The 72089-nt window shown below is 33.9% G+C and overlaps 1 protein-coding gene and 3 long non-coding RNA genes across 4 annotated transcripts; 1 reads left to right on the plus strand and 3 right to left on the minus strand.

Annotated features, from left to right (window-relative positions):
* Positions 1-1480: 1480 nt before the first annotated feature.
* Positions 1481-16649, minus strand: LOC131804696 (uncharacterized). The gene is made up of 6 exons (XR_009343228.1): positions 16372-16649; positions 15484-15785; positions 15297-15414; positions 2454-2570; positions 1692-1874; positions 1481-1618 (listed from the first exon to the last, which is right to left on the minus strand). It is a non-coding gene; the product is annotated as an uncharacterized LOC131804696 (long non-coding RNA).
* A 1361-nt stretch (positions 16650-18010) lies between these two features.
* LOC131804679 (uncharacterized) lies at positions 18011-19621 on the minus strand. The gene is made up of 3 exons (XR_009343221.1): positions 19289-19621; positions 18401-18702; positions 18011-18331 (listed from the first exon to the last, which is right to left on the minus strand). It is a non-coding gene; the product is annotated as an uncharacterized LOC131804679 (long non-coding RNA).
* A 1465-nt stretch (positions 19622-21086) lies between these two features.
* LOC131804671 (uncharacterized) lies at positions 21087-22736 on the minus strand. The gene is made up of 3 exons (XR_009343218.1): positions 22367-22736; positions 21478-21779; positions 21087-21408 (listed from the first exon to the last, which is right to left on the minus strand). It is a non-coding gene; the product is annotated as an uncharacterized LOC131804671 (long non-coding RNA).
* A 16130-nt stretch (positions 22737-38866) lies between these two features.
* LOC109611748 (uncharacterized) lies at positions 38867-45102 on the plus strand. The gene is made up of 4 exons (XM_059127679.1): positions 38867-39895; positions 39965-40520; positions 40587-41125; positions 45094-45102. The coding sequence occupies exons 1-4, from the start codon at positions 38867-38869 to the stop codon at positions 45100-45102; spliced, it is 2133 nt and encodes a 710-aa protein (XP_058983662.1).
* Positions 45103-72089: the final 26987 nt, after the last annotated feature.

The following is a 72089-nucleotide window of genomic DNA, read 5'->3' on the forward strand; positions in this document are numbered from 1 at the left end:
TACTTATGTATATTGAATTTCTTCCTCTGGTCGCAACAATTTTTAATTTAATTCCAATTATTAGTATTTTTAAGATTCCGGTTTTATATAAGGCCTTCAAAACAATTGTATCTTTATGATTTTTTGACGTTTTATTACAGGTAACACAATTCCATATTATACTATATACTGAATATAATGAAATCATATTCAGAATGCCATTTCGAATTTCCAGAAACCTTTTTTCAAAATTTGAGCCTTACATTTTTTGTGTGAGATTTTTAGTACCCTACGTAAGGATAAAACAAAGACCTAAAATGGTAAAGACTAGACAAAATGCATTTTGAGCAAATGGTTTGTGTCTACAATACGTAGAGTAACAGCTCATGGCAGAGACATGTTAATATAAAAACCACTATTACAGAAACGGATATCAAATAAAAATTTGAAAAATCCAAAATTTTGGTTTCAAAATTGTATTCCATGGACCTTTCCGAAAAATTGCACATTGCTTTGGCGGTTTAAATCAGTTAACATTTGTAATTATGTTGTTATGATATCGTAACAACAGAGGTATTTTCACAGGGTTACCATATCTTGACTCTGTCTTGTCCTATCTTTACACTTCTATGTCTTTGGATAAAACAAAGACATAGAAGTATAAAGATAGGACAAGACAGAGTAAAATATGGCAACCCTGTGAAAAATACCTCTGTTGTTATGATATCGTAACAACATAGTTACCAATGTTAAGCAATTTAAACCGCTAAAGCAGTATGCAAATATTGGGGAAGGTATATGGAATAAAATTTTGAAACCAATATTTTGGATTATCCAAACTTTTATTTGTCATTCTTTCCCATAATTGTGTTTTTTATATTAACATGCCTTAGCCATATGCTGTTATTCAAAGTAGTATAGCCACAAACCATTTGCTGAGAATGCATTTTGTCTAGTCTTTACCATTTTAGGTCTTTGGATAAAACAAAGACCTAAAATTGTAAAGATTGGACAAAATGCATTTAAGCAAAAGGTTTGTGTCTACAATACAGACAGCTCATGGCAGAGGCATGTTAATATAAAAACCACAATCACAGAAACGAGTAACAAATAAAAGTTTGAAAAATCCAAAATTTTGGTTTCAAAATTCTATTCTATATGCCTTTCCAACAATTTGCATATTGCCTTAGGGGTTTAAATCAGTTAACATTGGTAACTACATTAGTTGTGTTCCAGTACTTTTTTAGTAGTAAAACTAGCAGAAGAGAGAACAGCACGAAATGCCATTCTCAATTAGGTGTGCTCAAAAAATAAGGGAACGGAAAATAAGCAGAAATTCGATAAAATGTCAATATTCAAATTTCCAAAAGAAAACTGTCTAAATCGGACTGGTAAAACCTCACTGAAATGGACGCCAACATTTAAAAAAAATGAGTATTGAAAATAATTTAATATTAATAATTATTTTTGAATGCTGTTTATTTAAAATGTTTTGTTTTCAGAATGCGTTGAAGAGTATTTAGAGGTGGAGTTTTCTCAAATCCCAACCCCGGAGAAGCTGACATGGTTGGAGGCGCCGGTTAAATTAATGTCAAGTCTGCTAGAAGACTTAATGCCACAAGTTGGGAAGACAGCCAACCTAAAAAATAAAAAGAGAATGTACGCAGTAATAAGCAAATTTCTTTGATTTTAAGCTTAATTTTTCAATTTACCTTTCACTAATTTTGCACTGTTTTCCAATACGTTTTCTTCTTCATTCAGCCAGTCCTCTTCACTACTGAAATCATCCAAAAATGTCATCATTGCTCCATATTTTATCTTTTTGTTTTTTCTTTATATTTGTTGTCCCGCGCGAACATTGAAATTTATCAATACATTTTTCAACCTTGTTAGCCCTGCCAATTAAATGTCAAATTTACAATTTGCACATTTCTGCTCGGCCAAATTCATGTAGCTAAAACAAGCAGAAATGTGCACCACTCAGCGCCATTTTTTTCTCGAGAGAGCTGCAAGTTTTGCGGGAACGCGTTGTAGCAGAATTAGCACTAATTAGTACTAATTTGTAGGTTCTGGAACACAACTATTGTTATGATATCGTAACAACCCACGTATTTTCACAGGGTTGCCATATTTTGACTCTGTCTTGTCCTATCTTTACACTTTTATGCCTTTGGATAAAATATTGTCTTCTGACGACTATCTAGCCATTTTTTTTTTTTTTTTGTTGATTTGCGGAAGACGAGGCCTGCAGCTTTAGAGATTTGCCAGACAAAGTCATTACGACCATTTCAACAGTTAGTCATGTTATTTCGAGGATTACACAATTTTTAAGCTCTCTTAGCCCGCAGGTCATTAAAAGGCATACAGAAGAAGAAAAATCTGCTTCAAACTATTTTTTTAATTAAGTGTGGATTTATCGGAGCAATTGGTGAGTTCCATAATAAATATTAATTCCTTATATAATATGTACGTACTTTTTAATTTTTAATAGGATGTATAGAGGATACACATGTTGTCATAATCCCTCCCATGAACTCAAGAAATGATTGCGTTGATCGAAAAGGGCATTTTTCAATTCAACTGAAGGATACCTGGAATGATAAAAGAAAATGTATAAATATTTGTTTGATGCCCTGGATCCTCACATGAGAGTTGGGTATTTCTGAATTCGTCAATTTGTCAAAATCTGGAAAATACATTTGGGTGCTGGATGTTTTGATTCCCTTTTAGTATGCTCTCAGCCTTATATCAATTATAAATCAAGATGTTAGTGATGTGAAGGTTCCGTTTCAGGACATTTGGAGTCAGTTTTTTCATTCCGTCCGCCTGGCTAGCTATTGCACTCTATCTTTTTAATATCTTTTTAAATCCAGATCGAGTTCGAAGATTGGCAGGATCGGTCAAAGATGTGTACAGATTATTACATCCTGGGAGATGATGCGTATCCCTGCAGAAGACACTTAATAACGCCTTATAGGGACAATGGCTATCTCACTTATTCGAAAAAACAATTTGATTCAAAGCTAAGCTCAGGTCATGTTCTTATTTAACACACTTTTGGCATATTAAAGCTACGTTTCCGACAACTTTATTACTGCAAGCTTAGAGGTATAGATACGCTGTGCATCTTTATAGGGGTCTGCTGGTTTTTGCATAATCTGGCAGACACAGATGATACTTCATTTGAATAAATCCTCGAAGATGAAGAGGAAATCCCTTGCAGTAATGGTTTGTCATCGATTAATATCTTTCGAGACCTCCTATTCAAATGCCATAAAAAGGTCGGTGATAAAATTACGTATAGATTTGCACTGAACTTGTTTTGCAATCTCCAACATCAAACTATAAGTTTGAATTATTACACGAGATGCCGTTGACTTTTCCTCCAACCCCAAGTATTTATTTGGGGCTGAGGAACTGACCACGCCCATTTTTTTTAATATTTTGACAGATAAATGAAATGTCGTTCGTTGGCAATGGAATCAGATGAAAGCGGCTGAACCGATTTGGATAAATTTTTAAAAATGTTCTCCTCTATGTCTGGTTATACTTAACATGCCTACTATTTGGCTTATAGTGTTTTAATTGACAGTATTTCTAAAAACTTAACAAAATTATAAGTTTTTTTTAACAAAGATACCATTAAAATTGAAAAAAAGTTTGTCAAACAATTGTATTGACTAACCTATGATATGTTTTAAAAATCTCTCTCGCATCGTGATGCTTCGAATATGACAGAACAGTTTAGGTCACAGAACTCGCAATGCTTCAAGTTAATTATATTTCCGGTCAAATCAAACCAAGGAGCAACCCCAATAGCGAAATGTGCGAATTGCATTTTTTTTTCATCAGCAAATACGATTACTGTTTTTGACAATTATCTTCCCATCGAAACCAATTGATTTGTACAGCAAATACAAAGACGCCATGTACGATGATATTTTGCATCAGATGCGTATTGCAACATCGAATCCAAATTTACAATGAGGCTTTGATATGAATCGAGGACATGTGCTTGATTGAAATGTGTTTCGAACAACACATTATCTGGCAACTCCCAATCACCTGATGCACAACGCATTCAACAAAGAGTTGCAACGCGAACAGCAATATGATTGCGATGCCTTAAGAAAATTAGATCGATCGAACGTTCCTCGTTTAAATCGACCACAAAAGTATGCGTATAATAGTATGATGAAAGTTTTGAACTATGAAACTGAAGGGATTTTTTGACGCTTGCGATGGAACTGGGAAAAACTTTTTTGCTCGCGATAATTTTGGCAACGTTACGCTCGCAGAATGATATTACAGTTGCACTTCCTTCATCAGGAATTGCAACTACCTTTCTGGAAGGTGATCTAACAGCTCACTTAAGTTGCAATTGAATATGCAAATCAATGAGAATCCAACATGCAACATTTCCAGGAAGAGTGCGATGGCCAAAGTTCTGCAACAAAGCAAACTGATCGTATGCGATGAGTGCACAATGGTTTATGAAACAATCAAAATCTATTCGGAGGGGCGATGATTTTGTTGGCAGGTGATTTTCGCCTAACATTGCCAGTGATCCCACGGCTAACTCCAGCCAATGAAACATTGATGTCGACGAATGTAATTTTACGATTCAATCTGAAATCGCTGTCGAATCAGTTGATTCTGTAACTTCCGAAGATGATGTCATGAACTATCCAGCAGAGATTGAAACTCGCTGGAATTACCATATCGCAATATTAAGAAACATAAACCCAACCAAACGTCTTTGTGATGGTACCCAACTTGCAGTAAAAGAGTTGATGAATAATGTCAGCGAAGCAAAAATACTTAAAAGAAAGCTGAAAGTTAAAGACGTTTTGATACCGCGTATACCAAAATTCCGACCGGCATGCCATTTGATTTCAAACGCTTGCAATTTCCCGTAAATTTTAAAGGCAGTCATTGTGTGTTTGCGGAATTAATCTAGAAAATTGTCAACTGTATGTTACTGTTCCCGTGCTGTTACTTCATCTGCCTTATTTGTTTTCGATAACAGATAACAGAACAAAAAATATTGTGTATCATAGAGCACTAAAATGAACGAAAATATGCTAAGCAATCGAAGAAATAATTCTTTTTTAATTGGTTGCCCGATCAGATATTTTAATCTAAAAACAGCATACGATACATTGGACTTTTTAAAATATAATGCAAATCAATCTTTAAAGATTGCTATTCAAAAAATAAATAAGTACATAAATAATGAATTATATACATTTGCAATTCTGTGTCTTTGAGACAAATGTATGGAAAGGTTTACAATTGTTATACAAGCCACACACGATACAACTGGTTGTGCAACTTGGAGAGGTTGTATTCAAGATTGTATCGTTTTTGGGGCGGTTGTACGAAGTTGTGTCTCGGTTGTATGAAAAATCTAAATTTTTTGATATTTGGCATGTTGTACCATCCGATTGTAACGTTTGTGGGTATGTCACATACAATTTCATTTTCTGCTTTTTTTCGTTGAGACAACACCATTTTAGGGCGTATCAAAACAACACCAAAATGGAATACTCCGCACAAATGCGTGATTTTATTGAATGTTATAAAAGTATGCCGGAATTATGGAATTGCAAAAATTAAAATTATAAAAAAAAACATGCGAAATAAAAGCTATGATAAATTGTCAATTGAATATAAAAAAATAAACAAGTAAAAAAACATTAAGTTCGGCCGGGCCAAACTTTTAATACCCTCCATCTTAGGGTAAAAGAAACATTATAAGGAATGTGGCAAAAACCATTGAAATGCCGAATATCGGGAGGTACCGTTATATGGGGGCTACACCAAAACGTGGACCTATAATTACAATGTTCCGCCACACGAACTAGGACCCATTATGACCAACAAATACCAATTTTTAGACAAATCCGTGAAAAAATGTGGCAAAAACCATCAAAATACCGAATATCGGGAGGTACCGTTATATGGGGGCTATACCAAATCATGGACCCATACATGCAATGTTTCGCCACCGGAGCTGGAAACTATTATGACCCACAAATACCAATTTTTAGAAAAATCCGTGAATAAATGTGGCAAAAAAACTAAAATACCGAATATCGGGAGGTACCGTTATATGGGGACTATACCAGAACGTGGACCGATATATCTCTTTTTCAATACCAACCATCCTAGACACAATGCAAATAGCTCTGCTAAATTTTGGCGCTCTACGTCAGCTACGTCAGAATCGTCACTCAAAATAAACGGGGTCGAGCTGCTAGAATGTGGCGTGGAAGATCCATTCCATACATTTTTTGACTTTCGCTTGGCAGTACTGACGTCCGTATATATTGAACCGAATTGTCGCTAAAAATCAGCGGGGTCGAGCTGTTGGAGTTTGGAGTGGAAGATCCATTGAAACTGCTTTGCAGTGTATTATAGGTCAATTGATTTAATCGTCCCGTCATCAAAATTGCATCAATGGCTTTTTTTGCAAATAATTTTATCAATGGCTCTTTTTGCATATAATTGTTGGTTTGGGTTCATTAGCCGATACATGCAAGACCATCCATTTGCATATGTAGTGGCTTCATCTTCGACTTTTGAATTGTTTGCTGACGACTCCAATTGTTCAGCAGCTTTTTTTAAAACTGCATCCTAGCATTGGCTACTGAAGATTTCTTGTGGGCCTGCAACTTCCTCTATCATGAAAAAATGTATTTATTCACGGTAAATAAAGTTTTTTGCCACAGCTTTCTACCTACCATATTTGTTGGAACGGGTTCTTCATCTTAACTTAAGGTGGATCGACCAGGCAAAGGAATTTCCAAGTCTCGCGGCGATAACAAGTCCGCATATTAGCTATTTTCTTCTTCAATTCTTTAAGGGTCCCATCATTTTATACCCTCCACGTTGGAAAGGAGGGTATTTTAACTTTGTCATTCCGTTTGTAATATATATATATATATATATATATATATATATATATATATATATATTATATATATATATATATATATATATATATATATATATATATATATATATATATATATATATATATATATATATATATATATATATATATATATATATATATATATATGTATATATATATATATATATATATAAATATTCATAATCAGCATAAAATTCTAAGTCGATTTAACGATCTCCGTCTGTCTGTCTGTTGAAATCACGATACAGCCCACATTATCTGACGTAGAGCGCCAAAATTTAGCAGAGGTATTTGCATTTTGTCTAGGATGGTTGGTATTGAAAATGAGATATATCGGTCCACGTTCTGGTGTAGTCCCCATATAACGGTACCTCCCGATATTCGGTATTTTAGTTTTTTTTTGCCACATTTATTCACGGATTTGTCAAAAAATTGGTATTTGTTCGTATATATATATATATATATATATATATATATATATATATATATATATATATATATATATATATATATATATACATATATATATCTATATCTATAAAAGAGGAAAATGTTTGTATGTTTGTTTGTTTGTTTGTTTGTTTGTTTGTTTGTAATTTATGGACTCGAAAACCGCTGAATAGATTTTCCTGAAAATGTCCGTATATACTGCAACATCGCCTGAAAGTAACATAGGCTATATACATTTTTGAATTTCCACTTGAAACTGGAGATATAGCATCAGAATCGGAGGTACCCCCCAAAAATTTAGATTTTATATGCACATATCTATTGATTGGTTGAAGATACAGTCTTCAAATTTGGAATACGTAACGGAATTTGGAACAAAAATAAGTTTGCCAAATTATATTGTAATCGGTTCAGATTTGGATATAGCTCCCATATATATTTTCGACCGATTTCCTTTATTTGATGCCTCAAACACAATATGAACGTTAGATTCCAATGAAATTTGGAATGTGTGACGGGATTTAATCCGAAAATAAATTTGTCAAATTATATTGAAATCGGTTCAGATTTGGATATAGCTCCCATATATATTTTCGGCCGATTTCATGTATTTGATGCACCAAACACGCTATGTATCACCAATTTCAAGGAAATTTGAAACGTGTGATAGATTTTATTTAAAAAATTGATTTCCCAAATTATATTGAAATCGGTTCAGATTTGGATATAGCTCCCATATACATTTTCGGCCGATTTCATGTATTTGGTGGAAATTCCACGATATGTATTTCCAATTGTAATGAAATTTAAAATAAGTAACGGAGCCAAAATGAATTTGTCAAATTAAATTGAAATCGGTTCAGATATGGATATAGCTCCCATATATATTTTCGACCGATTTCATGTATTTGATGCACCAAACACGCTATGTATCTCTAATTTCAATGACAATATGAATGTACGATTCCACTGAAATTTGGAATGTGTGACGGGATTTAATCCGAAAATAAATTTGTTAAATTATATTGAAATCGGTTCAGATTTGGATATAGCTCCTATATATATTTTCCGCCGATTTCACATGTTTGATGCACAAAACACGATACGTATTTCCGATTCCAATGAAATTCGGCATGAGTGGCTGAATTTGATTATAGCTCCCATATATATACTCAGCCGATTTCACATATTTGATGCACCCAAAGCGAGAGAGACAAAATCTGGCACCTGAAAAAATTGCCAAATTATATGGGATATGATTATGATTTTAATAAGAACCATTGACCCACAACGCCTTAGGCTAACACTAAAAAACAACACAACAATTTATTTGAAATACGCTTATTACGGCGAAGTATGTTGCTATCTCGAATTCACTACATGCAATAGAAATGCCACTCTACTTAAAGAAATTGCACGCTTGGTATTTGCTATGAAATAAATAAATCCAAAGGACAAACCCTTCGTGTATGTATGTCATGTTACTGCTTTTCTAATGGTTTTGGTTATTTACGCATTAAATTAGTGCAATATTTTTTTTAATTTTTAAATTTGTTTTTCTTTATCCAACATATATTCGTAAATAAAATTTTGAATGCATATAAAATCAAAGGGGTAGCGAAGCGCACCGGGTTCAGCTAGTATATATATATATATATATATATATATATATATATATATATATATATATATATTTGTTCGTATATATATATATATATATATATATATAATATATATATATATATAATATATATATATATATATATATATATATATATATATATATATATATATATATATATATATATATATATATATATATATATATATATATATATATACGAACAAATACCAATTTTTTGACAAATCCGTGAATAAATGTGGCAAAAAAAATTTTTTTTTCATCAGCAAATACGATTACTGTTTTTGACAATTATCTTCCCATCGAAACCAATTGATTTGTACAGCAAATACAAAGACGCCATGTACGATGATATTTTGCATCAGATGCGTATTGCAACATCGAATCCAAATTTACAATGAGGCTTTGATATGAATCGAGGACATGTGCTTGATTGAAATGTGTTTCGAACAACACATTATCTGGCAACTCCCAATCACCTGATGCACAACGCATTCAACAAAGAGTTGCAACGCGAACAGCAATATGATTGCGATGCCTTAAGAAAATTAGATCGATCGAACGTTCCTCGTTTAAATCGACCACAAAAGTATGCGTATAATAGTATGATGAAAGTTTTGAACTATGAAACTGAAGGGATTTTTTGACGCTTGCGATGGAACTGGGAAAAACTTTTTTGCTCGCGATAATTTTGGCAACGTTACGCTCGCAGAATGATATTACAGTTGCACTTCCTTCATCAGGAATTGCAACTACCTTTCTGGAAGGTGATCTAACAGCTCACTTAAGTTGCAATTGAATATGCAAATCAATGAGAATCCAACATGCAACATTTCCAGGAAGAGTGCGATGGCCAAAGTTCTGCAACAAAGCAAACTGATCGTATGCGATGAGTGCACAATGGTTTATGAAACAATCAAAATCTATTCGGAGGGGCGATGATTTTGTTGGCAGGTGATTTTTGCCTAACATTGCCAGTGATCCCACGGCTAACTCCAGCCAATGAAACATTGATGTCGACGAATGTAATTTTACGATTCAATCTGAAATCGCTGTCGAATCAGTTGATTCTGTAACTTCCGAAGATGATGTCATGAACTATCCAGCAGAGATTGAAACTCGCTGGAATTACCATATCGCAATATTAAGAAACATAAACCCAACCAAACGTCTTTGTGATGGTACCCAACTTGCAGTAAAAGAGTTGATGAATAATGTCAGCGAAGCAAAAATACTTAAAAGAAAGCTGAAAGTTAAAGACGTTTTGATACCGCGTATACCAAAATTCCGACCGGCATGCCATTTGATTTCAAACGCTTGCAATTTCCCGTAAATTTTAAAGGCAGTCATTGTGTGTTTGCGGAATTAATCTAGAAAATTGTCAACTGTATGTTACTGTTCCCGTGCTGTTACTTCATCTGCCTTATTTGTTTTCGATAACAGATAACAGAACAAAAAATATTGTGTATCATAGAGCACTAAAATGAACGAAAATATGCTAAGCAATCGAAGAAATAATTCTTTTTTAATTGGTTGCCCGATCAGATATTTTAATCTAAAAACAGCATACGATACATTGGACTTTTTAAAATATAATGCAAATCAATCTTTAAAGATTGCTATTCAAAAAATAAATAAGTACATAAATAATGAATTATATACATTTGCAATTCTGTGTCTTTGAGACAAATGTATGGAAAGGTTTACAATTGTTATACAAGCCACACACGATACAACTGGTTGTGCAACTTGGAGAGGTTGTATTCAAGATTGTATCGTTTTTGGGGCGGTTGTACGAAGTTGTGTCTCGGTTGTATGAAAAATCTAAATTTTTTGATATTTGGCATGTTGTACCATCCGATTGTAACGTTTGTGGGTATGTCACATACAATTTCATTTTCTGCTTTTTTTCGTTGAGACAACACCATTTTAGGGCGTATCAAAACAACACCAAAATGGAATACTCCGCACAAATGCGTGATTTTATTGAATGTTATAAAAGTATGCCGGAATTATGGAATTGCAAAAATTAAAATTATAAAAAAAAACATGCGAAATAAAAGCTATGATAAATTGTCAATTGAATATAAAAAATAAACAAGTAAAAAAACATTAAGTTCGGCCGGGCCAAACTTTTAATACCCTCCATCTTAGGGTAAAAGAAACATTATAAGGAATGTGGCAAAAACCATTGAAATGCCGAATATCGGGAGGTACCGTTATATGGGGGCTACACCAAAACGTGGACCTATAATTACAATGTTCCGCCACACGAACTAGGACCCATTATGACCAACAAATACCAATTTTTAGACAATCCGTGAAAAAATGTGGCAAAAACCATCAAAATACCGAATATCGGGAGGTACCGTTATATAGGGGCTATACCAAATCATGGACCCATACATGCAATGTTTCGCCACCGGAGCTGGAAACTATTATGACCCACAAATACCAATTTTAAGAAAAATCCGTGAATAAATGTGGCAAAAAAAACTAAAATACCGAATATCGGGAGGTACCGTTATATGGGGACTATACCAGAACGTGGACCGATATATCTCTTTTTCAATACCAACCATCCTAGACACAATGCAAATAGCTCTGCTAAATTTTGGCGCTCTACGTCAGCTACGTCAGAATCGTCACTCAAAATAAACGGGGTCGAGCTGCTAGAATGTGGCGTGGAAGATCCATTCCATACATTTTTTTGACTTTCGCTTGGCAGTACTGACGTCCGTATATATTGAACCGAATTGTCGCTAAAAATCAGCGGGGTCGAGCTGTTGGAGTTTGGAGTGGAAGATCCATTGAAACTGCTTTGCAGTGTATTATAGGTCAATTGATTTAATCGTCCCGTCATCAAAATTGCATCAATGGCTTTTTTTGCAAATAATGATATATATATAATAATATATATATATATATATACATATATATATATACATATATATATATACTAGCTGGCCCGGTCCGCGTTGCCGGTCCGTAGTTTTAGTCTTTAATGCAAATTTTGCATAGCATAATATTTCACAAATCTAGCTCATATTAAAATTTAAATATTGATTCGACTAAATAGAAATAAATAACTATGGAAGGAGGGCAAAATAATTTCTGAATAGTCAAAGTTAATTACGCTTTTACACCCATTACCATAGCACCTCAAATTGCGCATTAGAGTCCCCAAAAAGTCTATGTTCTTGTTCATAGTAAAATTCAATGACGATTAAACAATACCCGCGTTGTTGTCCGCCAATCGGCAAACATCACTATAGATCGGCGGGCCTGGAGACTATATGGGGACTGTACCAAAATATTTACGTATGTTGACATTTTTCTGTAAGATGGTTCTCTACTAACAAAGTAGCCTAAATACAGCAATTAATGGCCAAATCAGTTGAAAAACGTGGCCAACACCACGGTCACAGCTAAAATCAGGGATACATTTATATAAGGGTTATACCAAAACGTGGCCCAACCAATATTCTCTTGGGGGTTACAAATTCAATAGAAAACAAAATTTCTTTTCTGACCACCAATTAGATGTGAAAGTGGACTTGGGGATACTCCAATGTGGGGACTTTACTTAAATTAAGTCCTATGTGGCAATTATCTGTATGATGGTTCCCTACCCCAGAGTAGCATAAATACAATTTTTAGCCAAATCAATTAATGAATGTGGTCAAGACCGAAATGGGCCCTACTCTGAACATTTCAAACTTTATGCGAAGAGGTTCTCCACCTCCTTAGAAACAAAGATGCCAAACAATGGCCAAAATATTAAAAAAGTGACCAAGACACCAAAAATAGCTTAAATCATACGATGGTTATATAAATATGAAATCGGGTTGTACCCTTATCCGTGAATTATGATCGATATCATGAACGGCAAAATCGATTTAAGGTATCTTGAATGTTTGGGAAGATTTTCTGGAAGGATAGAAATCCTTTTCTTACTTAGAGTCCCATTCGCTCTACTATTTTCCACCCTTTTTATTTGGTATTTTTCTGATTGTACATTGGACGGATTATTATGAAAGGAAAGAAGTAGTTCCACGCTTTGAAATGAGCCCCATTAGGCTTTTTCGGTAATTTTTGTTTGTTCAAATGTGTTCGCATCTTCCAGCTGAACCACGATGTCGGCCCTGGAGTTGAAAGGTAGATGTCAGTTAACATCATATTTCCCACTTATTTCATTTTTTGGTGAAAATTTGTATATAGTGAAAATTTTTCAATTAGATAATACAAATTGAAAAAAAAATTGACAAAAGAAGAATAACACATTGAAAAAATCTTCAACTTGTTCGCTGATTTTTTACAGCAAATGTTTAAAGATCCTTATATAGTTTGTCAATAGAATGTACTTCTATTTTAAAATTCGATTCCATTAAATTATTTCGACATCATCTATTCCGTTTCGCCACCACATAATTCGGTACTACACTTCCATGTAACTCGCCATCAGTTACATTTCTCAAGAAATCAAGTCAATTAAATAAATTGGTATTAATATTTGAATTCAAAAATAAAATATAAAAAACACTACAAATGTACATTAGAAAAAATAAGTCAAAATGGAAAAAAATCATGCAAAATAAAACATTACTATTGTACATTTGAAAAGTCAAAATGAAAATGTTAATATATCACATTTTTACGCGATTTTTTTGGATATTATCCTTTTCGGAGAGGAGACAATTCCGAATTTGTATGAATCGTTAAAATCAATCCAGCGGTTCTTAAGTTATAAGCGTAGTAACTAACACAACTTTCTTTTATATATATAGATATATATATATATATATATATATATATATATATATATAATATATTATAATTGCTTCGCATGTTTTAATGTATTTAAAAGATTATTATTTGAATTTTTTCCTTTTTGTAAAATCAACTTCTTTGACCACTTTTTCATTTTTCCAATGGGACACAATATTGCAATTTATGTGACGGAGAAAAAACCTCATTAATTTCCAAACTATGAGGAGGAGAGATTAACAAAAATCGCTAATGACCAATTCCTCCTAAGAAAAGGATCATTCGTTATATCTGCGGCATTAGCTAAACAATGCCGCCCATTTGTTGACGGTATGTTTTTCAAAGAACTTTTTGGAGAGAAAACACAAGAATGTTACAATCGTTTAAAAAACAAAAACATTGTCGCCGAAAACTGTTTTTCGGCGAACAAAACGATATTACTGATTTTATATACACGCATATATAAAAAATAAGATAATAAACTGCAAATATTTTGTCTATTTATTTATTTAAGACGACTGATATATGAGACATTTCAAATTATTGGTATGTATAAGGGCGGTAAATGAAGATATGCATAGACACGTACGAAGTATACATCTTTATAATATAGTTAGCGAAGAAGTATTCGAATTTGATAAAACTAATTTTTTCTGCGTAAAAATAATAATATAATTTTATGTGTTTCCATTGTATAATTCACAAGCAAGCTTTATTCACCAAGCATATAATGGAAGTTGCAATAAGAATTATAAGTAAAGTTCGTGGATTTTTACAAGAAATCGATGTCGGTGTTTTAGGTATGTATACTTAGAATCTATCAATGCGGAAGTTATGCATGAATTACATTGCTTGACACTTGCTTGCTCTGTATGTTTGGATTTGGTCTTTTAGTCCGTTCAATTTTACGTAAACCTGTTCAATTTCAAGCTTGAAGGCAAAAATAAATTCATATTTGACTTAATAATTTGGTGAGAAAACTTCAAATCAAATTAAAATTCATATGGAGGAAAAAGATGTGGAATGCTACATTAATTAGAAATATAATAGAAGACTATAATAATTTATTTACTGTTTTTTTTTTTTTTTTAATAGAAAACTTTATTGTGTTGCACAACAATCCCTTTACCTGTGAGATATTAAATGAAATGAAAGAAATTAGACAGAAATTTATCAATTTTAGTTTGGATATTACTTTTTCCAATAAGTACTGACTTAAATTTTTGAAGACAAATAAATTCAGAGGAATGTCCAAAGATAAAAAGAGGAATTATGAAAATATATTCATATTCATTTTGTTTGGGTCCACATATTTATGCGAATCTACATTTTCTTATTTGAAAGTTATACAAAGTAAACTCAGGAACTCCCTTACCATATTGAAAAGGTACTGCGCATAAAATGTTGTCTATACCAATTTTAATAAATTTCATTATCCTAACTTCGTTTAAATTTTTGGTGGGCCACTTATTAATAATTTTTTTTTTTTAATTTAATAAGACTTTGTGAAAACATCACCTTAAATATTGCTTACGTCATTCGTTAGAGAATGAGAGTCCCATGTTTCACCAACACAAGCCTTGTTCCAGTACTTTTTAATAGTAAAAATCGCAGAAGAGAGACTTGCCAAGAAATTCTGGAATGGAAAATAGTATGTTGGGGTTATTTTTCAAAACAAACATTAATGAAAATGTGTTATACGCACAATAGAAAGACAAATGTTCGTATGCGTAAAATTTAGCAAAAATGTTCGCATGTGTAAAATTTAAAGAGAGCTGGATGCTTATTTCGATTTCTTTTAGCGTTTTATTTTTTAAAATCTTGATCCTTATGTTTGGGGAGTTACCAGAAGGAATGTTCCGATCTCTTCCATCTTTATAACAACTCTTCTGCTGATAGAAATATTAAGATGTACAAAGGAATGGAATTGGATATTTATTTCGCGTTTTATGTGCTTATATGTGCTTATAGAAAGACAAACACAAATCAGACATTTGCCGATAAAATCTGTGAAAATACGAACAAAATGGATTGTGACTATGGTGAGTTAATAATTATTGTTATAATTTCATATTAATTAGTATTATTATGTTTCCAATTTCTGCAGGAATTATTGAATACTTTGCGTTGTATTTAGGAAACACTTCTATTCCAGGGAACGTGGTTGGACGCACCAATAAAAGTAATGCTGTCGGAAGAATTCTCCAGAAGGTTGGAAAAAGTGTGCAGCTAAGAAATAAAAAGAAACTTCGGCAAGCTATGGCTGATGCTTTGAATATGAATGGGTAAACTAAGAACTCATTGGACATATGTTGATTTACATCTTCAGACATATAGAGCACAAAATTCGATGGAAAATATACATGATACAACAAAACTTAGAACCAGGCCATTAGAGTTCTATACCACAATATTGAGCAACTACAAATCCATTTCGAAAACCATATTCAGCATCACGATTCCCCATTGGACGGGATACTTTTTCCAAAACACAGTTCTAGGCCGAAGTATTCCGTATACACCAAAGTCTGTCTTTTTGTACACGGTTTTGATATAACACGGTTTGAAAATTGAATATTTGTAATTTATTTACACGATTTTATTCCATTTAGCACGATTTGAAATTTTATGTACTTAAATTTTTTTGTCAAATTTAATTTTTGCGAAGTATGTTCATATCACAAAAAAGTATTTATGAAAGAAAAAAGTCTGAAACCATCGATAATTTGCGAACACTAGCTTTAAGATTTAAGTGAATTCCGTAGACGTAGAGCGCCAAAATTTAGCAGAGGTATTTGCATTTTGTCTAGGATGGTTGGTATTGAAAATGAGATATATCGGTCCACGTTCTGGTGTAGTCCCCATATAACGGTACCTCCGGATATTCGGTATTTTAGTTTTTTTTTGCCACATTTATTCACGGATTTGTCAAAAAATTGGTATTTGTTCGTATATATATATATATATATATATATATATATTATAATTGCTTCGCATGTTTTAATGTATTTAAAAGATTATTATTTGAATTTTTTCCTTTTTGTAAAATCAACTTCTTTGACCACTTTTTCATTTTTCCAATGGGACACAATATTGCAATTTATGTGACGGAGAAAAAACCTCATTAATTTCCAATCTATGAGGAGGAGAGATTAACAAAAATCGCTAATGACCAATTCCTCCTAAGAAAAGGATCATTCGTTATATCTGCCGCATTAGCTAAACAATGCCGCCCATTTGTTGACGGTATGTTTTTCAAAGAACTTTTTGGAGAGAAAACACAAGAATGTTACAATCGTTTAAAAAACAAAAACATTGTCGCCGAAAACTGTTTTTCGGCGAACAAAACGATATTACTGATTTTATATACACGCATATATAAAAAATAAGATAATAAACTGCAAATATTTTGTCTATTTATTTATTTAAGACGACTGATATATGAGACATTTCAAAATTATTGGTATGTATAAGGGCGGTAAATGAAGATATGCATAGACACGTACGAAGTATACATCTTTATAATATAGTTAGCGAAGAAGTATTCGAATTTGATAAAACTAATTTTTTCTGCGTAAAAATAATAATATAATTTTATGTGTTTCCATTGTATAATTCACAAGCAAGCTTTATTCACCAAGCATATAATGGAAGTTGCAATAAGAATTATAAGTAAAGTTCGTGGATTTTTACAAGAAATCGATGTCGGTGTTTTAGGTATGTATACTTAGAATCTATCAATGCGGAAGTTATGCATGAATTACATTGCTTGACACTTGCTTGCTCTGTATGTTTGGATTTGGTCTTTTAGTCCGTTCAATTTTACGTAAACCTGTTCAATTTCAAGCTTGAAGGCAAAAATAAATTCATATTTGACTTAATAATTTGGTGAGAAAACTTCAAATCAAATTAAAATTCATATGGAGGAAAAAGATGTGGAATGCTACATTAATTAGAAATATAATAGAAGACTATAATAATTTATTTACTGTTTTTTTTTTTTTTTTTAATAGAAAACTTTATTGTGTTGCACAACAATCCCTTTACCTGTGAGATATTAAATGAAATGAAAGAAATTAGACAGAAATTTATCAATTTTAGTTTGGATATTACTTTTTCCAATAAGTACTGACTTAAATTTTTGAAGACAAATAAATTCAGAGGAATGTCCAAAGATAAAAAGAGGAATTATGAAAATATATTCATATTCATTTTGTTTGGGTCCACATATTTATGCGAATCTACATTTTCTTATTTGAAAGTTATACAAAGTAAACTCAGGAACTCCCTTACCATATTGAAAAGGTACTGCGCATAAAATGTTGTCTATACCAATTTTAATAAATTTCATTATCCTAACTTCGTTTAAATTTTTGGTGGGCCACTTATTAATAATTTTTTTTTTTAATTTAATAAGACTTTGTGAAAACATCACCTTAAATATTGCTTACGTCATTCGTTAGAGAATGAGAGTCCCATGTTTCACCAACACAAGCCTTGTTCCAGTACTTTTTAATAGTAAAAATCGCAGAAGAGAGACTTGCCAAGAAATTCTGGAATGGAAAATAGTATGTTGGGGTTATTTTTCAAAACAAACATTAATGAAAATGTGTTATACGCACAATAGAAAGACAAATGTTCGTATGCGTAAAATTTAGCAAAAATGTTCGCATGTGTAAAATTTAAAGAGAGCTGGATGCTTATTTCGATTTCTTTTAGCGTTTTATTTTTTAAAATCTTGATCCTTATGTTTGGGGAGTTACCAGAAGGAATGTTCCGATCTCTTCCATCTTTATAACAACTCTTCTGCTGATAGAAATATTAAGATGTACAAAGGAATGGAATTGGATATTTATTTCGCGTTTTATGTGCTTATATGTGCTTATAGAAAGACAAACACAAATCAGACATTTGCCGATAAAATCTGTGAAAATACGAACAAAATGGATTGTGACTATGGTGAGTTAATAATTATTGTTATAATTTCATATTAATTAGTATTATTATGTTTCCAATTTCTGCAGGAATTATTGAATACTTTGCGTTGTATTTAGGAAACACTTCTATTCCAGGGAACGTGGTTGGACGCACCAATAAAAGTAATGCTGTCGGAAGAATTCTCCAGAAGGTTGGAAAAAGTGTGCAGCTAAGAAATAAAAGAAACTTCGGCAAGCTATGGCTGATGCTTTGAATATGAATGGGGTAAACTAAGAACTCATTGGACATATGTTGATTTACATCTTCAGACATATAGAGCACAAAATTCGATGGAAAATATACATGATACAACAAAACTTAGAACCAGGCCATTAGAGTTCTATACCACAATATTGAGCAACTACAAATCCATTTCGAAAACCATATTCAGCATCACGATTCCCCATTGGACGGGATACTTTTTCCAAAACACAGTTCTAGGCCGAAGTATTCCGTATACACCAAAGTCTGTCTTTTTGTACACGGTTTTGATATAACACGGTTTGAAAATTGAATATTTGTAATTTATTTACACGATTTTATTCCATTTAGCACGATTTGAAATTTTATGTACTTAAATTTTTTTGTCAAATTTAATTTTTGCGAAGTATGTTCATATCACAAAAAAGTATTTATGAAAGAAAAAAGTCTGAAACCATCGATAATTTGCGAACACTAGCTTTAAGATTTAAGTGAATTCCGTAGACGTAGAGCGCCAAAATTTAGCAGAGGTATTTGCATTTTGTCTAGGATGGTTGGTATTGAAAATGAGATATATCGGTCCACGTTCTGGTGTAGTCCCCATATAACGGTACCTCCGGATATTCGGTATTTTAGTTTTTTTTGCCACATTTATTCACGGATTTGTCAAAAAAATTGGTATTTGTTCGTATATATATATATATATATATATATATATATAATAATATATATATATATATATATATATATATATTATATATATATATATATATATATATATATATATATATATATATATATATATATATTTATATATATATATATATATATATATATATATATATATAATATATATATATATATATATATATAATATATTATAATTGCTTCGCATGTTTTAATGTATTTAAAAGATTATTATTTGAATTTTTTCCTTTTTGTAAAATCAACTTCTTTGACCACTTTTTCATTTTTTCCAATGGGACACAATATTGCAATTTATGTGACGGAGAAAAAACCTCATTAATTTCCAATCTATGAGGAGGAGAGATTAACAAAAATCGCTAATGACCAATTCCTCCTAAGAAAAGGATCATTCGTTATATCTGCGGCATTAGCTAAACAATGCCGCCCATTGTTGACGGTATGTTTTTCAAAGAACTTTTTGGAGAGAAAACACAAGAATGTTACAATCGTTTAAAAAACAAAAACATTGTCGCCGAAAACTGTTTTTCGGCGAACAAAACGATATTACTGATTTTATATACACGCATATATAAAAAATAAGATAATAAACTGCAAATATTTTGTCTATTTATTTATTTAAGACGACTGATATATGAGACATTTCAAAATTATTGGTATGTATAAGGGCGGTAAATGAAGATATGCATAGACACGTACGAAGTATACATCTTTATAATATAGTTAGCGAAGAAGTATTCGAATTTGATAAAACTAATTTTTTCTGCGTAAAAATAATAATATAATTTTATGTGTTTCCATTGTATAATTCACAAGCAAGCTTTATTCACCAAGCATATAATGGAAGTTGCAATAAGAATTATAAGTAAAGTTCGTGGATTTTTACAAGAAATCGATGTCGGTGTTTTAGGTATGTATACTTAGAATCTATCAATGCGGAAGTTATGCATGAATTACATTGCTTGACACTTGCTTGCTCTGTATGTTTGGATTTGGTCTTTTAGTCCGTTCAATTTTACGTAAACCTGTTCAATTTCAAGCTTGAAGGCAAAAATAAATTCATATTTGACTTAATAATTTGGTGAGAAAACTTCAAATCAAATTAAAATTCATATGGAGGAAAAAGATGTGGAATGCTACATTAATTAGAAATATAATAGAAGACTATAATAATTTATTTACTGTTTTTTTTTTTTTTTTTAATAGAAAACTTTATTGTGTTGCACAACAATCCCTTTACCTGTGAGATATTAAATGAAATGAAAGAAATTAGACAGAAATTTATCAATTTTAGTTTGGATATTACTTTTTCCAATAAGTACTGACTTAAATTTTTGAAGACAAATAAATTCAGAGGAATGTCCAAAGATAAAAGAGGAATTATGAAAATATATTCATATTCATTTTGTTTGGGTCCACATATTTATGCGAATCTACATTTTCTTATTTGAAAGTTATACAAAGTAAACTCAGGAACTCCCTTACCATATTGAAAAGGTACTGCGCATAAAATGTTGTCTATACCAATTTTAATAAATTTCATTATCCTAACTTCGTTTAAATTTTTGGTGGGCCACTTATTAATAATTTTTTTTTTTTTAATTTAATAAGACTTTGTGAAAACATCACCTTAAATATTGCTTACGTCATTCGTTAGAGAATGAGAGTCCCATGTTTCACCAACACAAGCCTTGTTCCAGTACTTTTTAATAGTAAAAATCGCAGAAGAGAGACTTGCCAAGAAATTCTGGAATGGAAAATAGTATGTTGGGGTTATTTTTCAAAACAAACATTAATGAAAATGTGTTATACGCACAATAGAAAGACAAATGTTCGTATGCGTAAAATTTAGCAAAAATGTTCGCATGTGTAAAATTTAAAGAGAGCTGGATGCTTATTTCGATTTCTTTTAGCGTTTTATTTTTTAAAATCTTGATCCTTATGTTTGGGGAGTTACCAGAAGGAATGTTCCGATCTCTTCCATCTTTATAACAACTCTTCTGCTGATAGAAATATTAAGATGTACAAAGGAATGGAATTGGATATTTATTTCGCGTTTTATGTGCTTATATGTGCTTATAGAAAGACAAACACAAATCAGACATTTGCCGATAAAATCTGTGAAAATACGAACAAAATGGATTGTGACTATGGTGAGTTAATAATTATTGTTATAATTTCATATTAATTAGTATTATTATGTTTCCAATTTCTGCAGGAATTATTGAATACTTTGCGTTGTATTTAGGAAACACTTCTATTCCAGGGAACGTGGTTGGACGCACCAATAAAAGTAATGCTGTCGGAAGAATTCTCCAGAAGGTTGGAAAAAGTGTGCAGCTAAGAAATAAAAAGAAACTTCGGCAAGCTATGGCTGATGCTTTGAATATGAATGGGGTAAACTAAGAACTCATTGGACATATGTTGATTTACATCTTCAGACATATAGAGCACAAAATTCGATGGAAAATATACATGATACAACAAAACTTAGAACCAGGCCATTAGAGTTCTATACCACAATATTGAGCAACTACAAATCCATTTCGAAAACCATATTCAGCATCACGATTCCCCATTGGACGGGATACTTTTTCCAAAACACAGTTCTAGGCCGAAGTATTCCGTATACACCAAAGTCTGTCTTTTTGTACACGGTTTTGATATAACACGGTTTGAAAATTGAATATTTGTAATTTATTTACACGATTTTATTCCATTTAGCACGATTTGAAATTTTATGTACTTAAATTTTTTTGTCAAATTTAATTTTTGCGAAGTATGTTCATATCACAAAAAAGTATTTATGAAAGAAAAAAGTCTGAAACCATCGATAATTTGCGAACACTAGCTTTAAGATTTAAGTGAATTCCCCTTTAGCGCGTACAAACAATTTTTACTGGTCAAAGCAAATGTGAATAGCACTATGTGCATACAATAAAATTTACTGGTCAGAGCAATTGAAACGTGTTAATATTTTGTGAACTGTTAATGCAATAAGACGTGTTTGGTAAAGAAAAAAAATAAAAATTCTTGTTTTTCACTAATTTTAATAGGTTTTAGAGATTAGGAACAAATCACCCATTTTTTCATTACGATGTACCAAACTTGGACCAAATCGGAACTACCCTTCAAGAGTTATCGTGTGAACCAGCCAGAAGGACAGACGCACGGAAATCGCTAGATTTGGTCCAAAGAGACTAAGGGTCTTAACCCGTTATTTCGATTGGGCATGTGTTGGCCGTATCAAATAATATGTAGGTAAATAATAAATGGTTTTAAAGTTGCAAGTTTTTCGTTTTCTGGAGAAGCTAAATATGAAGAGGAACTAGATACGAAGTTTAACTCAAGACAAATGAGCTTATTTCGCCGAATTTCAAAAAAAAAAAAACTAAAAATTTGATTTGTCTTATCTATTTTGTGACACCTGTTTTATTTTTGTTGTAATTTATATTTACTTTAAATTATTTCCGATTTATATTTCAGGTAACAATCTGTAATAGCATGTTTCCATTGGAAACCGAACAACGTTGTTCGCTCTCAGAATTAGGTACACGAATTAACCCGTTCATACGGCACGATTCGTAATTCATAGTAAAATAATTCCTTTTTTCAAAAAAATTGTTTGTTGATTTTAAAGGGAATGTATACGAAAATACATGAAATTCTCACTAATATGAATATAAGAAATTATTGATTTTCTCCCAAAGATTTATTATATCATTAATTTTACAATTTTCATTCACGTTTTCAGCTTTTTGTGTAAATGTTGACATTTTGAACGTATTTTTGTGTTTTTCCATTTTTAAATTCTGCTGGAGAGACACTTGTCAAACATTTTTTCTGCCGATAGAAACATTTTGAAAATATTGATTATTTTGTTTGCAGTTTTCTGTAGAAATTTTAACTCGTGGACCAAATGCGTACCTCGAATGAGAGAGAAAACAAAATTTACTTTCGTTTGAATGTACATACGCCATTCAACATTGTAGTTTTCATTCATAATTTTCAGTCTTCCCAAAAATTTTTAAAATTTCATTAAATTTTTCTTTTTATAATTTTTAAATGTCATAATTTATTTTTTCGATAAATTCTCTCATTTGTTAGGGATGGGACATATTTTTTTGTTGTTCTGAGAGTGATTTGATTTGAACAACGTACAAATATGAGTGTTCGCTCAGGAAATTTTGTGTGAAGAATTAGGTAGTTTTTTCATAGTTAAGGGTCAAACAACGAATAGAGAGCGAATCAAGTGCAGTGGAAACGCCACCTAAAATGTTGTATAAAACCAAATAATTTTGTGTCATAAATTGTTGAATCTTAAGAAACAAAATGAAAACTATAAATTTTTAGAGTATGTAAAGTAATATGTGATGTATCCTAAGATCTACAGTAGAATTTTATGACAAATAAATTTAGTGTTTATAGGGAATTTTCAGCCATATTTCCAAGGACCAAAAAGGACCCTTTGTTGACACGCTTTAGGATTAACATTTCTTACGAAAAATTTCTATAATATTCCAAACGACATTATCACATCAATGGATTCCAAGGTATTTAATTCGAGATGTTTCAAAAGCGTCGATACGATGACGATGTGTGAAAAGAGATTCTAATTATTCATTCAAGTGAGCAAATAACTGTGTTCTAATTTGTTTACGATTCTGAACCTCAGATTCCAAAGACACTGACGATGACGATTGGTTGTATTTATAACATTTGAGAAAAACTTGGTATTTCTTTTTTCACACCTCTTCCAAATTAATCTTTGCCACTAATTAAAAAAAAAACATTTTGGTTAGCTTTTGACTAAAAGGTATTGCAGCATTAGTGTTCTTTTTGTTTCCTACACCCTTGTATCGTTTGTATTTTTATTCTGGTTCAACCGAGTAGTCGATTAATGATGTGATCGATTTTTGACTTAAATAGAGGTGCCTAGCTCTCCTCTTCCGCATTTTATGAAATTCTAGAATTAAGGTTCCTCGGAATCCTTTCTTTTTAGGTGTATGGTGTCTTGGACACTATTGCAGATAACAATACGATGATTATTTATTTGTCATAAAACTCTACTGTAGGACCCCGAAGACATCAAATGCCTAAATCTTAACTTTAGGAATTCCTAATTATTAAAAGTACATGTTAGGGTCGTACTTTTTTTGTACATAATACCGCCATTAGTCATCAATGAAAAAAATCTATATTTACATATTGTGTGTCAAAAAAATATTTACATCTAATAGGGATTTGGAAATCTATAATTGATTTTCCAAGTTTGGTGTAAAAGGTAAAACTCGAATTTTTGATTCTAGATTACGTGAATATGGGGGTGTGTGAAGTTAGCAACGACGCAAACTTTCGATAACAACGAGTTATCGAAATTCACAGGTTGACACAAAACAGCCCCATTTCTCTTTTAGTAACTTTTTTTCAAAGGTGCTGATGAAAATAATAAAAACAAATAAAAAAACCAGTAAAGAAAGTCCTAAAGTCGGGCGGGCCGATTTTATGATACCCTACACCACTTTGCTAATTTAGTTGAGCTCCACTTAATAATTAAAAGTTTTTATGGGAGAATTCAATCATACACGCTATGATTATAATTTAAAATTCAAAGGACTAAATATGCCGAAGCATTTGTATCTTTTAATTTCGGACTTGTATTGCTCATTTGGTGCGAAATTAATTTGAAATCGGATAAAAATATATATGGGAACTATATCCAAATCTGAACCGATCTCGATAAAATTTGGCAAAGATATTTCTGAGCTGTATTTGATATATTTCCCTGAATATCGTTCTTACGGAGTGCATATTATGGCTGTGGGTAACAAATACAATAAATCGGATGAACAATATATATGGGAGCTATAACTATATCTGAACCGATCTTCACCAAATTTAGCATACTACCTTCTACACTAAATTCGGTCGTATGTGCCAAATTCCATTCCATTTGGACAAATTTTAGACTTTTGGTGCACAATAAATGGTAAATCGGACGAAGTTCAAATGGGAGCTATATCCAAATCTGAACCGATCTCGATAAAATTTAGCAAAGGTATTTCTGAGCTGCATTTGATATATTTCCCCAAATATTGTTGTTACAGAGTGCATATTACGGCTGCGGAGGACAAAAATAACAAATCGGATGAACAATATATATGGTAGCTATTGCTCCCATCTGAACCGATTTCTTATTTTCAGGCCTAATTTGGTTGTATGTGCAAAATTCCATAATATTCGGGCTGATATTACACGTTTGGTGCACAATAAAAGGCAAATCGGACGAAGATATATATGGGAGCTATATCTAAATTTTTACCGATTATCTCCAATTTCAATAGGGTTCGTCCTTGGGCCAAACAAATGTTGTTTGCAAAATTTCATCTCAATCGGATAATAAATGCGACCTGCATTTTGTTCACAAGAATACATGGACAGACGGACTGACATGCATAAATCAACTCAGAAAGTGATTCTATGCAGATCATCAAAAGGAACTATGGGTCTATCTCGTTTCCTTTTTCCTGTTACAAACAAATGCACCTGACCACCTTGTGGTGTAGGGTATAATAATAGTGCAAAATCAGTTTTTGGTAGAACAAAGTTGGAGGTTTTCTGATTTCCAACCTGTGGTCAGGACAGAAGATCGGCTCTGGAGGTCTTTACGAACATTTTCGTTATGTTACAAATGTTTTATTAGCATTGTTGAACCACTTGTTATACCCTCCAACATAGTATAAAGGGTATATTAAGTTTGTCATCCTGTTTGTAACACCTCAAAATATACATTTTAGACCCACATAGTATATATGTAGCCTTGATCAGCATAAAATTCTATGTCGATTTATCAATGTCCGTCCGTCTGTGGAAATCACTCTAGCTTCCGCACGAAATGAAGTAAGTTGATAAAAATTTATACAAATGTGTATTATGTCTGCAGGACTTTCGGTATTGAAAATGAGCCATGTAGGTCCACGTCTTCGTGTAGCCCCCATATAACGGTTGATGATTTTAGCGACATTATTTACCGGAATTGTTTCAAATTTGGTATTTGAATTTCGCAATGGTTACTACAGCATAATACAGGAGATTGTCTGTGCAGATTCACTTCTTCGTATAACCCCATATAACGGTACCCCCGATATTCGGTATTTTGATGATTTTAGCGACATTATTCACCGGAATTGTTTCAAATTTGGTATTTGAAGTTCGTAATGGATACTACCGCCTAAGTATAGCCCCCATATTACGGTACCACCGATATTCGGTATTTGGATGATTTTAGCGACATTATTTACCGGAATTATTTCAAATTTTGTATTTGAAGTTCGTAATGGATACTGCAGCCTATGTCCGAAAATTGTCTGTGCAGGTCCACGTATGGTACCTCCCTATATTCGGTATTTTATTTATTTTAGCTACATTATAAACAGATTTTTTTCAAGTTAAGCATTTTAATATTATAATAGCTTATGACAAAATTTGCCTATGCGGGTCGTATAGACCCTAATATACGGCTACATTCGGTATTTCTAAGATTTTAACAGAATTTTTAATGGATTTTATTTTTTGAAAATTGCCTATTTGTACCAAATGGGATAGTATTCAAAGTTCTGCCCGGCCGAACTTACAGCACACATTGTTGGATTTTTCGTTTGATATGCGAAGAAAATCTTGCAAAAGTTTTCACAAGTAATTCACAGTCGAAATACCTACATTCTTTAAGTAGTACCTTTTTTGTTGTTGTTTCTTCAGGTAACTTTTCCACAAGTCTCACGCTTCTTTTTGGCTTTTGATACAGACTTACAGAACTCTGGTATCTAACGTCAAATACTTCCTCAGACGTTCCATCAAGGTATTCATTGCTTATGAGGGAGCTCTGAAAATAAAATCATTTGCCAATAACAAATATATGTAAGTAACATATTTAGAATTTTAATTGTAGCAACTGGTGGACTTGCATATCAAAATTATAATTCTCACAAAATCAAGACGTATTTTCCATTCGCAAATCGTAAGTACTAATATGAATATCTTGTTCTATGAATATACATGTGTTAAAATTAATACTTACAGCGTTAATGTTTATGTCATTTGTAGGTTCTGTGCATTTGTTATTTTCGTCTTGCAAAGGATTGATTTGAACTTCACATTTTTGGCTACCTTTTTTTACAGTTGAACGAAGCGCCATACTTTCGTTTGCAAATGACATACCGTCCATTGGAATGTTCAGAATTCCACTTGATGATGAGAAGGCGCCGTCTACTGTTACTGATACATTACTTGAATTCACATTTTCGATTTGCGAAAACTGACAGGCAAATAGGATTTGGCCGCATCCTGATTTTAACCGACAGACGGACATCGTTAAATCGACTTAGAAGTTTATGCTGATTATGAATATATATCCATTATGGGGTCTACGACGAATATTTAGACATGTTGCAAACAGAATGACAAAGTTAATATACCCTCCTTTCCAAGGTGGAGGGTATAAAAATGTAATCAAGGGTAGTTCTACCTTACCTTTTTATTGTAGCATGGAATTGGCAGTTAATTTCCACGAGAGTAAGTAAATCTTTTCGTAAAAAATTCACATAATGTAGGCTAAAATACTTTCACATACAAATCTCTACCAGTGCACAGTGGTCGCTGCCATTGGCCAAAATTCAAAAAATGAAAATTAGCTATTTATTGTCAAATGTGTACAAATGAACTCTTAAGGGGTTAAGCTTTTTAGAAAACATAATAATCTTGGCTTCATTCTAACGGTTCACTTCAAAAATTGCATCAAAAAAGAGAAAATGTAGTTAATTGCTTTTTTCAGTGGGATCAGAGAAAAAGTGGAGTAAAAATATAACTGTATTACAAAATTTAATACATTTTAAAATGACAAATCTTGGCATTATTATTGAAAAGCAAGGTACTGACTTATTTTTGGTGCAGTAATTTGTGTGTTTAGTATATGTGTATAATATAGAAGATGTTAGTGTTCTGAGTTGCCTTTAAGATTAATTTTGAAAATAAAATTGGATTTCAGTTAAAGTTTAAATTGTTTTCCCCCTGAATCCTCCAATGTGATTTTTTCACGCTATTAGTAATGGACCTATGATTCTAAAAATGCTAATTTAACTTTGAGATTTTGTCAGATGTGTACGTTATGCCCAAAATACTAAAGTGACTTCGCTGCAATTTTGTCCGTTCTATGGTGCTAGTGATAGAATATGTTTTTATTGTTTGGGATTGATAAGGATGTGATTGAGGGGTGTTCATTAATGTTTAAGGCATTGTCGTCTGAGTATAATATTATTGTCGAAAAATTTAAGGCCTTTGCACTATCTTCCACCCACAGTTCATAAAATTTTAATACATGCACTCGACATTATAAATTTTTCATTATATCGATTAGATAATTTTAGGAGGAGGCCGTGGAGTCTAGAAACAAAAAAGCTTCGACTAAATCATACCCCAAAAAATCTCGTGTTTCAAAAAACACAGATCTTATTAACCGTCTTCTTCTGAGCTCTGACCCTTTTATAACGGGACAGCGAACGTTACCAAACAATAACCAGTAAAGAAAGTCTTAAAGTCGGACGTGGCCGACTTCATGATACCACCACTTTGCATATTTAGTAGAGCGTCACATAACAAATAAATGTTTTAATGAGGAATTTGTGAGAATTTAATCATACCAACTATGATTATAGTAATAATTAAAAGTCCAAAGGAACTAATATATGTGTGGAATATCCTCCTCTGAATTTGTTGAGGCATTTGCTCCTTTTCAATTCAGGCTTGTATTATCCATTTGGTGCACAATTAACTTGAAATTGGATAGATATATATGAGAGCTATATCTAAATTTGATTTGGGCTAATATTACAAGTTTGGTGCACAATAAAAGGCAAATCGGACGAAGATATGTATTTGGGCCATATCCAAATATTAACAGATCTCGATAAAATTTAGAAAGGGTATTTCTAAGTTATATTTGCTATATTTCCCCAAATATCGTTGTTCCAGAGTGCATATTACGGCTGCGGAGGACAAAAATAACAAATCGGATGAACAATACAGGTCCAATCTGGTCGTACGTATATTCCATACTATTTGGGCTGATATTACAAGTTTGGTGCACAATATAAGGCAAATTGGATGAATAGATATGGGAGTTATACCTAAATTTTGACCGATTATCTCCAATTTCTAGGGCCTTAAGTCAAACAAATTATTTGTGCAAAATTTAACTTTGATTTAATTTTACATTAAATTGTTGTAAATAATCAAATTTGGACTTGATTTGTATAAAAAAATGCTTCTATTTTTGAAGGTACCTTTACAGGGGGACTCTACTTGAAGGCGGGCTGTTCCAAATAATTTTCATTAAGATTAGTTTTTAACTCCTTAGAACGTGAAAAGTCAAATAATATTACAATCTGGTGTAGAAATCTGACAAGAATTGGGCAAATAACCCTTATTCGTGAGGTGGGTTGTAAGGGGACCATGCAAAACATGCATCGACCATATCCATTTTGTCACATTTTTTATTTTTATCCCATCAAGGTACCATAACCAAAGATTCATATTGATATCTGCCCTGAAAGTATTTTTGGCCGCTGTTCCCATACAACCTCGACCACTGTGCAGTGTTAACACTGATAATTGACCGATCACAATAGATATTACACCTTTTAAAACATGTTTTGAATTAATTGTTATTGGCGAATTATCAGGGTTAACCCGGGTAGAGATTTTGTATCTGAACGGGTAGATGCATGGTAGAAGAATAGAGGTAGTCGCATCGACACAGCTGCTGGGACAATGAACTGTCAAACCGATTTTGGTATTGAAAATGATGAATGAAAAATAATTGGAATTTGTAAAAATTGTTGAAAAATAGAAATACAAACAGTACACAAACATAGTGTACTGTACCGGTACAGCATCACTAACAAATTTTAACGGTAGTGTACCGGTACACTACCACTAAAAAAAAGTTTAGTGATACTGTACCGGAACAAAACGATGATCGTAGTGTACCGCAGTCGGAGCGCTAAAAAATCGTAATGTACCGCAGTCGGAACACTAAAAAATCGTAGTGTACCGGAGTCGGAGTACTAAAAAACGTAGTGTTCCGCAATCGGAGTAAGTACCACATTAAAAATCTAAATCATAAAACTAATTTTAAACACTCAGCCATAATTTGTAAAAATATTTAATATTTATTTTACTAAATATTTAGTTTTTTACACTTATATTCATTGATTTTTCGGTACCACAAAATAACAGGTAAATTATTTGCATAATATCAATGAATGAATTTTCAATGGTTAAATACAAATTATTATCATTTCAGATTTGGTCCTTTTTTATTCTTTTTACCTTATCTCATATATTTCTATTTCCAAAAAAATATATATATTCTGCTTTTATTTTCATAATATTGACTTGCATTACTAATTTTTGCATTATCAAAAACATCAAACATCTAATTTTTCTCACAAATCGTAAACAACACATATGTGGTGCACTACCGGTACATTATTTTTTTAATGTTCTGGTATGTGGAATACTACGATTTCGTAGTGCTCCGGCTGCGGAACACTACGATTTTGTAGTGCTCCGACTGCGGTACAGTACGATTCCCGTTGTGCTCCGGTACAGTATCACTAAAATTTTTTTTCGCTAAAATCATGAAAATACCAAGTACCGTCATATGGGCTGTATGAAGACGTGGACCTGCATGCGAAATTTAAAATGATTCCGGTGAATAATTTTGCTGAAATCATCAAAATACCGACTATCGGGAGACCGACATGGCCCATTTACGAACTTAACATGCACCAAAAGAAGATAAGGTAAAACTACCAGCTGATAACAATTTTTTCTAAGTGTGTCCGACCTCTGCCAATGTTGCGTATGTATTTATTGTTTTGAAAAACAAAAACCAAATATTTTCAAAATCAATGATTGGAAAAAACGAACATTGCAGGGCGCACATTAAAGATTATAACCATTTTTGCTTTGGAATTGGAAGATTGATCAATGCTGATCATATTTTTGAAAGAAAATCCAGGAATTTAATTTTCAATTCGCGCCTTTTAAACAATATTCAAAATAATAAAACATATTAGCTTAATTAGAACCACCTGTTGCATCTACTTTTGAATAATTCTGACAGAGAACGGGCATAGCCTCAGAGGTATATTTCTGTACTTTTGCTAAGCTATTCTACCTCCTTATTTACCATGCATTATAATATTACGTAGATCGAGTTCGGTGATGGGCAATATCTGTTCACTCCTTCTGGTACCTCTCACACAAAAGGTAGAAATTTTCCAAAAAAATATTTTACAGCACAGAAAGAAAGAGTATAATTCGATTTTGCACTAACTTTGAAAATTCTAATATTTGCATCAGTGCTAGGTCAGGTGCGAAAACGTACAATATCAGTTCACCTCAAAAAGGGTTAAAATTTTGAATAATTATAACTCCTATAAAATGTGATGTAAGAGTCCGATTGTCTTTAAATTACTCACATCTTTTTTTTATTAACCCAAAGTCGGGTGTGAATATGGAATATATCGACCAACTCTTTCTGACATCTCCTCCACAAAGGTCACAATTTTTAATATCCATGAAGCTCATAAAACGCGAAGCTAACATCGGGTTCCATTCAGACTTGGCACATCTCAATATTTCTATTAACATACGATCTGTTATAAACAAGGTAGAGATCGGACCATTCCTTTTGGTACCTCCCCCACAAAGGGTCAAAGTTTTGAATAACCAAAACGATTATAAAATCCGAAGTAAGCATCCGGTTCTCTTTATATTTAACTTATCCTATTATTTCTACTAACACAAGATCTGCTGTGAAGATGAGATATACCGGTTCACTCCTTCTGGTACCTTCCCCACAAAGGGTCAAAATTTTGAATGTCAATGATGCTCATAAAACGCGAAATAACATCCGATTCCATTCACACTTGGTACATGTCAATATTTCCATCAGCACAAGATATTTTATAAAGATGGTAGAGATCGGACAATTTCTTCAGCTACCTCCCCCACATAGGGTTCTAGATTTTGAAAAGCAAAACGCTCAAAGAATGCGAAATAAGGATTCAACTTTCTTAAAATTTCACACATCCAAAATTTCTGGTACCTCACCCACAATGGGTCATAATTTTCCATACTTTTATCTGTCATAACTTGCAAAACAAGTCAGCGATTCTTTACAACTTGCTATATCAAACAAGTAAAAAAGCTGTAATTTCTGCCGGGCCAAACTTGAATACCCTCCACCATTTGGAACGAATTTGGCAATTTTCAAAATAATAAAATCCGTTAAAGCTTCTGTTAAAAATTTTAAAAATAAAGAATGTAGCTATTATATTAGGGTCTATACGACGACATGAACCAGCGTAGGTAACATTTGTCATAAGCCGTTACGATATTCAAATGCGAAACTTAAAAAAAATCGGTATCATATCAATAAAATCAAAATACCGAATATCGGGAGGTACCGTTATATGGGGGCTATACGAAGACGCGGACCTGCGCAGACAATTTTCTGTCTTGGGCTGTAGTATCCATTATGAACTTCAAATACCAAATTTGAAACTATTCCGGTGAAAAATGTCGCTAAAATCATCAAAATACCGAATATCGGGAGGTACAGTTATATGGGGGCTATATCCAAACGTGGACCTACATGGCCCATTTTCAATACCAAAAGCCCATTTTCAATACCATTTTCAATTTTTATCAACCTACATCATTTCGTTCGGAAGCTATAGCCCCCATATAACGGTACCTCCCGATATGCGGTATTTTGACGGTTTAGCGACATTATTTACCGGAACTGTTTCAAAATTAATATTTAAAGTTCGTAATGGACACTACATCCTTAGACAGAAAATGAACCATGTAGGTCCACGTCTTCGTATACCCCCCATATAACTGTACCTCCCGACATTGGGTATTTTGATGATTTTAGAGACATTGTTTACCGGAACTATTTCAAATTTAGTATTTGAAGTTCGTAATGGATACTACAGTCTATGACAGAAAATGGTCTGTGCAGGTCCACGTTTTATAACTCCCATGGTACCTCCCTATATTCGGTATTTTTATGATTTCAGCTACATTATAAACAGATTTTTTTCAAGTTTCGCATTTGAATATTGTAATGGCTTGTGGCAAAAGATGCCTACGCAGGTCCACGTCGTCGTATAGACCCTTATATATGGCTACATTCGGTATTTATAAGATTTTGACGGATTTTATTTTAATGAAAATTGTTAAATTTGTACCAAATGGTGGAGGGTATTCAAAGTTCGGCCCGGCCGAACTTACTTACTTGTTTTTTTTTCTTTTTTTTAATTTCTGCATGTCCAACCTCTGTTTATGATACACAAATTGTTTTGTTTTGACAAATCAGCTGATTGTTTTCCAGTTTTTGCAGGGATTCCGTCTGTTTACTTTCTCAGAAATAAGTCGCTGGACAATTCCTGCAAAAAAATAACCAGACACAACTATTATCTGCAACCACCTGTTAGTTTATAAATATTTTAATGGTTAGCCAATTTGATTTAATGTAAAACTATACATTTCCAGTTATTTTATCACAACGTTTAAATTAACCTCTGTGAGTTTCAATCAACTAAAATAAAGGAGAAACTATTCAGAAATATTAAATGTCATTGACAAAAATTCAAATATTCACATTTTTTTTTTCAATATTATATTTTTATTTTCCAATTATTTACCAGTAGTCGGCATTTTTAGGATTTTCGCTTCTTCAATAATTGTCTATTCTGAGAATAAATGAAATATATCGGTCCAAGTTTTGGTACAGCCGCCATATAACGGCGGCCCGATATTCGGTATTTTGATGATTTTAGCGACATTTTTCACCGGAATCGTTTCACATTTGGCATTTGAAATTCGTAATGGATACTACAGACTTCGTATAGCCCCCCCTATAACGGTACCTCCCGTATAGGTCCCATATATCAGTACCTCCCAATATTCGGTATTTTGGCGAATTTAGGTACAATACACGAAATATCGGAATTGTTTGCGATGTCGTATTTGAAGTTCGTAATGGATGCTTCAGCCTGTGACAGAAAATTGTCTATGCAGGTCCAGGTCTTCATATAACTCCGATATAACGGTACCTCCCTATATACGGTATTTTGAAGATGCTACATTATACCCGTTTATAATACGGTAATGGTTTATAACAAGCAATGCCTATGTAGGTCCACGTCGTATAGACCCTAATATAACGGATATATTCGGTATTTTTAAGATTTTAACAGAATTTTTAACGGATTATATTTTTTTTTTTTTAATTTCCAAATTCGTTCCAAATGGTGGAGGGTATTTAAAGTTCGGCCCGGCCGAACTTACTGCTTTTTAACTTGTTAAATATTAGATTTGTTCTAAGACTATGGGAAAATCCCTCATTTTTTGAATTCCAGGAGTCTGAATCAGAACCATTGCATAATGTTGAAAATTTTGTTAAGTTTAACATTCGTGCTGAAGGACCTTCACAGAAAAAAGGATACATTTTTTTAGAATAAATCATCTTTTTATAAATTTATTTTTACATTAAGTTAACTTTCTATTTATATATGTTGAAATATAACAAGTAAGAAAGCTGTAAGTTCGACCAGGCCGAACCTAGAATACCCTCCAACATTTGGAAAGAATTTGGCAATCTTCAAAAAATGAAAACCGTTAAAAATACGACGACGTGAACCTGCATAGGACACTTTTGACATAAGCCTTTACAATATTCAAATGCGAAACATGAACAAAAATTCGGTGAATAATGTAGCTAAAATCATCAAAATACCGGATATAAGGAGGTACCATTATATGGGGTCATACCAAAACGTGGACCTGCACAGAAAATTACGAGTATCCATTAAGAACTTCAAATACCAAAATTTGAACAATTCCGATGAATAATGTCACTAAATTAATCATTATACCAAATATAGGGAGGTACCGTAATATGGGGGCTATAAGAAGACGTGGACCTGCACGGACAATTTTCTGTCATAAACTGTAGTATCCGTTACGAACTTCAAACCATTACATGGGGGGGGGGGGGGGCTTACGAACCGTTATATGTTTGTTTGTTTGTTTGTAAATTATGGACTAGAAAACCGCTGAACAGATTTTCCTGAAAATTTGCATGTATACTGCAACATCGCCTGAAAGTAACATAGGCTATATATATTTTGGAAATTCCACTTGGAAGTGGAGATATAGCATCAGAATCGGAGGTACCTCCCAAAAATTTAGATTTTGTATGCACATATCTATTGATCGATTACAAATACAGTCTCCAAATTTGTAATGCGTAACGGAATTTGGAACAAAAACAACAGATTTGGATATAGCTCCCATATATATTGTCGGTCAATTTCATGCATTTGATGCACCAAACACGCTATGTATCCCAAATTTCAATGAAATTTGAAACGTGTGATGGATTTTATCTAAAAAACTGATTTCCCAAATTATATTGAAATCGGTTCAGATTTGGATATAGCTTTCATATACATTTTCGACCGATTTCGTTCATTTGATGCCTCAAACACGATATGAATGTTCGATTCCAATGAAATTTGGAACGTTTAACGGGATTTGATCCGAAAATAAATTTGTCAAATTATATTGAAATCGGTTCAGATTTGGATATAGCTCCCATATATATTTTCGATCGATTTCATGTATTTGATGCATGTACGATTTCATGTATTTGATGTATGTACAATTTTAATGAAATTTAAAATAAGTAGCGGAAATTAAAATCGAATATACATTTGTCAAATTATATTGAAATCAGTTCAGTTTTGGATATATGTAGCTCCCATATATATCTTCATCCGATTTCGTTTATTTTATGCACCAAACACGATACCTATGTTCGATTCCAATGAAATTGGAAATGTGTGACGGGATTTTGATTAGAAAATAAATTAGTCAAATTATATTAAAATCGGTTCAGATTTGGATATAGCTCTCATATATATTTTCGACCGATTTCATGTATTTTATGCACCATACACGATATGTATGTTCGATTCCAAAGAAATTTGGAATACGTGACGGGATTTTGATTAGAAAATAAATTAGTCAAATTATATTAAAATCGGTTCAGATTTGGATATAGCTCCCATATATATTTTCCGCCGATTTCACATATTTGATGCAAAAAACACGAAACGTATTTCCGATTTCAATGAAATTCGCGATGAGTGACTAAATTTGGTACAAAAATAAATTTGACGAATTATATTCAAATTCGCTCAGATTTGATTATAGCTCCCATATATTATATATATATATATATATATATATATATATATATATATATATATATATATATATATATATATATATATATATATATATATATATATATATATATCTATATCTATAAAAGAGGAAAATGTTTGTATGTTTGTTTGTTTGTTTGTTTGTTTGTAATTTATGGACTCGAAAACCGCTGAATAGATTTTCCTGAAAATTTCCATATATACTGCAACATCGCCTGAAAGTAACATAGGCTATATACATTTTTGAATTTCCACTTGGAACTGGAGATATAGCATCAGAATCGGAGGTACCTCCCAAAAAAGTAGATTTAATATGCACATATCAATTGATCGATTACACATACAGTCTCCAAATTTGGAATGCCCTACGGAATTTGAAACAAAAATAAATGTGCCATATTATATTGAAATCGGTTCAGATTTAGATATAGCTCCCATATATATTTTCAACCGATTTCGTTTATTTGATGCACCAAACACGATATGTATGTTCGATTCCGATGAAATTTGGAACGTGTAACGGAATTTGGGGCAAAAATAAATTCGCCAAATTATATTGAAATCGGTTCAGATTTGGATGTAGCTCCCATATATATTTTCCACCGATTTGATATATTTGATGCATAAAACACGTTGTCTATGTCAAATTTCAATGAAATTTGGAATGTGTGATGGAATGCGGGCTAAATATTTATTTTTCAAATTATATTGAAATCGGTTCAAATTTGGATATAGCTCCTATATATATTTTCGCCGGATTTCACGTATTATTATCTATGTATCTCCAATTTCTATGAAATTTGGTATATATATAAATAATATTGAAATCGCCTTAGATTATAATTATAAAAGGAAAACGAAATTTTTCTGAAAAATATTAATATTTTGTATTTTGTAATTCAAATAATCCGAAACCAGAAAAATGCCAAGTCTTATGACTTCTACGAAAAATCTATGGACAAAATGTTACATTTTTATTCACAATTACGTGCAGGTATATAATTCTGTATCAAAGATATATCTTTAGAAAATATACATTGGCGAATTTTATGATTCTAACAATCAATAATATTTGTCAAGCCCAAAAGGATATGTCATGTTTTTGACTCCGGTACGCTTACGCTGAATTTCCCTTTCGGTTTATTGATTTTTTTATTGATGCCTGGTTTTTACTGGCTTTACCTGGTAATAGTGATTTTTAAAGAAACATCATCAATGGAAGTTAATTTTTTGAATGATTTCTAAATTTTACAATATATACGTATCAGTTATATAGCCGCCATAAATAGTCCATTCAAAGGTACCTGTGAGAAAACTATAGAAAAAATACGTAGTATGAATTTGTGGTTTCCTATGTTGGCTACCTGACAGGTATGATTTTTACACAAACTTATAGTTTTTTGAAAGGCACACTTGCTGAAATAGGTATTTGGATGTCATAAATAAGTCCATCAAATGATACCTGGACATAAAATCTTGAAAAATACACAGCACAAACAGGTCTTCATTGATTCATTTGTGTCATTCAACAAGTGCCCAAAACACCGAAAAGTACATTTTCAGAAGTGAATTTTAATATATTTTTAAAGTGAATATTAATTTAATTTGTGAAATTTAAAAAGTGCCGAACAATCAGAGAACTACCATATAAGAAATCATTTCTTTGAATGGCCTATTTTTGCCAGTGAATTTTATTATTTCTATAAATACGGGTGCTCAAATAATATTAAAAATTTAATTCATTAATCGATTTTTGTAAGAAACCGTGATTTAAAATAGTGGTTTTTAACAATTTTTTAAGGAGAGTGCTTTCTACATTTAATTAAATATACATTAAAAATGCCTCCAAAAAAATCATCGTTAGGCAAAAAAACTAAAGGGTCATTGGTTCAACAGTCTCTAAGGAGTCAGGAAACACCACAAGAGCGCGAATTTCGCCTCACTAATGAGCGGAATAGAGCCTCAACTTCAAGAGCTGCTGAAACATTGGAACATTATAATGCACGCCTTGGAACTCAAAGAGTATTTGCGTCTACCTCACGTATTAATGAAACGCCAAATAAGGAAAATGAACGACTTTCCAAGCAACGAATTAGATCGTCAAGATTGAGAGCTCATGAGGCACCCGAACAACGGCAAGAACGCCTACAAAATCAACAGACAAGATCGTCAAGATTGAGAGCTCAGGAGGCACCTGAACAACGGCAAATACGTCTTCAAAGTCAGCAAATCAGATCGTCAAGATTGAGAGCTCACGAGGCACCCGAACAACGGCAAGTTCGCCTTCAAAATCAACAAATCACATCGTCTACATTAAGGGCTCAGGAGACACCCGAACAGCACCAAATTCGTCTTTCCAATCAATATGATAGAACTTTATGGTTAAGGTCTATTGAGACAACGGCACAACATGATCTTCGTCTAAGCAGTCAACGTTCCAGATCGTCATCCGTTCGAGCTAATGAGGTACAAAGTGAACGTGAAGGACGTCTCAGAAACGGCCGTTTAAGGGTAGCGAATGTTAGAAGTAATGAAACACCGGAAGAACGAGATAGACGTCTCAGAAATGAGCGCTCCAGAGTAGCGCGAATGAGAGATAATGAGACATTAGAGGAACGTAATGCACACAGAATTTATAATCAACGCCGAATTCAGAACCGTCTAAATGTATATGAACGCATCGCATTCAATTACGATCCAAATATGGATTACACTGATGACGATTTAGTCTCTATTGGTCAAATGGATAATGTTTGCAACTATTGCAATGCCTTAAAATACAAAAATGAGCCTCCCGGAATATGCTGCGGTAATGGCAAAATTGTGTTACCCGAATTGCGACCACCACCGCAACCATTGTTGTCATTGGTATCGGGAACAACTTCAGAGTCCAAACATTTTCTTTCAAATATTCGAAAATATAACTCATTTTTTCAGATGACGTCGTTCGGTGCCACTAATGTAGTTAGAGAACATTTTATGCCAACATTTCGAGTCCAGGGCCAAATATATCATCGTATGGGATCATTGTTACCAACCAGAGATCATAAGTATGTTCAAATTTATTTTATGGGACAAGCAGATGACCTTGACCAAGTTCAACAGCGTCGTCAATACAACCCCGAAACGCGTGAACGAATTGTTGCCGAATTACAACTAATGTTGCACGAAAACAATGAATTAGTAAGAACATTCAAGAAAGCTAATGATGATCTCCAATTATTACCAAACCATCAAGTTGTAATACACGCTGACAAGATACCAGCAGGTGAACATCAAGGGCGCTATAATGCACCTACAGCTAATGATGTCGCAATTTTAATGGTGGGAGATCCTGTGGCACATAGAGACATCATAGTTCGTCGATACGATGATAGGGTAAATAGAATATCGGAAACCCATCGATCATACGATGCTCTTCAGTATCCTGTTATTTTTCCATACGGAGACGATGGATACCATTTTGAAATTCGTCAAATAAATCCAGTAACAAGTAAGTGAAATTGCACAAATTTTTCCTTCACCTTTAAAGTACATTGTTTCTATCTTCTTTTTACAGATGTCCCCACCAGCAAAAAAGTGAGCTCAATGAATTTCTACGCGTATCGTATCATGATCCGTCAAAATGCTACAAACCACATATTGAATTGTCGTGAATTGTTTCATCAGTACATCGTGGATATGTATGCAAAAATTGAAACTGAACGTCTTATGTATATTAGGCATCACCAATCAAAATTGCGTGCAGATGATTACATTCATCTTCGAGATGCTTTAAACAATCATAACGATATCAACCCAAATGATCTGGGACAAGCAGTGATTTTGCCGGCATCTTTCACAGGAAGTCCCCGCCATATGCAGGAGTATACGCAGGATGCAATGGTTTATGTGCGTTCATATGGTCGACCAGACTTATTTATTACATTTACATGTAATCCAAAGTGGGAGGAAATAACGTCTGCATTATCGAGTGGTCAGACATCGGTACATCGTCATGACATAATAGCACGGGTCTTCAGGCAAAAGCTTATGTCTCTAATGGATTTCATGGTCAAGCTACGTGTTTTTGGAGAAACGAGATGTTGGATGTATACGGTAGAATGGCAGAAGCGTGGGCTGCCTCATGCTCATATCCTTATTTGGTTGGTTGAAAAGATTACACCAGACGTGATTGATGATATTATATCTGCGGAAATACCTGATATAAACGTGGATCCAATTTTAAATCAAGTTGTTGTTAAGAATATGGTTCATGGACCATGTGGACTAATTAATCAAAATTCTCCATGTATGGCGGATGGAAAGTGTACCAAAAAATACCCTCGGCAATTTGTTTATGATACAATAACTGGTATTGATGGCTATCCGCTATATCGTCGTCGATCTACAACTGATGGTGGTCATTCATTTGCAATAAAGGTGAGAAACAATGACGTAGATATTGATAACCGCTGGATAGTCCCTTACTGTCCACTTTTGTCTAAAACGTTCAATGCTCACATCAATGTGGAATGCTGTAATTCGGTGAAGTCTATAAAATACATCTGCAAATACGTAAATAAAGGTTCGGATATGGCTGTATTTTCACTTCAAAATCCCAATGATGAAATAAGTCATTATCAGATGGCACGCTATATAAGCAGTAACGAAGCAGTTTGGAGAATTTTAGGATTCCCTATCCATCAACGAAATCCTACTGTTGTGCATTTATCTGTACATCTGGAAAATGGTCAAAGAGTTTATTTCACTGAATCAAATGCCCGAGAAAGGTCAGTGACACCTCCTGCAACAACTCTAACTTCATTTTTCGATTTATGTGCAAACGATCCGTTCGCCAAAACGTTGTTGTATGCCCAAATTCCCTCATATTATACATGGATTCCCTCATCAAAAAAATTTAAAAGACGCCAAAAAGGAAAACCTGTTGAAGGATGGCCAAATGTTTACTCCACCGATGCTCTTGGCAGAATATATAATGTTCATCCACACAATTCGGAGTGTTTTTACTTACGACTACTTTTAGTCAACATTTGTGGACCTACATCTTTCGAATACTTAAGAACTGTGGATGGAGAAGTACTTTCATCTTATAGAGAAGCATGTAGGAAGCTGAACCTTTTAGAAAATGATTCACATTGGGAAACAACACTGGCAGATTCAACCATTGGAAGTAATCCACGTCAAATAAGAATATTATTTGCAATTATTTTAGTTTCTTGCTCACCATCCAACCCAAGAGATCTTTGGAACAAATTTAAAAACAGTATGACAGAAGATATCTTAAGCAGAGAAAGAATCATCAGGGATGATGCATCATTGCAATATTCAGAGGAAATGTATAATGAGGCTTTAATACTACTTGAAGATAAATGTTTACAAATTCAAAGCAAGACACTTTTGCAAGTGGGTATGATTTCTCCTATTCGATCAGACCAAAATATTGGTGACATTGATTTTCGAAGAGAAATCACGTACGATGCACAACAATTGCTAACATTTCTTGCAGCCAAAATATCCCTTTTAACTCCTGAACAGAAAGCGGTATACAATAATGTTTTGGAAACGATAGAAAGCCAATCTGGAGGATTATATTTCCTTGATGCACCTGGAGGAACAGGGAAAACTTTCGTAATTTCTCTGATTTTGGCTAAGGTTCGGTCAAAAGGAAATATTGCATTGGCCGTTGCTTCATCAGGTATTGCAGCAACACTTTTGGATGGCGGAAGAACTGCGCATTCTGCATTTAAACTACCGCTAAAAGCGCAATATTTAGAAGATTTCACTTGCAATATTAAGAAAAATTCGTCAATGGGTAAAGTACTTCAGTCGTGCAAAATAATAATTTGGGATGAGTGTACAATGGCCCACAAAAAATCCTTGGAAGCTCTAGATCGAACTATGCAAGATTTGAGGAACAATTCTGCACTCTTTGGAGGAGCATTGGTTTTATTAGCTGGAGATTTTCGACAAACGCTGCCTGTTATTCCTAGATCAACACCAGCAGATGAACTAAATGCATGCCTAAAATCATCTTTTCTTTGGAGCTATGTTCGTACATTAAAACTAACGATTAATATGCGTGCACAAATTCAATGTAACGAATCATTCAAACATTTTTCTAAACAACTGATGGATCTAGGAAATGGAAAAATACCTGTTGACGCAGCCACGAAATGTATAAAATTTCCATCGGACTTCTGTAAATTAACAAACTCTATCGAAGAATTAGTAGATGGCGTGTTTCCCAATATTGAAAACAACATCAATAATATTCAGTGGTTGTCCGAACGCGCATTACTTGCTCCCAAAAACATTGATGTTGACTCTGTCAACAGTAGCATTCTAGATAGTATTTCAGGAAATGCAAGAACATATAAATCTATTGATACTGTTACAACTGAAGACGACGCTGTTAATTATCCAGTTGAATTCCTAAATTCGTTGGATCTGCCAGGTTTTCCACCTCATTATTTAGTACTCAAAGTTGGCGTTCCTATTATTTTATTGAGAAACATAGACCCACCACGCCTTTGCAATGGTACTAGGCTTACAGTAAAAAAATTGCACAACAATTTAATTGAGGCTACGATTATTACGGGGAAGTATGTAGGTTCAGATATATTGCTACCTCGAATCCCTCTAATAGCAACAGAAATGCCGTTCAACTTTAAAAGATTGCAGTTTCCTGTACGCTTGGCATTTGCGATGACAATAAATAAATCCCAAGGACAAACTCTTCGAGTATGCGGTCTTAATTTGGCATGTTCCTGCTTTTCTCACGGTCAGCTGTACGTGGCATGTTCACGTGTTGGTAGACCGACCGATTTATTTGTTTACGCTCCTGAAGGAAAAACAAAAAATATTGTATATCCTAAAGCATTACAATAAATACTTTTTTAAATCACAAAGTATTCCATTATACAATTTTGAATGCATCTAAAATTAAAAGGGGTAGCGAAGCGCACCGGGTTTAGCTAGTATATATATATATATATATATATATATATATATATATATATATATATATATATATATATATATATATATATATATATATATATATATATATATATATTCGGCCGATTTCACATATTTGATGCACCCAAAGCGAGAGAGACGAAATCTGGCACCAGAAAAAAATTGCCAAATTATATAGAAATCGGTTGAGTTTTGGGTGTAGCTAACATATATATTTCGGCCGACTTCATACATGTTATGTTCCAAACACGATATATATGATCGATTCCAATGAAATTCAGAATGTGTGGCGGAATTTAGTTACAATAATAAATGTGATAAATTAATTGGAAATTAGTTAAAATTTGGATATAGCTCCCATATATATATTCTCGGCCGATTTCATATATTTGAGGCACCAATTTCAATGAAATATGAAAGTTGTGGCGGAATTTGGTGTACAAGTAAATTTTTTAAAATTATATTTAAATCGGATCAGATTGGGATATGATTTAAATAAGAACCATTGACCCACAACGCCTTAGGCTAACACTACAAAAAACGACACAACAATTAATTTGAAATACGCGTATTACGGGGAAGTATGTTGCTACCTCGAATTCACTAATTGCAACAGAAATGCCACTCAATTTCAAAAAATTGCAGTTTCCTGCACTCTTGCTATTTGCTATGAAATAAATAAATTCAAAGGACAAACCCTTCGTGTATGCATGCCATGTTACTGCTTTCCTAATGGTTTTGTTTATTAACCCATTAAAGTAGTGCAATATTTTTTTTTTAATTTTTAAATTAGTTTTTTTATCCAACATATATTCGTAAACAAAATTTTGAATGCCTATAAAATCAAACGGGGTAGCGAAGCGCACCGGGTTCAGTTAGTATATATATAAATAGTAATCATATGTATGTGCATACTTTATAATGCGTGAAAGTAAGCTAAGTCGAATACCTGCTTTAGTAGTGGAAGAAAGTTTTTCTTGCTCCCTTGTGTACATGGATGACTATGCAATTTTACAGATCATCCCATAAACGATGAACTACGTCACAAAGCTAAACAAACTTAATTGTAATTTTCCCAAACACAGCAAGAGTAAATGACCAATGGATTTGCCAACGATATCTCTTACGTTTGTGTTTGCATTCTCTTAGCCCGTGCCACAGTATCTCTTAAATGTTAACAGAAACACAATTTGATACGACTGAGTACTAAAATAACAACAACATCGCTTGCCAGGCAAGAAATTTAGTACAGCAGACAAAAGCCAGATAACTTTGGGCAACACTGCCCTGTGTCGTCGTGGTTAAAGAATGAAATAAGCTAAAGCAAATTAAAAGAACATAAAGTTAACCATTTCAGCGTTCCTTCAGCGTTGGTAATTATTCTTTAAATAAGTTTCAATGCAGACAATATTTCTGGTAAAGCATTTTAATTAAATATTTTTTAGCCGGTTCCATTAGTATTCGAAAAATGTTGTTCGCTCACAGAATTAGAAACACAAACTAGCCCGTCCACACGGCACTTTTCGTTGTCATTGTTCTGTGAAATGGAATCTTTAATAAAGATTATATTTTTCATGACATATTTAAATGAAGAAAGTAAACAATTGCATTTCTTTCAAGTAGCTATATTTTGCTAAATTTGTTCTTCTATATCTATTTAAGAAGCGGAAATGTTTGTACGTTTGATGTAAAATTTGTAATTTATGGACTCAAAAATCGCTAAACAGATTTTCCTGTAAATTCGCAAATATACTAAAGCATCGCAATAGACCCTACAAAGTTAATATATTCCGTCTGTCTGTCTGTTGTAGTTTTTCGAACGAATCGAGACAGAAAGCTAAAATAAAAGAAACAAGTAAAAAAGCTGTAAGTTCGGCCGTGCCGAACTTTTAATACCCTCCACCATTTGGCACAAATTTGGTAATTTTCAAAAAAAAAGCAAAATAAAATCTGTTAAAAATTCTGTTAAACTCTTAAAAATACCGAATGCCTATACGACAACGTGGACCTGCATAGGCAACTTTTGTCATAAGTTATTACAATATTTAAATGCGAAACTTGAAGAAAAATCAGTTTATAATGTAGCTAAAATCATCAAAATACCGATTATCGGGGGGTACTGTTATATGGGGGCTATACGAAGACGTGGACCTGCACAGACAATTTTCTGGCATGGGGTGAAGTATCCATTACGAACTTGAAACAATTCTGGTAAACAATGTCGCTAAAATCATCAAAAGTACCGAATATCGGTGGGGGGGTACGGTATATGGGGGCTATACGAAGATGTGGATCTACATGCTGCAGTATCTATTATGAACTTCAAATACCAAATTTGGAATGATTCCGTTAAATAATGTCGCTAAAATCATCAAAATACCGAATATCGGGAGGTACCGTTATATGGGGGCTATACGAAGACGTGGACCTGCACAGATAATTTTCTGTTTTAGGCTGTAGTATCCATTACGAACTTCAAATGTCAAATTAGAAACAATTCCGGTGAATAATGTCGCTAAAATCATCAAAATACCGAATATCGGGAGGTACCGTTATATGGGGGCTATACGAAGACGTGGACCTGCATGGCCCATTTACGAACGTAACCTGCCTACTGGCAAAATAAACATGTGTACTAAATTTTTACAACAGACAGACAGACGGACATCGCTAAATCGACTTAGAATTTTATGCTGATCAAGAATACATATACTTGTATTTCAATAAAAGGGTATTTTAATATTTTTTACTTTCAAAACCTTCAAAAATGAGGCTAGAGTCTTGTAACTCTTGTAAGTCACCCGAAAAACTGTAAATATGGATTAAAATTTCAACAGAATTAAACAATTTCCAAAATTATTTTGTTTATTATTCAAAACAATAAGTCATACACATACAAAAACCGTATGTATGTATTCAGTAGTGGTATTCTTTAGCTCATTTTTTGAGTTACTGACAAAAATCAGCAACATTGACCAAAGACCTAAAATGGTAAAGACTAGACAAAATGCATTCTGAGCAAATGGTTTGTGGCTATACTGCCTTGAATAACAGCTCATGACAGATGCATGTTAATATAAACAAGTAAAAAAGCAGTAATTTCGGCCGGACCGAACTTTGAATACCCTCCACCATTTGGAACGAATTAGAAAATTTAAAAAAAAAAATAAAATCCATTTAAAATTCTTTTAAAATCTTTAAAATATCTAATATAGGAAGGTGCCGATATGGGGGGATGTACGATATTGTGGACCTATAAAGACAAATCTATGTCTGCGTGTAAAGTACTCACAAGGAACTCCTTGCGTGGATTTTCAAAATACCGAATATCGCGGGGTATCGATATATGGGAGCTATACGTTATCGTTAACCTATATAGAGAATTCTCTGTCGGGGGTAAAGTGCTCACAAAGAACCCCTTGTGACCATTCCGTTGAAAAATATGGCTAAAAACATCAAAATACCGAATATCGGGGGTACCGTTATATGAGGGCTATACGATATCGTTGACCTATACAGATAATTCTCTGCCGAGGCATAAAGTACCCACAAGGAACTCCTTGTGTGGATTTTCAGACAATTCCGATGAAAAATGTGGGTAAAATCATAAAAATACCGAATATCGGGGGGTACCGTTATATGGGGGATATACGATATCGTGGACCTGTATAGACAATTCTCTCTCAGGGGGTGAAGTACTCACAAGGAACTACTTGTGGGGATTTGGAGACAATTCCATTGAAAAGTGTGGCTAACATCATCAAAATACCGAATATCGGGAGGTACATAGACAATTCTTTTTGAGGGGGTAAGATGTCCAAAAGGGACTCCTTTTGTGGAATTTCAGACAATTACATTGAAAAATGTGGCTAAAATCATCAAAATACCGAATATCGGGGGTACCGTTATATGGGGGCTATACGATATCGTGGACCGATATATCCCATCTTCGAACTTGACCTGCCTGCAGACAAAAGAGAGATCTGTGCTAAATTTCCTAGCTTAATTCGTTTAGACTGTAGCGTGATTACAACAGACGGACGGACAGAGCTAAATCGTCTTAGAATTTTACGCTGATCAAGAATATATACTTTGTTGGGTCTAAAATGATTATTTCGATGAGTTACAAACGGAATGACGAACGTAATATACCCTCCATACTTTTTTGGTGGAGGGTATAAAAATCAATTGTTGTTCGTTGGTAATGGAATCAGTTGAAAACGGCTGAACCGATTTGCATAATTTTTTTAAAAACGTTTGTCATACCCCGAGTTAGGTTTTCAAAGAAAACAATATTGACCACGCCCACTTTTAAACCCACTATTTAGATTTATCTAAAATCCTTATATTTGACAAAATAATGAAGATATCGGTTTGAAAATTATTACACGAGATATTCTTGACTTCCCATCCAACCCTAAATATTTATTTGGAGGCTGAGGAACTAACCACGCCTACTTTTTTAATCTAAATATATCAAAATGTATAAAAGAAAGTTGTGTTAGTTACTACGCTTATAACTCAAGGACCGCTTATCTGATTTTAACGATTCAGACAAATTAGGAATTGTCTCTTGGCAGAAGAACAAATCCAAAAAAAAATCGCCTAAAAATATGAAATTTTAAAAATTTTATTGTGATTTTTGAAATGTACAATAGTAATGTTTTATATTGCATGATTTTTTTCATTTTGACTTGCTATTTTCGAATGTATATTTGTAGTGTTTTTTTTTTAATTCTGATTCTGTTATATATAGATTTTATGTATTTATTGGGTAATTGGAATTATACGAATAATATCATTTCAGAAGATAATAAGCTATGACCAAAAAAATCAATATTTTAATTACTCTTTAAAATCGCTAAAAACTCACGAAAAAAAATGCTATCTCATTGCAAAAATTCTAAAATCGGGGAAAAAACTGAAAAAAAATTTAATGGAATCGAATTTCAAAATAATAGTACATTCTATTGACAAACTTCATAAGGACCTTTTAACATTTGCTGTAAAAATCAGATTTAATTTAATTGTTTTTTTTTTTTTTTTTTTTTTGGTTTTGTGAATAAAATAAAGATAAATATATTTTCACCATATAAAAGAAAACCAGTAAAGAAAGTCTTAAAGTCGGGCGGGGCCGACTTTATGATACCCTACACCACTTTGCTAATTAAGTAGAGCTCCACATAACATAAAGTTTTTATGGGAGAATTCAATCATACACGCTATGATTATAATTATAATTTAAAGTTCACAGGACTAAATATGCCGAAGTATTTGTATCTTTTAAATTCGGAATTGTATTGCCCATTTGGTGCACAATTAATTTGAAATCGGATAAAGATATATATTTGAGCTATATCCAAATCTGAACAGATCTCGATAAAATTTGGCAAAGATATTTCTGAGCTGTATTTGATATATTTCCCTGAATATCGTTGTTACGGAGTGCATATTACGGTTGTGGGTAACAAATATGACAAATCGGATGAATAATATATATGGAAGCTATAGCTATATAGCGGATGAATAATATATATGGAAGCTATAGCTATATCTAAACCGATCTTCACCAAATTTTACATACTAGCTTCTACACTCAATTCGGTCGTAAGTGCCAAATTCCATCCCATTTGGACAAATATTACACGTTTGGTGCACAATAAAAGGTAAATCGGACGAAGTTATATATGGGAGCTATATCCAAATCTGAACCGATCTCGATAAAATTTAGCAAATGTATTTCTGAGCTGTATTTGATATATTTCCCCAAATATTGTTGTTGCATAGTGCATATTACGGCTGCGGTGGAAAAAAATAACAAATCGGATGAACAATATATATGGGAGCTATAGCTATATCTGAACCGATTTCGATCAAATTTGGCATACATATTTTCAGGCCTAATTTGGGTGTATATGCAAAATTCCATACAATTCGGGCTGATATTACACGTTTGGTGCACAATAAAAGACAAATCGGACGAAGATATATATGGGAGCTATATCTAAATTTTGACCGATTATCTCCAATTTCAATAGGGTTCGTCCTTGGGCCAAACAAAAGATTTTTGCAAAATTTCATCTGGATCGGGCAATAAATGCGACCTGTACTTTGTTTACAAAAATACATGGACAGACGGACGGACGGACGGACGGACGGACAGACGGACGGACGGACGGACAGACGGACGGACGGACATGCATAAATCGACTCAGAATGTGATTCTATGCAGATCATCAAAAGGAACTATGGGTCTATCTCGTTTCCTTCTGCCTGTTACAAACAAATGCACAAAGACATAATACCCTGACCACCTTGTGGTGTAGGGTATAATTATGTCAGTTACGCTTATAACTCAAGAACGGCTTGAAGGATTTTAAGAATTCATACAATTCCGGATGGTACGCAATACGATATTGAATGATGATCTTTCATGCTTAAATTGACATCTAGCTTTCAATTCCAGGACCTACATCGTGCTTAAGCTGGAAAATGCGAACACGTTTAAACAAACAAAAATGACCGACACAGCGTTATAGGGCTCATTTCAAAACGTGAACCTACTTCCTTCACATGACAATAATCTGTCCAATGAGAACTCAAAATGCAAAATTCATTGGGACTGCAATCAGTGAAATACGGTGGTGCAAAATAATAGAGTGGGGTAAAATAATAGAGCGAATTGGACATTTAGTATGAAATGGATTTCTTCCTACACTTTCAAGATATGATTTACTCTTGCAGGTCATGATAGGGGTCATAACCCTCGAATAAGGGTGCAACCCGATTTCAAATATATTTTACATTTCAAGCATATTTTTATACCCTCCACCATACTATGGAGGGTATATTAATTTTGTCATTCCGTTTGTAACTCCTCGAAATACTCATGTCAGACCCAACAAACTATAAGTTAACGGCTCACCCTAATAAACATCAAACTAAATATGCAAACCAACTAGTAAACATTCCCATCATTATGCTGCGCAAGCAGTCCGACAAATCAACAGGAATATGACACCAGGGCAGTCATCCGCCACAAACACGCGCACTAATACCAGCGCACCGCAAGTGATGACTCAGCGTAATAACGAGCACGACCAGGCTGCAGTATAATATTAGTTTTAAGTTGAAGTAATTCATAATTGTAAATCCAACAAGAGAGGTGCATAGCACCGCAACATAAATGTTAGTAACAAAATAAAGAAACACCATAGCAGTGTGAAATAAACTTTAACTTCTAACATTAACTGGCGCCCAACAACTACAAGGATCAACACATCCTAGAACCCAACAACCAGAAGGATTAAAACATCCCAACAGCCGGTACGAGAACCGTTCCTGAGTAGGAGTACGAAAAGGATGTTACGTAAGAACTAGCGGACTACCGGGATATAAGGAAAATGATCAAATTATTATTAGTAAGTTATTATAAATTTAACAAAAGTAAAAAAGAAGAAATGTTAAAATAAAATTAAACAAAATAAGGAATAACACAGAAAGTGAAAGTGTGAAATCTAATTTACAAAAAATCATATTTGTGCTAGAATACGTTTAACAAAAATAACAAAGTAAGAAGAAAGAAATGTTAGAGTAAGGTAAAACAAAAAATAAAGTGTGACATCTAAATTTACAAAAAAGTCATATTTGTGCGAAATTAACAAATGTAAGAAATATGAAATGTTAGATTAAGTTAAACAAAAAAATAGAGTGTGGCATCCAAATTTAAAGAGTCATATCCGTGCTGAAATAAGTTTAAAGAAATTTTGATAATAGATTTGTGACGAGAACTAGGATTTGGTGTTTCTTTTTCTCCTTTTTTTCGAGCGGCCAATGCCGGAAGATTTAAACAACTTAATAACAAGGGTCGAAGCTATGAGTGTTTCAGGACAGACATCTTCGCCTTCTGGGGCAGCTCCCGTAAGGTTTAATCCCTTTACGGAAAGTCAGACTAATGAGGTGAAACGAATAATAAGTGAGACGGTGGCAAACCTTCTCAAACAGGGGGAGGATGTTACCGCCACTAAAGATGTCGACATAGAAGGATCTGGGGATATCTCAGAAGGAGAGAGAATACCAGACATAGTGAAGACGTTAAGGGAATTCTCGGGCAAGCCAGGAGAATTTAGTTCGTGGAGGAAAGCTGTTGATAGGATCATGAACATTTATGAGTCACAAAGGGGAACAACCAAATACTTCACAATTCTACACACTGTTAGGCATAAAATTGTTGGTGAGGCCGACACGGCTTTGGAGTCTTATCGGACCCCATTAAATTGGAAAGCGATAAGAAAGTGTTTAGTGCTTCATTTTTCAGATAAGAGAGATATTTCGACCTTAGAGTATCAAATGACCGTCCTATCTCAGGATGGGCAAACCATAACAGATTTTTACCAGAAGGTTTACCACCATTTGTCTTTGATTCTGGACAAGATTGATTGTCTGGATATAGGGAACGAGGCTTTGGATGTATTGACCCAAACATATAGGGACAAGGCTTTGGACACCTTTATTCGAGGACTTAATGGTAATCTTCCAAGCTTAATGAGTGTTACAAACCCGACAAGTTTGCCTCAGGCTCTAAATGCCTGTTTAAAATTAGGTAATCTAGGTGTGCGTATTCAACACGCTACCGAGAAAGGATCTAGACCAAACAGGATCCCACAAACTAACCCTCCTAGACATTTTTACCCACAGCTGACGATTGGTGATAGGAATTTTCAAGGTGACCAAAGGTACAGAGGCCCTACTCAATATCGTTATCAGAATTTCCGAAGTGGAGAACAACAATACGGAGGGCCGGCGAACTTTTCGAATCGACCTCCAGTAGTGAATAATTTTGGACACCCCCAATACGGAGGATACAGACCCCCACTTCCTCGTAAACCTGCTGTACCAATGGACGTGGATCAATCAATACAGACTAGGCAGGTAAACTATCAGAATAGGCCACAGTTGAGTAATGCTTTTAACAATGTTCAGCCTAACTTTAAGAGAAATAATTCAGGAAATATTCATCAGCCGCAAAAGCAGCAGAGAATGTTTAATGTTGAGGCCCAAATACGTGAGGATGCAGAGCCGGATGAAATGAATGGTTCTGATGAACAGGAATATGAGGTTTCCTATGACGAAGCGTACGAGGAGGATCTAGACGATCAGTTGGCAATTGTAGATGACGTTAATTTTTAGACTAGCTTCAACGTTGCCATACCTCCCTTTCAGAATGAAAAATGGCAACGAACTTAAATTTCTTATAGACACCGGTTCGAACAAAAATTATATTAATGGCAAATTTATTAGAAACCCTCTAAAGAACCAGAAACCTTTTCATGTTAAGTCCGTAGGCGGCATAGTTAGTATAGAGACCCATAGTTTTATTGACATTTTTAATTGCGGGATCGGAAAGTTAGAATTTTACATCCTTCCTGGTCTAGAGACCTTTGATGGGATAATAGGGAATGATACCCTGAAATCTTTGAATGCAGTGATTTACACTTGGAGATCCTATCTCACAATTCTGGATGGAAAGAAATTTCCTTTGAAAGAGCTGCAAATTGATGAGATTAATAACATGAATCTACGTTTAAATCATCTAAATCCCGAAGATGAAAAAGAAGTCAGGAATATTTTGGATGACCATCCAAACCTTTTGCAGATCCCAATAAAAAACTCACTTATTCAACAATCGTACAAGCTGAAATTAATACGAGTAGTGATAGTCCAGTTTATTCAAAATCCTATCCGTATCCAATGGCACTGAAATCCGAAATTGACAAACAGATAGAAGAACTATTAAGGGACGGGATAATTCGCCCTTCCAGGTCCGCATATAATGCTCCAGTTTGGATAGTACCAAAAAAACCAGATGCTTCAGGTGTGAAAAAATACCGCATGGTTATTGACTATAGGAAACTTAATGAGATAACTAGACCTGACAGATACCCCATACCTGAAATTACAGAAATCTTGGCTAACTTAGGCGAACAGAAATACTTTTCCACCATAGATTTAAAGAGCGGATTCCATCAGATTCCACTTAGGGAATCCGATATTGAGAAAACAGCTTTTTCCGTCAAGAATGGAAAGTTCGAGTTCACAAGACTACCATTTGGACTACGTAACGCGTCTGCAATATTCCAAAGAGCTCTAGATGATATTCTTAGAGAGCATATAGGGAAACGGTGCTACGTCTACATTGATGACATTTTGATATTTGGTAGGACTAAAAAGGAACACATTGAAAATTTGAGGATAATATTCCGCACTTTGGAAGACTCTAATCTGAAAGTTCATTTGGACAAGAGTGAATTCTTAAAGGAAGAAATTGACTTCTTAGGGTTCAATGTAAAGGAAGGAGGTTTTTCTGCAAACCCAGACAGACTTAAGGCCATAGTTAATTTCCCTCAACCTAGAACAGTTCATGACTTGCGATCGTTCCTGGGTTTGACCGGACATTATCGGAGATTCATAAGGGGCTATGCTCAAATAGCCAAACCATTAACTTCCATGATGAGAGGCGATATAGGGAAAACCCCGAGAAACCAGTCAAAAAAAATCAGTGTCAATTTGAATTCCGAACAGATTGAAAGTTTCAAACAGCTCAAGAACTGTTTGGTATCGGAGGAAGTCGTTTTGAACTATCCCGACTTTGATAAGCCCTTTGAACTCACTACTGACGCCTCGAAATACGCTTTAGGAGCAGTTTTATCTCAAGGCAATAGACCTATCACATACCTTTCTAGAACTCTCAGTAGGGCAGAAGAGGAATATGCGACAAATGAGAAAGAAATGCTGGCGATAATTTGGGCTTTAAAGGAATTGAATTGTTACTTGTATGGAGCAAGAAGCATAAAGATATTTACCGACCATCAACCTTTGACATTTGCGCTAAGCAACAAGAACACAAATGTGAAGATGAAGAAGTGGAAGGCACAGTTAGAAGAATATAATTACGAGTTAATTTATAAACCAGGTAGCACGAATGTAGTCGCGGACACGCTATCGAGACCACCAGTGACAGATGTTAACTCCCTAACGCCCACGGTTCACAGTGCCGAGGACTCATCGGAAGACCTAATTCCTTCCGCTGAGGTGCCAATAAATACCTTCAAAAATCAGATCATTATTGAGGAATCATCAGCTTCCTCATATGAATTTAACATTGTATTTCCCTCCTACCATAGACATATCATTAAAGAAACCAGTCTAGCGGAATCAGATCTGAAAGTCATATTAAAGAGATACCTAAATCCTACAGTAGTCAACGGCATCAAGACCTCAGAGCCAGTTATGCTTATGATTCAAGCACTGTACCCTCATCACTTCAGAAACATTAAAGTACGATTCGCTCGAACAATGGTTGAAGATGTTACTGATGAGGAGAGACAAAAACAAATCATTATTGAGACTCACAACAGAGCACATAGGAATAATGCCGAGAATAGGAGACAAATTTTAGAGAGCTATTACTTCCCTTCCATGACTAGGAAAATAAAGAATGTGATCAATATCTGTAAAGTATGTAAAGAAAATAAGTATGAGCGACATCCGAACGCTCCCAAACTTAATAAGACACCTATGCCAACTTATCCTGGGCATACAATCCACATAGATATCTTCTCTACAGACAAGTTTCGAGTTTTAACCGCAATAGACAAATTTACAAAATTCGCAGTAACCAGAATGATAAATGGCAAAGGCATTGAAGACATTAGGAAACCATTGAGAGAAATAATTTTCTACTTTGGGGTCCCGAAGTCAATTGTATTTGATAACGAGCGATCTTTCAATTCTCAGACCATTCGGTTTATGTTGGAAGACGAACTTGGCATGGAAATTTTTACGGCACCGCCTTATAAGAGCGAGGTTAATGGGCAAATAGAGAGATTCCATTCGACCTTATCGGAAATTATGCGTTGCAGTAAGTGTGAGCGACCCGATTACTCTTTTGAGGAGCTATTGCAAGATAGCGTTAACAAGTACAATCACACAATACATTCGTCAATTGGAAAGAAACCCGTAGATCTATTTTTTGGACGACCGACGACCTTTGGACCAGAGGACTACGAAAGGACTCGCCTTAACAACTACGAAAGACTCTTGAGGAAACAGGAAAATGATTTGGCAAATCATAATCGTGTTAGGGAAGAACCAAAAGAATATCAAGAAGGTCAGAAAATATTTGTCAAACAGAACAAGAGATTAGGAACCAAATTATCTAAACGTTTCAAAGAAGAAGTTGTAAAGGAGAATAGGCACTCAACTGTCCTGACTCAATCAGGGAGAATAGTCCATAAGAGTCATATCAGAAACTGACTTACTTATTTACCGGGTTTCCAGTTCTTAATTACAGGTTGCCTAGGGGTCACAGAAATATTGGACTACTCTCAATCAGAAGTGGTTCTTATAGAGAGTGGAATAGGAAAAATACAAACAGGGACATTCAAAATTTTGCATGTTATTAACATCAAGGAATATCATGACACTCTAGAGAGGATCAAGGACGACTTGGCCAAAGGAATTCCAGACAACCACCCACTACTCCCCTTCCTACATAATGACATCACTACCCTATCTCACCTTATAAATCGGCTAATGCCTGAAGAGAGATCTAAAAGATCTCTTGATGAGATTGGAACGGCGTGGAAATGGCTGGCAGGTAGTCCAGACCATGATGACCTTATGCTTTTGAAAAACAAAATCAATGAGTTAACAGACAACAGCAATAACCAGTTAATAATCAACAGAGATCTAATAGAAAGAATGCAGGAGATAACGAATGCGACAAATAGTATTTCAAAAATTTTAAAGACTAGTGAGGACTTCCGTAATACCCTCATATTGCAGGCAAAGTACAAAGTTGAAATTTTAAAGGAGGAAATAACGAATATTAATTCGGCCATTCATTTAACAAAATCCAACATTGTAAACACATTTATTTTATCGGACATAGAAATTAGAAAAATAGAAGAAATATTTAATCAAGATGAAATCCCGTTTCAAAACATTGAACAAGCTTTAAATTTCGCACGAATAAAAATTGTAAACAATAGTACTAATATAATTTACATTATAAGCATTCCCAAAACTGTAAAAGAAATTTGTAATGTCATAACCATAAGACCTGTAAAAAATCAAAATACTGTTTTAAATCTTGATTATAAGAAAATTGTAAAATGTGAAAGAGCAACATTTGGAATTAAAAGTCCTTGTCAAAAAATAAATGGTATTGAATTATGTCTAGAATCTAATGTAGCCAATATAACAAACAATACATGTATTCCTAAATTAGTAACTAATAGCCCACATAATTGTTCAATAGTAAATGCAGATCACATTAATAATTTAGAGGAAATAGAACCTGGATTAATTTTGATAAATAACATAAAAGAAAATATTGTCATAAATGGAAACGAAAAAAATGTAACAGGAACTTATTTAATAAGATTTAGTAATTCTACAATTAGGATAGGCAACAAAAATTTCACCGTCGAAGAAGCTGCTTACTCCAAACCGTTGCCTGCGCTACTAAAACACTCAGCTAGAAACAACTACACCGAAGAAATACTATCTCTACAACTACTAAAAACGTTGCACGTGAAAAGTAATAAAAGAATCGAGCGTCTAAATACTGAATTCAAGACCAGTTTATGTTTTAACATCAGTCTCATATTAGCATTGGTCATCCTCCTGATGGCAGTAAAAATGAGGCAAAGGCGCAAAACTAGTATGAAAATTATAAAAATGACCCCACATGAAGGAATGTCTAGACCTCAAATAGAAATGACCGTGTCAGAAAGCCAATTGGCAGCCGGCACAACAGAATCTGTTATCAAAACAAAACAACTAGCAAACCACAATATTAACTTGAATCAACGCGGCAGTCTTTATAATCTGCCATATTTCTAAACACATCAATCGAGACGCTTGATAATTCGAGAGGGAGGAGTTAACGGCTCACCCTAATAAACATCAAACTAAATATGCAAACCAACTAGTAAACATTCCCATCATTATGCTGCGCAAGCAGTCCGACAAATCAACAGGAATATGACACCAGGGCAGTCATCCGCCACAAACACGCGCACTAATACCAGCGCACCGCAAGTGATGACTCAGCGTAATAACGAGCACGACCAGGCTGCAGTATAATATTAGTTTTAAGTTGAAGTAATTCATAATTGTAAATCCAACAAGAGAGGTGCATAGCACCGCAACATAAATGTTAGTAACAAAATAAAGAAACACCATAGCAGTGTGAAATAAACTTTAACTTCTAACATTAACTTATATATATTCTTGATCAGCGTAAAATTCTAAGGCGATTTAGCCATGTCCGTCTGTCTGTCTGTCTGTCCGTCTGTCTGTCTGTTGTAATCACGCTATCTTTCGAACAAATTGAGATAGAAGGCTAAAATTTTGTACACATGCTTATTTTACCAGTAGGCAGGTTAAGTTCGTAAATGGGACATGTAGGTCCATGTTATCATATAGCCCCCATATAACGGTACCTCCAGATATTCGGTATTTTGATGATTTTAGCGACATTATTCACCGGAATTGTTTCAAATTTAGTATTAGAAGTTCGTAATGGATACTACAGCCTAAGACAGAAAATTGTCTGTGCAGGTCCACGTCTTCGTGTAACCCCCATGTAACGGTATCCCCCGATATTCGGTATTTTGATGATTTTAGCGACATTGTTTACCGGAATCGTTTCAAATTTAGTATTTGAAGTTCGTAATGGATACTAAATACTAAGTGTAAAAATGAGACATGTAGGTCCACGTCTTCATATAACCCCCATATAACGGTACCCCCCCATATTCGGTATTTTGATGATTTTAGCGACATTATTTGGCGGAATCGTTCCAAATTTGGTATTTGAAGTTCGTAATAGATACTGCAGCTTAAAACAGAAAATGGGCCATATAGGCCCATGTCTTCATATAGCCGCCATATACCGTACCCCCGATATTCGGTATTTTGTTGATTTTAGCGGCATTTTTTTACCGGGATTGTTTCAAATTTCGCATGCGAAGTTCGTAATGAATACTTCAGCCCATGCCAGAAAATTGTCTGTGCAGGTCCACGTCTTCGTGTAGCCCCCATATAACGGTACCCCCCATATTCGGTATTTGGATGACTTTAGCTACATTATAAACAGATTTTTCTTCAAGTTTCGCATTTAAATATTGTAATAACTTATGACAAAAGTTGCCTATGCAGACCCAAGTATAAGCATTGGGTATTTTTAAGATTTTAACAGAATTTTTAATGGATTTTATTTTTTGGAAATTGCCAAATTTGTACCAAATGGTGGAGGGTATTAAAAGTTCGGCCCGGCCGAACTTACAGCTTTTTTGCTTGTTCAAACTAATTTTGGCAAATATTGGTAATTTGAGAAGCAAACACCCTTGCAAAAAATGATCACGTTTTGGTATAAACATCATAAGCTATTTTCGGGGCATTGGCGACTTTTTTTCATTTTTTGGCCCTTATTTGGCATCTTTGTTTATAAGGGTAGAAAACCAATTCTCATAAAATTTTCAATTTTCCGAGGAGGGCCCATCTTAGTCTTGACCACGTTTATAATTGATTTGACTCAAAAATAGTATTTAGGCTATTCTGGGGTAGAGAACCATCTTATAGATAATTGTCCACGCAGGCATTTATTTAAGTATAGTCCCCACATTACGTGTACCCCTAAGTCCACTTTCCTAACCAATGTGTGGTCAGGAAAGAAAATTTTATATTCTATTGAATTTGTAACCCCTAAGAGAACATTGGTTCGGAAGGTAGATTTGGGATCTATATTAAATAAACTCCGAAATGTCAAACTGGGACTCATTCAGTCGGAAAAAGCAACACTGGACCGTACAGTTGTTTAATAGTCATTGAATTATACTGTGACTAGCTGGCCAGGTCCGCGTTGCTGGCCCCTACTTTTACTCTTTAATGCATATTTTTTAAAGCATTATAGAACACCGATCTGAATTATGTAAGCGGCACAATTTTTTTATAAGTAAAATAACTCAATAGTAATTTCTAAATAGAAATAAACACTTAATAGATAATCACCTACCGTCGGTTTTAGATATTTTGAATAGCCTAATCTTATTTTTCAGTCTTAGGCTATAATTGAGTGTTAAAAACCTATATGACATCGAACTTCTATAATAGCCCCATGTGAAAACTCAGCTCAATTTTAGTATTGTAAAGAGCTTACCAACATTTTCCATTCAAATTAACTGTAATTTGGAATTTGTATTTCCAATGTTACGAATAATTAAGGGGGGGATGATTTCAAAATAGTCAAAGATAATTACTCTTTTACACCCATTACCGTAAGATAGGAAATTATTTATTTTTGTAATTTAAATTGTGCGTTGGAGAACCCATAAAGTCCATACATTTCATCATAGTATAATTCAATAACGATCAAAAAAAAAATAATATTCGTGATTGTTTCATGTTTCTGTCACAATTTGATATTTCAGAGTTTATGGCATGTAGACATCCCACATCTACGTTCCCAACCAATATTCTCTTGGGAGTTTCAAGTTCAATAGTATACCTAATTTTCTTTTCTGACCAAACATTGGTTAGGAATGTGGATTTGTGGGTACACTAATTTGTGATCTATACTCAAATAAATGCCTATGTGGACAATTATCAAGTAAGATAATTCTCTGCCCTAGAGTACCCTAAATATAATTTTTTAGCCAAATCAATTGATGATAGTAGTCAAGACAAAGATGGACTCTACTCCGAATATTGAAAATATTATGAGAAAAGATTTTTTACACCCTTAGAAACAAAAACGCCAAATAAAGGCCTAAAAACTAAAAAAAATGTCGAAGGCCCCGAACATAGCTTAAATTATATGATGGTTATACCAAAACGTGATCCTATTTTTGCGAGGATAGTTTCTTCTCAAATTACCAACTTTTGCTAAAATGAGTATGAGTGAAATATGGTTAAAATATTAACTGTACATGAAATAGGGTTGTACCCTTATCCGGGGGTCATATTTAATGACCTGCAAAAGCGATTTAAGATACTTTAAAAGTTTAGAAAGAATTTCATTCTTTTTTTCCTAAATGTCCAATTCGCTCTACTATTTTGCACCCTTTATATTCGGTATTTCACTGATTGCAGTCCCAATGAATTGCATCATTGGACGGATTATTGTCATATGAAAGAAGTAGGTCCACGTACAATTATTTTATTTCCATTGCATTTTTTTCGATTTTTTCCCGATTTGAGAATTTTTGCAATGAGATCTCTTTTTTTATGATTTTTTAGCGATTTTGATTACTTCGCGTTAAATTATTTCGATTACATCTATTCCGTTTCGCCACCACATAATCCGGTACTACACTTCAATGTAATCCGGCTTCAATTTCAGTTCTCGAGAAATCGAGTCAATTAAATAAATTGGTATTAATATTCGAATTCAAAAATAAAATATAAAAGACAATACTAATATACATTCGAAAAAGTAAGTCAAAATAGAAAAAAAGCATTCAAAATAAAACATTACGATTGTACATTTCAAAAGTCAAAATAATAATATTAATATATCACATTTTCACGCGATTTTTTTGAATATTATCCTTTTCGGAAAGGAGTCAATTCAGAATTTGTATGAGTCGTTAAGATTAGATCAGCGGTTCTTGAGTTATAAGCGTAGTAACTAACACAACTTTCTTTTATATATATAGATAGATGACAAATATGGAATTTATGAGTTCTCCAACACACAATTTAAATGACAAAAAAACAAGTAAAAAAGCTGTAAGTTCGGCCGGGCCGAACTTTTAATACCCTCCACCATTTGGTACAAATTTGGCAATTTCCAAAAAAAAAAAACCGTTAAAAATTCTGTTAAAATCTTAAAAATACCGAATGCTTATACGACGACGTGGGCCTGCATAGGCAACTTTTGTCATAAATTATTACAATATTTAAATGCGAAACTTGAAGAAAAATCTGTTTATAATGTAGCTAAAATCGTCAAAATACCGAATATGCGGGTACCGTTATATGGGGGCTATACGAAGACGGGGACCTGCACAGACAATTTTCTGGCATGGGCTGAAGTATCCATTACGAACTTCACATACGAAATTTGAAACAATCCCTGTAAATAATGTCGCTAAAATCATTAAAATACCGAATATCGGGGGGTACCGTTATATGGGGGCTATATGAAGACGTGGACCTACATGGCTCATTCTTTGACTTTGAATGAAGTATCCATTACGAACTTCAAATACCAAATTTGAAACGATTACGGTAAACAATGTCGCTAAAATCATCAAAATACCGAATATCGGGGGGTACCGTTATATGGGGGCTATATGAAGACGTGGACCTACATGGCTCATTCTTTGACTTTGAATGAAGTATCCATTACGAACTTCAAATACCAAATTTGAAACGATTACGGTAAACAATGTCGCTAAAATCATCAAAATACCGAATATCGGGGGGTACCGTTATATGGGGGCTATATGAAGACGTGGACCTACATGGCTCATTCTTTGACTTTGAATGAAGTATCCATTACGAACTTCAAATACCAAACTTGAAACGATTTCGGTAAACGATGTCGCTAAAATCATCAAAAAACCGAATATCGGGGGTACCGTTATATGGGGGCTACAGGAAGACGTGGACCTGCACAGATAATTTTCTGTCTTAGGCTGTAGCATCCATTACAAACTTCAAATGCCAAATTTGAAATAATTCCGGTGAATAATGTCGCTAAAATCATCAAAATACGGAATATCGGGAGGTACCGTTGTATGGGGGCTATATGATAACTTGGACCTACATGGCCCATTTACGAACTTAACCTGCCTACTGGGAAAAAATACATGTGTGCAAAATTTTAGCCTTCTATCTCAATTTGTTCGAAAGATAGCGTGATTACAACAGACAGACAGACAGACGGACAGACAGACAGACACACAGACAGACAGACGGACATGGCTAAATCGTCTTAGAATTTTACGCTGATCAAGAATATATATACTTTGTTGGGTCTGACATGAATATTTCGAGGAGTTACAAACGGAATGACAAAATTAATATACCCTCCATAGTATGGTGGAGGGTATAAAAATATTCTATTCTTACGGCAATGGGTGTAAAAGAGTAATTATCTTTGACTATTCTGAAATCATTATGCCCCTAATTATGAGGTGGACAAAACTAAATACCACACAGCACGGTATTCTAAACGTTGTAAATACAAATCCCAAGTTACAGCTCATTTGAATGGAAAATGTTGCTAAGCTCTTTACAATACCAAAAATTGAGCTGAGTTTTCATATGGGTATATTATAGATGTTCTATATCATATAGTTTTGACACTCATATTAAAGCCTACAGCTGAAAAATAAGATCAGGCTATTCAAAATATCTAAAACCAACGGTAGATGAACATCTATTATAATTTTTGCCATGAATATTTATTTCTTTTTAAAAATTACTATTATAAAAATTATACTTATAATAAAAATTGTGCCACTTACATAACTCAACTCTGTGATTTATTATGCTTTAAAAAATATAGAATAAAGACTAAAAGTAGGCCGGCGGACCGGGTCAGCTAGTTGGATATATTTTTCATATTTTACCAAATTTTTCCATTTGGTCCGGTATATATATTGCTGCAATAATTATTTTTTATCGAAGTCATATCATGCACTATACAGCAATGTTATTTTGTTCATGGTTGGCATGATCTACTTCACATAAATTATAAGTATACACTTTTTTGTTACGCGAGCTCTACTAAATACGCATAGCCGTGTAGAGTATCATATAGTCGACCCCGACCGACATCTGTTTCAGACCCTCAGTCATATGGCTACATAGCGTATATATCTCTAAATAGGGCGAAAACGTGTCCCATAGAAATAAAGGATTTAGACTCTGGGTCTCTTTGGACCAAATATCGGGTCAAAATGTTGAATAGCCATGAAGCTCGAAAATCGTGTGCATGCGATTCCTTTCAAACCCGGCACATCTCAATATTTCTATCAACACATGACCAGGTATGAAGATGGTACCTCCCTGTTTATGAAAAATTAATCTACAAAATGTCGTTTTAGAAGGATAACATCCAAGACGAAAATATTCTTCATCGAATTTTGCTATAAGTCACTAAAGGAAAGAAGTCTATATTATTTCCATTATATACCAAGAAAATATGTACATCAATCAATGGTGTACAAGAAAAACGCGAAAATATTTACTATTTTTATACCTTCAGCCATATGGCTAGAGAGGGTAGATATCGTTTGATACGGCCAAAACGTATGTCATCGAAATAAAGATTTTAGACCCTAGTCTACTTTGGATGAAATTAGTTTTAGGACAATTTAGCGATGTCCATCCATCCGTCTATCTGTCTTTGTGCATCTTATCAAACTTAAATTGAGTTCAGAGATGGGCAATATCGGTCCACTCCTTTTGGGAAGGTACACAAAAGGTCAAAATTAAAACAAAAAAATGTTTTACTGAAAAAGAAAAAGAAAGGATAATCCGATATTGCTCCAACTTTGCAAACCTTAACTTTACATTAGTGCAAGGCTAGGTGCGAAGATGGACAATATCGGTCTAAGTACCTCCCCTACAAATGGTCAAAATTTTGAATAATTACAACTCTTATAAAATGTGATGTAAGAGTCCGATTGTCTTAAAATTTCACACATCCCAACATTTGTATAAACTCAGGATCTGGTGTTCAGATGAAATATATCGGCCCACTTCTTCTGGTGCCTCCCCCACAAAAGTTCAAATATTTTTAAATAATCGAACATAGGCTGAGGTTATACATCTGTCGGCAAAACCCACCGTTACATTTTTACTTGTTTATTTTTCTCTTTTGAAAAGTTTAACAGCATTATCCAAACGGTCTTAGGTTAGGTTAGGTTAAAGGATGCCCAGTTGTATAAACAACCACTTCACTCGGAGACCTTTTGGTCCATTGTGTTCATCCTAATTAAGAAGATAGGAAAATAAAATAGAGGAAAGAAATGAAAATGAATAGCGAATAGTGAAGAAGTGAGAATCTGAATAAAGAGTAGAGAAGTTAGTAGGTTTGTATCCACGGTGTATCAGCGTGTCGTCCTTAGCCATTTTAGTCTTCTGGCTAACTGAAGAATGACTGCTGGCTCGATGTCGGAGAGGGAGGGCAAGTCCGGAAAAATTTGCTTACCAAGTAGCCTCTGTCTCACTCCTATTAGAGTTGGGCAGTTGCAGAGTACACTTACTAGCACTAACTCCACCGTCTCGTCCTGATAAAATCTGCAGTATTCAGTGTCGTCACCCCCACCATCACCCCACCGTCACCCCATGCTTAGAGTTTCACAGTAGACCCCAATTCCAGTTCCACTTTCCATCTTTGACCCATCAGTATAGACAGCTATACCATTAAAAGGTGGAGTGTCGCGGGTCCAGATGTCTTTGTAAGGTATATGGATATCAAGCAGTTCAAAGCTGTGCCTAAGTGATATATAATCGCTAGCTATAGGCCGATTTCCTATGTTTTCCACATACTTGAGAATGACGGAGTATCCAAAGGAGTGACACCGCCATTGAGCCGCAGGACACACCTATCAGCTTTTTCCTCTATAAATAAACCTATCGGTTTTAAATTGAGTAGGGTGTCTAGTGCAGATTGGAGTGTGCTCCTAAACGCGCCTGTAATTAGTAGCGATGCAACTCTTTGGATGCAATGCCTTTATTGAAGATGGTTTTCCCTAAGGAGTGCCACCAAACAAGCCCCCCGTAGGTTAGAATTGGTCGGACTAATAAGAGTTCCAGGCAATGGTATGATGACCTTTATAAGATGATGAAAGCGGACTTGTATAAAAATGGACATAGACCTATTATATCTGCAAAATGTAGATTGTTTTTAACTTTGATGTAAGTTTATTAATACACATGAAATTATTATCTGGAATTTGGCATGCCATTCCACCAAACTAATTTTTCAGTGTGACACATTATGGCACGCGGTGAAAGTGTTAAGTATTTGTCTATAATGTTTAAAATGGGAGCGTCAATAGTCTGAAGAATTATAAAGGAAACAACTGGAAAATTGTGGAAAAAATTTGGGTATCTATATATGATGCTCAACAACAACACCAGACTGGCTAAGCAATACACACGATTTTGAAAAGCGGTGGAACTTTCCTCATTTCGTCGGCGCTACTGACGGAAAACATATTCATATTAGATGTCCCCCGAACTCGGGATCATTATATTTCAATTACAGAGGCATGTACAATATTTCTTTATAAATTCCATACCTAACACACTAACCTCTTCTCAATCGTATTGCAGGCCATTTGTAATGCCAACTAACGATTCAGTATGGTTGATATCGGAGCGTATGGAAATATTAAGGAACTAGCTGGCCCGGTCCGCGTTGCCGGCCCGTAGTTTTTGTCTATTATGCATATATTCCCAAGCATAATTATTCACAGATATGACTGATATAAGTGTTCACGTAAGGTCGATTTAAAGTGTTTTAAAATACCTGTACCCATTTTTAACCAGTGGGCTTCAATATTTAAACTGTGGGCTTCAACTGTGTGGATGTGCTATACAAATCTATTAAAAAGTATATATCAATCTTATCGCCATATAAGGGATCAAATTAATTTTTAATATGGTAAAAATCGTAGCAAAATCTTCCAGTCAAATGAGCAGTAATTTGGAATTTGCTGTATTTTGTATACTACATAATTGAGGGCTGAATGATTTAAGAATAGCCAAAGTTAATTACTTTTTTAAACCCATTAGCAACTTAGATTGTGCATTAGAGTCCTCATAAGTCCCCCTAACCATGTCAGTCTGTTTGTCCGCCAAAAGGTGGACTTGAGAGGGTATTATAACATGGATAAAAATTCTAAAATTTGTAGATATGTTGAAATTTTAGTGTAAGATTTTCACCCCCCTAATACGCATTATTAGCCAAATTCTTTGAAATGTGGTTAAATTAGGAGGTACCTTCTTTATATGGGCACTACTCCGAAACATCGACCTACATTGAAAACTTTCTTCTACCCCTTATAATCCAAGATGACAAATAGAGGCCAAATCAAAAATATAGCAGAACAATATAGCATGTCATAGCATTTCGCGTGATTTAAATAAGTAAAAATAGTTTTATCCACCTCATAATTGAGGGCAGAATGATAAGATGGGAATTAATTTTATTTGCCATTTAAATTGTAAGTTGGAGACCCCTTAAAGTCCATATTTTCATCATAGGATAATTCAAGGATGATTAAACAAATATTCGGTCCCGTGCTACTTTCTTATATTTGTAATTTCTTCATGTTTCCACAATTTATTTCATATGGATGCACATCCCAAATCTACGTTCCCAACCAATATTCTCTTGGGGGTTAAAAATTCAATAGAATACAAAATTTTCTTTTCTGACCACACATTAGATGTGAAAGTGGACTTGGGGATACTCCAATGTGGGGACTTTACTTAAATAAATTCCTATGTGGCAATTATCTGTATGATGGTTCCCTACCCCAGGGTGGCATAAATAAAATTTTTTAGCCAAATCAATTGATGAATTTGGTCAATACCAATATGGGCCCTACTCTGAAAATTTCAAATTTTATGCGAAGAGGTTATCTACCCCCTTAGAAACAAAAATGTCAAATAAGGGCCAAAAAATGAAAAAAGTGGCCGGCCAAGACCCCAAAAATAACTTAAATCATAGATGGTTATATAAATATGAAATCGGGTTGTTCCCTTATCCATGAGTTATGATCGATATAAAGACCTGCAAAAGTGATTTTAGGTATTTTGAATGTTTGGGAAGAATTTCTGGAAGGATATAAAACCTTTTCTTACTAAAAGTCCCATTCGCTCTACTATTTTGCACCTTTTATTTCAATATTGGTATATTACTTATTATTCTCCCAAAGAATTTTGCATTTTGAGCTCTCATTGGACGGATCATTGTCACGCTTTGAAATGAGCCCCATTAAGCTTTTTCGGTCATTTTTGTTTGTTTAAATGTGTTCGCATCTTTCAGCTAACCCACGATGTAGGCCCTGGAGTTGAAAGGTAGATGTCAGTTAACATCCTATTTCGCACTTATTTAATTTTTTTAGTGAAAAATTATTCTTTATTTTGTTCACAAAAAATCCACTGAATTCAATATGATAATACAAATTGAAAAAAAAAATTGACAAAAAAAGAATAACAAATTGAAAAGGTCTTCAACTTTTTCGCTGATTTTTTACAGCAAATGTTTTAAGATCCTTCCTTACAAAGTTTGTCAATAGAATGTACTATTACTTTAAAATTCGATTCCATTGAAATGTTTTTTTGATTTTTGCAATGAGATCTCTTTTTCATGATTTTTCAGCGATTTAAAAAAGGTATTTACCTTTTAACTTTGGTGTGACCGCGTTAAATTTTTTCGATATCATCTATTCCGTTTCGCCACCACATAATTCGCTACTACACTTCCATGTAACCCGCCATCAATTTCAGTTCTCAAGAAATCAAGTCAATTAAATAAATTGGTATAAATATTCGAATTCAAAAATAAAATATAAAAAAACACTACAAATGTACATTAGAAAAAAGTAAGTCAAAATGGAAAAAAATCATGCAAAATAAAACATTACTATTGTACATTTGAAAAGTCAAAATGAAAATGTTAATATATCACATTTTTACGCGATTTTTTTGGATATTATCCTTTTCGGAGAGTAGACAACTCCGAATTTGTGTGAATCGTTAAAATTAATCCAGCGGTTCTTAAGTTATAAGCGTAGTAACTAACACAACTTACATTTATATATATAGATTCCCAACATATCCAAAACTTCGCAAATTTCTTTATGGGTTTCCTGGTTGTTCGCTTTTCGAGGTTTTGGAATACTGAAAGTTTGTTTCTCTACACAGTTGAGACAATCATTTTCGTTGTTGCATTGGCAAGAGTACTCCGTTAAATATTTCGATTCGTCGCTGTACTTTGTTCGTTTCTTGGGAACGTTGTAATTTTGAGTAACTTGAGAATGGGGAATTTCTTCTGTGTTCTGGGAAAAATCCTCGGACAAATATTCATAAGTATTATCATCAAGAATTTATAGTTATTTTCCTAAAATTTGGAATAATTGCTAATTGTTCCATGCCTCAGGAAGAAAGGTTGCTCAACTTCCAGGAAACTATGAATATTATGTCAAAAAGACTTTTTAATCATGCAAAAATTGGTTTGGTTTAGAAGACCTTCGGGTCGTCTATGAGAAGACCTTCTCGTCTTCTATGAGAAGATCTTCGCGTCTCCTATGAGAGGACCTTCGGGTCTTCTATGAGAAGACCTTCGAATCTTCTATAAGTCCTTCGGGTATTCTATGAGAAGAACTTTTCCTTTTCTATAAGAAGACCTTCGCCTCTTCTATGAGAAGACCTTCTGGACATTTTTGAGACTGCCTCCTGGTCTCCATTAAAGCAACATTCGCGTCTTCTGTGAGGATACCTTTTGGTCTTCTGCGATGAGACTTTATGGTCTCCTATGAGAATATCCTCTGGTCTTGTATAAGAAGAACTTCTGGTCTTCTATGAGTAGACACTCTCTTGGTTCTCTTCTAAAAGAAAACCATATAGTCTTCTTCAAAAAGAATACTTTCTAATCTTCTATGAGTAGTTATGAGTCTTCTATGAAAAGTAAACTTGCTATTTTGTTTCCGGTAAACGATGTCACTAAAATCATGAAAATACCGAATATCGGGATGTACCGTTATATGGTACCATACGCAAACGTGGACCGACATGGCCTATTTACGAACTTAACCTGCCTACTGGTCTTAGAATTAGAATTTTACGCTGATCCAGAAAATATACTCTTTAAAGGGTCTATTATAAATATTTCGAGGAGTTACAAACGGAATGACAAAGTGAATATTCCCTCCATAGAATGGTGGAGGGTATACAAATTGTATTTAGGCATTTGCGTTTGCTCTACCTTCTGTAATTGTGCCTTCTGATTATAACCATATCAATTAATGTTCGGAACAACTGAATAAATGCAAGTACATAAAAGCCATGGTTACCCACATTAATATAATAATTAATATCAAAGGATTTTAATCCCTTTATGAAATGTCGCAAAATATGCCTAGCCATGAATTCAAGTCTCTTATGTACCTACACCTTAAAGAATATATTTATACCCTACACCACATAGTGGTAAAGGTATTATGTCTTTATGCATTTGTTTGTAACATGAAGAAGGAAGCGAGATAGACCCATAGTTACTTTGAAGATCTCCATAGAATCACTTTCTGAGTTGATTTATGCATGTCAGTCCGTCTGTCCATGTATTCTTGTGAACAAAATGCAGGTCGCATTTATTATCCGATTGAGATAAAATTTTGCACATATCATTTGTTTGGCCCAAGGACGAACCCTATTGAAATTGGAGATAATCGGTCAAAATTTAGATATAGCTCCCATACATATCTTCGTCCGATTTGCCTTTTATTGTGTACCAAACGTGTAATATAAGCCCGAATAGTATATAATTTTCCACATACAACCAGATTAGGCCTAAAAATAAGTTTGCCAAATTTGATCGAAATCGGTTCAGATATAGCTATAGCTCCCATATATATTGTTCATCCGATTTGTTATTTTTGTCCTCCGCATATGCACTCTGTAACAACAATATTTGGGGAAATATATCAAAACCAGCTCAGAAATACCTTTGCTAAATTTTATCGAGATCGGTTCAGATTTGGACATAGCTCCCATATATAACTTCGTCCGATTTACCTTTTATTGTGCACCAAACGTCTAATATTTGCCCAAATGGGATGAAATTTGGTACTTACGACCGAATTGAGTCTAGAAGGTAGTATGTCAAATTTGGTGAAGATCGGTTCAGATATAGCTATAGCTCCTATATATATTGTTCATCCGATTTGTAGTATTTGTTACCCACAGCCGTAATATGCACTCCGTAACAACGATATTCAGGGAAATATATCAAATTAGGCCTGAAAATAAGTATGCCACATTTGATCGAAATCGGTTCAGATATAGCTATGGCTCCCATATATATGGTTCATCCGATTTGTTATTTTTGTCCTCCGCGCCCGTAATATCCCATCTGTAACAACAGTATTTGGGGAAATATATCAAAAGCAGCTCAGAAATATCTTTGCCAAATTTTATCGAGATCGGTTCAGATTTGGATATAGCTCCCATATATATCTTAATCCGATTTTAAATTAATTAAGCACCAAATGGGCCATACAAGTCCGAATTTAAAAGATACAAATGATTCGGCATATTTAGTCCTTTGAACTTTAAATTATAATTATAATCATAGCGTGTATGATTGAATTTTCCCATAAAAACTTTTAATTGTCATGTGGAGCTCTACTAAATTAGCAAAGTGATGTAGGGTATCAAAAAGTCGGGTAGGGTATCTGAAACATCTTCAGCAACTTTGCTTTCTTCTTCGCTAGTTTATTTCGATAATATACATTCCATTTGTTATAAATGCGCTTGTGTATTTGTATATTAGTTATTAGCATTACTTCAAACGCTGTCTTACACCGTCACTTAAACCACACAAACGACTATATCAAAAGCACAGCCATCTTTTTGTAAACAAAGAAAAGTCAAAAAAATCGAAAGTTGAATAATTTTTGTCGCCGTCGCATGTCGATTATATTATACTTGTGTTTTCCTGCAGGAATTGTCCAGCAACTTCTTTCAGAGAGAGTAAGGAAGTTTTATTCACTTTTGCAAAAAAAACTCTGAAAAGAAATCCCAGCAGTCTGCTGGCCATTACAATTTAATACCCATCCAAATGTATGCTATTTTGTCAATAGGAAAAAATGAAATGACAGTGGTTAATAGCATACACCTAGCCTCTGATTTAGATGACTCGTATTGCTATTACATTGTGAAACAACATTTTACAATTAAAGAACAAAACAAAATATAATAAAATGTGTCCATCGCACTTGCATCCGAATCGGATGTCGATAGATTTCGGATCCAGACCCAT

This window comes from Musca domestica, unplaced genomic scaffold, assembly GCF_030504385.1.
Source record: "Musca domestica strain aabys unplaced genomic scaffold, Musca_domestica.polishedcontigs.V.1.1 47, whole genome shotgun sequence".
NCBI lineage: Eukaryota > Metazoa > Arthropoda > Insecta > Diptera > Muscidae > Musca > Musca domestica.

Coding starts and splice junctions, on each gene's coding strand:
- LOC109611748 (XM_059127679.1), top strand. CDS start 38,867: ATGCCTCCAAAAAAATCATCGTTAGGCAAAAAAACTAAAGGGTCATTG. Junction 39,896..39,964: donor CGCAACCATTGTTGTCATTG/GTATCGGGAACA, acceptor TCATTTTTTCAG/ATGACGTCGTTCGGTGCCAC. Junction 40,521..40,586: donor TCAAATAAATCCAGTAACAA/GTAAGTGAAATT, acceptor TTCTTTTTACAG/ATGTCCCCACCAGCAAAAAA.